This window comes from Triturus cristatus, chromosome 4_1 (assembly GCF_964204655.1).
Source record: "Triturus cristatus chromosome 4_1, aTriCri1.1, whole genome shotgun sequence".
NCBI lineage: Eukaryota > Metazoa > Chordata > Amphibia > Caudata > Salamandridae > Triturus > Triturus cristatus.
In genome coordinates, this window is record NC_140585.1 from 24,920,413 (window position 1) to 24,991,542 (window position 71,130).

The window sequence follows — 71,130 nt, forward strand, 5'->3', positions numbered from 1 at the left end:
CGGGAGAATACACTACACTAGGTAAGCACCGGGTAACATACTAAAATCCCTGCGCTGGTCAAATGTAGCATCGCGCTACAAGTAATCACACACACTACTGGTGGTTGTAACTGGAGCTTTATTCTATACATCTAGCCTCGGCCCTGTCCCTGTCCCTACTCTAACTGCTCTCATCCTGTGTCGACTCCTCCTCTTCCCTTCACCCCACTCGCTCCGCCCCCCCCAACTACTAGGCTGCTAACTTCATTACATCTCCCCTCTTCTTAATAAAACAAACAACAGTGCTTCAGTCCATCTCTTCAATGAGTCTCTTTGGTGGCTGGATATCACGACGTGGCCGCAATGACATGTTCCCAGTGGACACATTCGGCCTGGGCTCACTCTGCTGACCCCTTCCTTCTGTGGCACCAGGGTCAGGCTCTTCAAGTGCGGGGGTGCCAGTAGGGCTCATCCCAGGTCCCTGTATGTCTCACGGACACCTCTTGAAGTGGGAGAAGTTCCTGGTGATTCTGCGTTGTTCAGATTCCGCTGTCAACATGGTGCCCTTCTGTTGGGTCACTAACAGTGGCTCGTCCCGGAATCGGGAATCAGTCTTTCTCTGCTGCTCCTGTTTCATGAAGACGTGATCCCCTTCATGCAAGGATGGAGACCTCGCTCTCCTTTTGGCATCAGCATACAATTTCATTCTGTCTTTGTTATGCCTGTCAGTCACAGCCATTTCCTGGTGAATGTCGTTTGGCGATACCGCTTGCAAGGCACCTTCCCATGTTGGGATGCGATTTCTCATTGGCCACCCTAGCATGAGCGTTGCAGGGCATTGTCCGGTGGTTGAGTGGGGAGTTGTCCTGTAGGCTCTGAGAACTTCATTCAGAGCTGCCTGTAGTTCTTTCTTCTCAGCAGTGGCGTGCTGAAATGTCTTTTTGATCGTAGCCATAAATCTTTCGATGGTGCCATTTGCTTGTGGCCAGAGTGGTGTAACTTTTCTGTGCTTGAAGTCCATGTGTTTCGCAAAGGCACTGAATTTGTGTCCATTGAATGGAGGCCCATTGTCCGTTTTGACTTCTTTGGGGACACCCCATGTTGCAAATACCTCATCCAGCACCTTGATAGTGCAGGAGGCACTTGTAGATGATATTATTTGTGCGATGGGAAATCGTGAATATTCGTCAATTATGGCAACCACATATTTCCCAGACTGCAGCGGTCCATAGAAGTCCATGGCAATTTCTTGCCACACTCCACTGGGTAGGGTGGTCATTTGTAGCGGTGCCGGTGGGTTGCTTTTGCTGGTCAACTGACAGAGGTGGCAGTCCTTCAGTGTAGACTCCACCATTTGGTCCAGAAAGGGGAACCAGACGCGTTCCCGTAGAGCTCGCTTCGTAGATACTACTTCTCTGTGGCCTTCATGGGCCAGATTGATAACTCCCTGCCGTAGTTGACTGGGGATGACAAGTCGTTGACCTCTTAGGATGACTCCATCAGTGATGACCGACAGTTCATCGCAGACGTGCCGGAATGCTTGTATCTCTTTCCGGATTGTAGGGTCTGTGTCTTCTTCTTGCGGGTTATATCTCCATCTATTAGTGTGGATCCGGTGGAGTACCATTTGCAAGAGAGTGTCTTGAGCGGTGACCTCCCGAATGACGTCCATGGGAATGGCAGGTGGCAATGCTTAGTCAGCCACGAAGTGGATATACTCCTCAGCGATCGATGGTTTGGAGTCTGAAGACGGCTGAGGGTGGCGGGACATGTAGTCAGCCGGGTTCTCCGCCTTCCCCGGTTTGTGAACAATAGTAAACGTGTACTCCTGAAGTCTGAGACACCATCTCTCGATTCTCGGAGGCCTCTGGGAAGTCGGGTTGCCGTAGATAGTGACCAATGCCTGGTGATCAGTGATCAGGGTAAAGTGCTTGCCATATACGAAGACATGGAAGTGTTCGCATGCCCAGACCACAGCAAGACTTTCCTTCTCAGGCTGCGAGTACTTCTTCCCAGGGTCAGACAGGCTGCGGCTGGCATAGGCAACGATCCGCCTCTGATCAGAGTCATTCTCATATTGAGCCAAGATGGCCCCCAACCCAACGGGGCTAGCGTCGACGGTGATCTCAGTCTTCTGTCGAGGGTTGAAGTATGAGAGACTGTCGGCCGACTCTACGGCGCGCTTGATGTCATTGAACGCCCGTTCACACTCAGGGGTCCAGTCAAACGGTTGACCAAGCTTGGTGAGAATCCGAAGGGGGTGACTGATGGTCGCATAGTCACGGATGTAGCGGGCACAGTAGCTGGCCATCCCTAAGAAGGACCTCAAGTCATTTACATCCTGCGGGCTCTTTTTATTATTTTATTTAAAATATTTATAAAGCGCGACTGTCACCTGGCAGGTATCCTGGCGCTGGTAGCTACTCCTGTGGTTTATTGACGGGGGTGAACTGGGCTGGCCGAATTTTTATAGGGGTGAAGGAAAGAGCCATGTTTTGATTCGTTTCCTGAATGGGAGGAGATGAGAGATTTGGCGAATGTCGACAGGTAGACTGTTCCATAGCTTGGCTGCAGCTACTCTGAACGATCTTCCTCCCATCCTGGCCTTCTTACATCTGGGCACTCTCGCAAGGACGGCAGTTGTGGACCTGAGTGTTCTGGTGGGGGTGTACCAGGAGAACAGACGTTGAAGAGGTCTTGGTCCTACTCCATGTAGTGCCTTGAAGACCAGGCAGAGGGCCTTGAAGGCAATGCGTTGCCTCAAAGGCAGCCAATGCAGCTCGGCCAGTTGTGTTATTCAGGGTCGCGATCTTGTCCGGGTCCGGTTTCATGCCCTCGTCCGAGAAAATGTGGCCAAAGAATTTCAAAGTGGCCTGGTGAAACTCACATTTCTCCTTGTTCAGCGTCAAGTTCGCATCCAACAGGGCATGGCAAACGCGATCAAGAGCGATCTCGTGCTCACGAACATCCGACCCATAGACCAGGATGTCGTCGCTATAGTTCAGGGTGTTGGGGATGTGCTGAATGATTTGACGGATTGCCTCCTGAAAGATTTCCGCGGCCGACGAGACACCAAAGCTCAGCCGCTTGTACCTAAAAAGTCCTAGGTGAGTTGCAAACGTGGTGATGTAGCTAGATCTGGCGTCTAATTCTAGCTGGTGATAACCTTTGTTCAGGTCTAGCTTCGAGAAGACCCTTGCACCATTCAGTGCAGCAATCATATCGCTCAGATGCGGTCCAGGGTGTCGCTCCCTTTCAATTGCGGTGTTGGGTAGGCGCATGTCAACGCACAGTCTCACCTTGTTGGGGGTCCCTTTTTTAGGAACGATGACCACCGGCGACACCCAAGGGGTCGGGCCATCCGTGCGCTCAATGATGTCTGCGGATAGGAGTTCCTGAAGTTCGTCCTCGACGGCACTCTGAAGATGGAATGGAACACGTCGTGGGTGCTGCGCAACGGGTTTGATCCGTTCGTTAATGTGCAGCTGAATTTGACAACCTTCCAGCTTGCCTAAGCCTTGAAATAATTTGGGAAACTTGCTGACACAGTTCTGATTATCGTTGACTTTGAATAATATTTCCACCAGACGAAGACGCTCAGCCGTGGGGAGGCTAAGTAGGCAGTCGGCTTCAGGCCCTTTGATGACATGTATGACCGCCTGTATGGTGATGTTGTCATGGGTGAGTGTTGTGTTGAATTTACCCAGGCAGGGGAGAGGTTTTTTGGACATCCACGTGAAGACGCGGACCGGTGCAAAAGTTAGTGGGGGTTTCGGGACCATTTTCTCGTGTTCCGTGACTGGAATATAATTCAGCGAGGCTCCGCTGTCCATTACAAATTTGGTGTCGTGATTCCCTACTCTAATGTCTAGGCGTGGATACTTTTTCAGTTGATCAGGGTCCGCAATCATGTTCAAGTATTCCACAGTGTAGGTCGAGTCTTTGGAGGACGATGATCCCGAGTCCCGAGATGGGGATCTGCGTTCCCATCGTGACCTGTGTGATTCCCGGCTGGAATGTGATGAGCCTGGAGACCGCCTGGGCTCTCCTTGAACAGCTCGTATGTGATGTTTCCTTGTGTCAGAGCGGGACGATCTTGTTGTCTCACCTCGCCTTTTTTTGTGATAGTCCCCGCACATGGCTTCGAAGTGGTGGATCGCCCACATTTCCTGCATCGCTGACCCATGGCCAGACAGGTGTCTATATGAGGATAGTCATAACCACACCGATAACATTGGTTAGTCCTTTCTGGCTTTCGGTCCCTTCGCCCCGTTTCTCTTCTCCTGTACTCCGGGCGTCGTTGGTGAGACGACGGTCTCTGTCTCCATTTATTCTCCCGCGAATACTTCCTTCTGCTACGAGGTCGTTTTTGAACACGGTGTGCTTGCTCCTGACGGCCATTGTGTCCTGTTTCGATGGTGGCGGCGTGTTCTTCCGCTTGGTCGTATATACGAGTCATTTCTTCAATCTCTTCCAATTCGTGGGGTTTCCTCAGTAGCCGCCTCCTGAGTGTTTCTGAGTGACAGCCGTCTATGATTTGCGATTTGATAGCAGCGTCAGGCGAGAAGGTTTCAAACTCACAGTGTCTCGACAGCCGTCGTAACCGGGTGATGAATGCGCTCATTGCTTCCTCTTTTCCTTGACGCGCTTGGTGGAAAGTGTAGCGCTTATAGTCCACGTTTCTTTTATGGAGAAACTTTTTGTTCAGTGCCTCACGCACCTTGTCATATGTTCCAGTATCTGCAGGCGAAAAATCCTTGATAATTTTGCTTATTTCCCGTCCTGCTAGGTTGCGGAGGGCAATCAACTTTTCTTTGTCTTCCATCACTTTAGATCCCTCGATATAGTCTTCGAAGTCTTCCAACCATTCTTGCCACTTGGGGCCCGTACTCCCTCCCGTGGTCACGGTCAGAGGTTCAGGAGCTCGCAGGTGTGATCCTCCCGCGACGAGGGGCTTCCGCTGTGGCGAGACGTTGGGGGTCACCATGGTGTTGTTGTTCTCTGTTCACCCTTTGTTGGTGCCTGTTTCTTTATGTCTTCTCACTGCTACTTGCTTGTTCACACTCGACAATGCTTGTTTACTTCTTCTCGCCAGTGTTTTATTCTTTGCTTTTTTTAATGCTTGTTTATTTCCATTTACCAATGTTTGTTTACTTGCTCTTGTCAGTGCTTGTTTTTTTTTCGCCAATGCTTGTTTATTTGCTCTTGTCAATGCTTGCTTATTTCTTCTCGCCAATGCTTGTTTACTTGCTCTTGTCAATGCTTGTTTATTTTTTTCCCTTTCCGCCATTGCTTGTTTATTTGCTCTTGCCAATGCTTGTTTCCTTGCTCTTGTCAGTGCTTGTTTCTGTTACTGTATGCCTGACTTCAAAATGGCCGCTCTACAACAATCAAGGGGTCTGTCTTGAAAAGTGCCTTACTCCAAGATGGCTGCTATCACTACATGCACACGAGGCTTGCTCTCAGGGCTCACTCGGTCCTCTTTTCACTCCGGACTCACCGGCAGGCAGCTTCAGAGGCAGCACACATCAGGACCTGCATCTCCCCACCGGCGGCTACTATCAGGTGAGGTTGGGGTGGGCTCCCGCCTTATTCTGCAGATTCCCGCGTTCCTTCAGGCAACAACGTGCCAAGACTCACTCATCTGGTGTGAGATCTTCCGACGTCGATGGGCACTCAAGCCCGGACTTCGCGGTGCTCGGCGGCGCTCGCCAGCGGGCCTTCAGGGACAGCGTCCCCTACACTGGGCACTTCTCTGTCGCTCTCGGGGTGCAAGGCAGGGTCGGGGTGGGCTCCCGACTTCTGCGCTTATCAGCCTCCCTCAAAGCACACGCTTCTGGCGCGATCGCAGCGTTCTCCTCGACGTTGCCTGGGACACGGTGTCCTCATGGGGTTCTTATGAGCGGTGGGGCTCGGTCATCCCGCCCTCGTCACCAGTTGTAGCATCGCGCTACAAGTAATCACACACACTACTGGTGGTTGTAACTGGAGCTTTATTCTATACATCTAGCCTCGGCCCTGTCCCTACTTTAACTGCTCTCATCCAGTGTCGACTCCTCCTCTCCCCTTCACCCCACTTGCTCCGCCCCCCCAACTACTAGGCTGCTAACTTCATTACAGTCAAACATGATTAAAAGCAATTTTAAAAACACATTAACACCCAGTAAAAGCAAGTTAAAAAATGCCAAGTATACACACAATGCAGAACAGAGCGTAGCGACCGTGCAGAGGAATACAGTGCGAACTTGGACATTAAGGGCAGATGGTCTTAGTGCAATGTCCATGCAGGGTCACAACGTACAGTCTCCGTGCATGGGCTTGGTGCACAGAACACAGTCTACATACGCCGGGACTGGCACAGTCTCCGTGCATGGGCTCAGTGCACAGTGTCCGTGCATGGGCGTGGTGCACAGAACACAGTCTACATACGCCGGCACTAGCACAGCCTCCGTGCATGGGCTCAGTGCACAGTGTCCGTGCATGGATTCAGTACACAGTTTCCGTGCATGGGCTCAGTGCACAGTCTCTGTGCATGGGCTCAGTGCACAGTCTCTGTGCATGGGCTCAGTGCACAGTCGCCGTGCATGGGCTCAGTGCACAGTCTCCGTGCATGGGCTCAGTGCACAGTCACCGTGCATGGGCTCAGTGCACTGTCTCCGTGCATGGGCTCAGTGCACAGTCTCCGTGCATGGGCTCAGTGCACAGTCGCCGTGCATGGGCTCAGTGCACAGTCTCTGTGCATGGGCTCAGTGCACAGTCTCTGTGCATGGGCTTGGTGCACAGAACACAGTCTACATGCACCGGCACTAGCACAGTGTCCGTGCATGGGCTCAGTGCACAGTTGCCATGCATGGGCTCAGTGCAGTTTCTGTGTATGGGCTCAGTGCACAGTCTCCGTGCATGGGCTCAGTGCACAGTCTCCATGCATGGGCTCAGTGCACAGTCGCCGTGCATGGGCTCAGTGCACAGTCGCCGTGCATGGGCTCAGTGCACAGTCTCTGTGCATGGGTTCAGTGCAGTCGCCGTGCATGGGCTTAGTGCACAGTCGCCGTTGATGGGCTCAGTGCACAGTCTCCGTGCATGGGCTCAGTGCACAGTCTCCATGCATGGGCTCAGTGCCCAGTCGCTGTGCATGGGCTCAGTGCACAGTCGCCGTGCATGGGCTCAGTGCACAGTCTCCGTGGATGGGCTCAGTGCACAGTCTCTGTGCATGGGCTCAGTGCACAGTCACTGTGCATTGGCTCAGTGCACAGGCTCCGTGCATGGGCTCAGTGCACAGTCACCGTGCATGGGCTCAGTGCACAGTCTCCGTGCATGGGCTCAGTGCACAGTCTCTGTGCATGGGCTCAGTGCACAGTCTCTGTCCATGGGCTCAGTGCACAGTCACCGTGCATTGGCTCAGTGCACAGGCTCCGTGCATGGGCTCAGTGCACAGTCACCGTGCATGGGCTCAGTGCACAGTCTCCGTGCATGGGCTCAGTCTCCGTGCATGGGCTCAGTGCACAGTCGCCGTGCATGGGGTCAGTGCACAGTCTCTGTGCATGGGCTCAGTGCACAGTCGCCGTGCATGGGCTCAGTGCACAGTCTCCGTGCATGGGCCCAGTGCACAGTTGCCGTGCATGGGCTCAGTGCACAGTCGCCGTGCATGGGCTTGGTGCACAGAACACAGTCTACATGCACCGGCACTAGCACAGTGTCCGTGCATGGACTTGTTGCACAGCAGGTCCGGATTCTAGAGGGTGAGCCAGGTGGGCCAGGCCCACCCAAGAAACACCCTGGCCCACCCTAGGCCATTCTGAATTGAAAAGCGAGGAGCGTTTTTGATCCTAATGTTTCTCGGTGGCGTAAAGCCCCATTGTGGCCTGCCTCATTGTTTATTTAGTTAGTAACACCATTGACATGCACTAGTTCCAGGTCTGGGCACAGGTGTGAAATCAGCAGGGATGCATGCTGCTATGATGTGCAAATGAACCGCACAGACATCCTGAACACTGTTACTCACTCACACTAAAGAGGCTGCAGGGTACCTAGGAGTTGCAAAAATGTGATATGACACAAACGCTTTGCAAATGATGTCTTTTTCCCAAAAGAGTTAGTGAAAATGAGTTTATAATTAAAATATAGATCTACTCAGGGTTTGTTTTATTTTCTTCCTGCTGTGAGGCCACTGCTAACTTGCAGCATTACATTAAAAAAATGAATGGAAAAAGTTTAAAAAGAGAACTGTTTTTTCTTTTCATTGGCTAAATGAAAAAACATTCGACGCATCATGACATTAAATCACGCCACATTCATTTGTACAAGTGATAGAGTGATTACTTGTGCAGGGACCTATGGCAAGGGCCACTGGAATTATGCAATTGTGCCGACGTTGCATTTTTCGCAAAGCTATGGTTCGCCGTATTTGCCACATAATCTATTACCTTCTGCATAATCTGCAGATTTTTAAAAAGGTTGTTTTTATCTCAAATTGTTCAAAAGTTATAGTAGCCCATTGACATGTTGTGGTGCGGAATGGAAGGTTCTTTCCTAAGGTTGACTGGTCACCTTCTGATTGCGTTTTGCTTTATTTACGTGTTTAACTGGTGCCAATGAGGTGCAATCTATGTCTAGTGTTAGCAAGCGTAAAAATATCAAATTAATAAACCAATACAATCACAACATGTGCCGCATTATGCTGCATAGTTTGCCTTTTCCTGCTGCATAATTTAGTCAACACTGCCGCATAATTTAACCCTTCCCTGCCGCATAGTTCCAGTGGCCCTGCCAATGGATAACCAGCCGGACACGTTTTTGATTCTCAGCAGGGTCATCTCAGGATTTCATTCTAATGAGACTTATAAAATGGGTGTCTCGGGGTCGACTGATAGGAACACGTGTGGCAAAGTATGAGGTAACAGATTCCACATAAAATACAAATGGTTATTTATTTAAGGTTTTTTAAAAAGCGTTCACCTGTTCTTCAAGTTCAAGGTGCTACAGGCTGCAGCGCATAAGGAGAGAAAGAACTTACGGAACAATTTCTAACCGATACTGAAACAAAGCTGAGGTGCTTTTTAAAAAGAAAAAGGATTATAACACTATAATAATACACGTTATTTTTGTACTGTTTAATATTTATGAATATTTAGAATTAAGCATTTTTATAGCACGGTTATGTTTTTTTAGCACTTTCTCAGATGTATATCTGTACGTTAGCGATATGTTTTATGGTTCATCGTGTGGCCCCATTGTACCCTTAACTCATGTTGAAATCTTTGTATTTAAATGAGGGGCTAAGCAGAGCTGTGCAGCGCACAGTATAGTGATGTCTAGGCTGAGTAGATCTGCTTCCTAGGTGTGTTTAGTATAGGGATTCGTTTATGGCCAGTTCACTGGGTGCTCACTAAGCACAATTTACACAATTGTAAGCCAAATACAATTTACAAAACACCCAAACAACTCAATATTAGGGGGCGATAGGATTGCTAGAAGGGCCACCTCTAGGCGCATGGGCGCTAGAACCAAGGCTCCCAGAGGCTGGAATGGCCAAAGCTCACCCAGCTGTAAAGGGCCCTGCGTGGCAGCAGAGAGGGTTCTGCGGATGCACAGAAGGAGCACGCTTCAGCCTGAACCTTCCGCATCTGACAAGCAAAGTCCGTCCCTTTCCCAAAGCCAGAGGGCATCGGAGGAAGCGAAGTCTGGAGCTCTCCGGGTGGTAGATATGGTCTACAAAATGTCTAAAGAGGGCAGATGCCAACACCTAAACTATCGAATCTCTGAAATACTTACCGGAACCCATTCATCTTCATGGCCAACCCAAGCTTCTTTGTAGCCCACCCAGAGAAAAAATCCTAGAGCCGGGCCTGTGCACACTCTGGGCACGGCCACAGAGCACAGTGTGAATGCACCGTCAGAGCACAGTCTCGTGCATGAGTTCAGTGCACAGACCAGGTGAACAGTCAGTCCTAGAGCAGAGTCTGAGTGCACTGTCAGTGCACAGATTCCGTGCATGAGTACAGTGCACAGACCAGGTGAACAGTCAGTCCTAGAGCAGAGTCTGAGTGCACTGTCAGTGCACAGATTCCGTGCCTGAGTACAGTGCACAGACCAGGTGAGCAGTCAGGCCTAGAGCAGAGTCTGAGTGCACTGTCAGTGCACAGTCTCCGTACCTGAGTTCAGTGCACAGACCAGGTGAACAGTCAGTCCTAGAGCAGAGTCTGAGTGCACTGTCAGTGCACAGTCTCCGTACCTGAGTTCAGTGCACAGACCAGGTGAACAGTCAGGCCAAGAGCAGAGTCTGAGTGCACTGTCAGTGCACAGTCTCCGTACCTGAGTTCAGTGCACGGACCGGGTGGACATTCAGTCATAAAGCAGTCTGAGTGCACTGTCAGTGCACAGATTCCGTGCCTGAGTACAGTGCACAGACCAGGTGAACAGTCAGTCCTAGAGCAGAGTCTGAGTGCACTGTCAGTGCACAGTCTCCGTACCTGAGTTCAGTGCACAGACCAGGTGAACAGTCAGTCCTAGAGCAGAGTCTGAGTGCACTGTCAGTGCACAGTCTCCGTACCTGAGTTCAGTGCACAGACCAGGTGAACAGTCAGGCCAAGAGCAGAGTCTGAGTGCACTGTCAGTGCACAGTCTCCGTACCTGAGTTCAGTGCACGGACCGGGTGGACATTCAGTCATAAAGCAGTCTGAGTGCACTGTCAGTGCACAGCCTGTAACTCAGTGCCGAGTCTAGTCCGTCGTCTGATGCACAGAACTGGGGCACAGCCATAGGCGTACAGGGGGGTCACACGTCATGTATAATTTTGGGGTCGGTGTACAGCCCGGGTGCCAAGCTTGGCACTCTGCGTGCACAGTATCAGTGCACAGCCTGGTTGCACAAGATGAGAGCGGCCCCTCTCCCTTTAAGGATTGTGTGGGAGGGGGAGGGTCGTTGCTGGGGAATGACTCAGCACTGGTCATGTGACTCCCTGAGGCTTATAAAAGGAAACCCCGTAGCATATTTCAGGCTCCTCTGGTCTCCTCCTTGTCCAGTTCACAGGTGCAGCAGCAGAAGTATCGCCCGCCCCAGCCCTACGCGCCGCAGCCCAGACAGCCTTTGCACCGTCCTCAGCCCCGGCTTTGAGACGCCCACGAGCAACAGTGAGTCTGCGGTAGCGCCGTGACCGGGTCATGTCGCTTCTGACCGTCTAGCTGCCCGCCCTCCATCCATTCCCATTCTCCCTCTATGCTCGGTCTCTTCCCTCAGTCCCCAGCCCCTCTGTCCCGTGGACACCCCCCCCCCCCCTCCCACCTCAGTATTTTTGGGTCTCACCTGACCCAGCGCATGCGCTGGTCTGGCGAGACTTATTGAGAGGGCTCCAAAAAGTGCTGCCAGCCTAGAGGTACAGTGCATGTGCGCGCTTTCACCGTGATTACTTTCACTTTCGCGGCCGCTTTGATGTTTGATCGCGATCACTTTCGCGGCTGCTTGGCATGGCCAATGGGTCTCGCTTTTGGGACCTTATAAGTATTTAGTTATGCAACTGTTGCATGGCTAAACACTTATAAGGTCCCAAACGCGAGACCAATTGGCTATGCCAATGCTTGTTTCCTCTGCTGGCCTCACACTCTCGGGGTGGGGGCGGGTCCACCAGGGCCACCGAGCTCTTCCAGGTCAGCCCCCTTCAGCTACTCGAGGTCAGTAGTTCCTTCGAAGTTCAGGAGCATGCGACCCCGCCCCCTCGAAGTTCAGGGGCGCTCCCCCTCCCTCGAAGTTCAGGGGCACGCCCCCTCCCCACCGGGTCCCTCCAAGTTCAGGGGCAAGCCTTAGATTTTGAATGCACTGTAGGTTGTGAGCCCCCGATGTAACTCCAGCCCCGCTGCCTCGGTGTCCAGGATAGACACCTGTCCAGCGCATCACCTTTATTACAGCGCCAACCGGTGGCCAGGCCTGACACCTGTCCCTCTCTCACCTTTATTACAGCGCCAACCGGTGGCCAGGCCTGACACCTGTCCCTCTCTCCCCTTTATTACAGCGCCAACCGGTGGCCAGAAATGACACCTGTCCCGCGCCTTCACCTTTATTACAGCGCCAACCTGTCCAGCGGTGGCTATGCCTAACACCTGTCCAGCGCCAACCAGTGCAGTGTCTGCCCAGTGGACGGCCCCAGTTAACCCGCCAAATCTCAAGGGTTAGAGCCTAAATCAACTTCCCGTCTCCGTTTGCCTCTAGTGCCCAGAAAGGCGCCCGAACTACAGCTCCGATCCCGGCCCAGTGCGCGCCTTACCACACGACCTTGTCCAGACCGCTCTCCCAGCCCCTGGCACCGCCCTCCCTCCCAAACCTCGTAAAGCGCTCTAAGGCACCGGTAATGTATGCGCTATATGGAACGACAACCATCCAATCTAGCCCCCAATGCGTGGGTGCAGCCAATCCTGGCCCCGTGCCACCTCACCCTGCAGTGCTGCGAGGTCTGTGCGGTGTTGTCTCCCTGGTATTCGGACTACGAGCCAGGCCTGTTGTCTTTACCAATGCTCCTTTCTGCATCTTTCCCTTTTCCTGAGACTGAGCTGGGCTCACACTGACTGCTTCTTCTCTTTCAGTGCACGACTACACCTTCATCTACTTCAACGTGCGAGGTGAGTGCAGCGCTTCGAAGCCCATGCGGGCTCGTCTAGGCGCCCGTGGGCAGAGGGGGCCCTGCGGCGGACGGCCGGACTCCAGCGAGGCCTGTGCCCGCCCGGCAGGACGGGTTGGCAGCCAGGCCTCGGTAGAGAGGGTTGTGGAGGTCAGCCGTGCTCCGGGGAGGGGGTTGGGGGATGTGACGGGCAGCCAGGCCCCTTCTGAGGGGTTAGGATGGGTTGTGGGGGTCAGCCGTGCTGGGGGGGGGGGGGGGGGAGCCGTGCCCCTTGTGAGGGGGTGGAATGTGCGGTGGGGGCAGCCGTGCCCCTTGTGAGGGGGTAGGATGGGCGGTGGGGGCAGCCGTGCCCCTTCTGAGGGGGTAGGATGGGTTGTGGGGTCAGCCGTGCTGGGGGGGGGGGGGGGATGATGACGGGTCGAACGGGCAGCCAGGCCCCTCTTGAGAGGGTATGACTGGTGGTGGGGTTGGACGGGGTGGTGGGGGCAGCCGGGCCTCTTCTGAGCGGGCAGGACGGGTGGTGATGGATGGATGGTGGGGGCAGTCGGGCCCCTCTTGAGAGGGTATGATGGGGTGGTGGGGGTAGGATGGGCGGGTGGTGGGGGCAGCAGGCAGCACAGCGTGTTTTTTCTCCCCAGTACCTCCCTCCCCTGAGACCTTTTCTGTGAAAACACCTGATCAGACCCTGGGGGATGACGTCACACCGCGCATAGCAACTTGCCTGGACTCTAGCTCCCCCTGCCTCTAGGCGCCTCCTGCCTCACGGGGCCTGTGCAGCATGTGCTCTGCCTCGCAGCTGGCACTGGGCGTCTAGCGCTGCTTCACAACCAGCTCCCACTCTAGGCGCTCCTGCGCCTCATACACCTGCAAACTACAACTATCTCCGTGTGAGGGGCGGGGCCTCGAAGGGGCGGGGGTATCTTGCCGAAGTACCTAGGGTTGTATGACTTTACAACGCTTTCCGTTGTAACGCATGCTTTTACCACGTATACGTTACAACGCAAATGCCAGCACCCCGCATATCCTTTACCACGAAAATGCCTTTTAAACGCATACTTTTACGATTTTCGTTGTTAAATTATTGTTTAATGGCATTTTCATTTTAAATGATATCACACTAAAAATGTATCCTTTAAATGTACCCCTGTGCGACACCACCCCCTCATTCCCCCTCTCCTCTCCTCGATCTTCCTTGGTGACTTTGCACGTCTGTTAAGAGGAAGCGGAAGTGTCCTTCTGTTTCCCCTAACACACAGATTGCCTCCACATCGCCTTCCTTTAAATGACGGAAACGGGTGCGTTTGTTAAATATTTTATTTTGGGGGGTGCCCCAAGCCCCCTTTTTTAATCCCATGCTCTTTTTTGGGGGGGTGGGAAACCCCAACCCACTCTTTAGGTCTCGCCTGACCCAGCGCATGCGCTGGTCTGGTGAGACTTGTTGAGAGGGCTCCAAAAAGTGCTACCAGGCCAGCCTGGAGCTACAGTGCATGGGCGCGCGCGCGCGCCGCGCTTTACCGCGATTACTTAAACTTTAGCGGCCGCTTTGATGTTTGATCGCGATCATTTTACAGCTTTGCATAGCCAATAGGTCTCGCTTTTGGGACATTAGAAGTATTTAGTTATGCAACTGTTGCATCAATCATAACATTTGTATAGCGCACTATTCACCCGGAAGGGTATTAAGGCGCTAGGGGGGGGGGGGGGGGAAGGGTCCGCTACTGCTCTAGACAGCCAGGTCTTGAGTTGTTTCCTGAAGGCGAGATGGTCCTGGGTCAGCCGAAGGTGGATGGGCAAGGAGTTCCATGTCTTGGCCGCCAGGTAGAAGGATCTGCCTCCGGCGGTGGCTCTTCGGATGCGTGGTGCGGCAAGGGCGAGGCTAGTAGACCGTAGCTGGCGGGTGGGCGTGTAGAAGGTCAGGCGGTCGTTGAGGTACTTGGGGCCCAGGTCGTGGAGAGCTTTGTGTGCGTGGGTGAGGAGCCGGAACGTGATCCTCTTCTTGATGGGGAGCCAGTGAGGTCTCTCAGGTGGCCGGAGATGTGGCTGCGTCGGGGGATGTCCAGGATGAGTCGGGCAGAGGCATTCTGGATGCGTGGAGTCTTTTCTGTAGCTTGGCTGTGGTTCCGGCGTAGAGGGTGTTTCCGTAGTCCAGCCGGCTGGTGACGAGTGCCTGGGTGACCGTCTTCCTGGTTTCGGTCGGGATCCATCGGAAGATCTTGCGAAGCATGCGTAGGGTGTGAAAGCATGATGAGGAGACGGCGTGGACTTGTCTGGTCATCGACAGTGAGGAGTCCAGGATGAAGCCCAGGTTGCATGTGTGGTCTGTCGGCTTGGGCGTGGTGCCCAGGGCGGGGGGCCACCAGGAGTCGTCCCAGGCGGAGGGCGATGGTCCCAGGATGAGGACTTCCGTGTTGTCTGAGTTCAGTTTCAGGCGGCTGTTCTTCATCCACTCGGCGATGTCTTTCATCCCTTCGTGTAGGCTGGTTCTGGCGGTGTCGGGGTCTCTGAGGGAGAGTATCAGTTGGTTGTCATCGGCGTAGGAGATGATGTTGAGGTTGTGTTGGCGTGCTATGGCTGCAAGAGGTCTCATGTAGACGTTGAAGAGGGTGGGGCTGAGTGAAGATCCTTGCGGAACGCCGCAGATGACTTCGGTGGCCTCGGATCGAAACGGGGGGAGGCGGACTCACTGTGTTCTTCTGGCGAGGAACGAGATGATCCACTCCAGTGCCTTCTCTTGGATGCCGATGTTGCTGAGGCGTTGGACTAGTGTGTGGTGGCAGACATTGTCGAACGCTGCAGAGGTCCAGGAGGATGAGTGCCGCTGTTTCCCCGTTGTCGAGCAGGGCTCGGATGTCGTCGGTGGCTGCGATGAGGGCGGTCTCGGTGCTGTGGTTGGCTCTGACACTCGACTGCGAGGGATCCGTTCGTCTCGAGGAAGGCGGAAAGCTGTCCGTTGACGATCTTCTCGATGACTTTAGCAGGAAAAGGGAGGAGCGAGATGGGGCGGAAGTTTTTGAGGTTGGTGGGGTCCGCTGTCGGTTTCTTCAGTAGAGCGCTGAGCTCGGCATGCTTCCAGCTCTCGGGCAAGGTGGCGGTGTTGATGATGATCCGGAGTTGGGGTGCGATGGTGGAGTCAGCCTTGTTGAAGACGTGGTGGGGGCAGGGGTCGGTTGGAGATCCGGAGTGGATGGTGTTCATCGTGCGGGTTGTGTCTTTGGTGGTCACCGTGGTCCAGGTGCGGAGGTTGGTTTGACGGATGGGTGCGTGGATGGTGCGCCGAAGCTGTTGTGGATGTCAGCGATCTTGCGGTGGAAGAATGAGGCGAGGGAGTCGCAGAGATCTTGTGACGGAGTGATGTCGTTGTTGCCGGTGCTGGGATTGGAGAACTCCTTGACGATGGTGAAGAGTTCATTGCTGTCGTGGGCGTTGTTGTCCAGTCGTTCCTTCAGTGAATTCTTCTTGGTGGTGCGGATAAGCTGGTGGCGCTTGCGGGTGGCGTGCTTGAGGGCGGTCATGTTGTCAGTGGTCCGGTCGAGGAGCCAGGTTTTCTCGAGGGTGCGGCAGGTCTTTTTGGAGTCCTTGAGTTCGTCGGTGAACCAGGATGCCTTCTTGCTTCTGGGTCTGCTGGGAGGGTTCTTCAGTGGTGCGAGGTCATCGGCGCAGGTGGTCAGCCACTGCGTGAAGTTGCGGGTTGCTTCGTTGGGGTCCTTTGTGCAGGCGGGTGGGCTCTGGCTGAGGGAGGTGGTGAGCTGGTCGGCGGTGATCTTGCTCCAGCTTCTGTGGGGAACCTGTTGCGGGTGGTGGGTCGAGCTTCTTCTGAAGCTGAAGTGGACGCAGCTGTGGTCAGTCCGGTGGAGTGGCTGAATGTGATGTGCTTGCTGGATGAGAAGACGGGATCCAAGCGTGTGGCCGGCGTAGTGGGTGGGGGTGTTGACCAGTTGCTTGAGTCCGAGGTTGGCGAGGTTGTCCAGCAGGTGTTGCGGTCCTTGTTGTACACCAGGTGGAAGTTGATGTCCCCTAAGAGGATGTAGTCTGCGGAGGGGAGGGCGTGCGGGCTGATTAAGTCCGTGATGTCTTCGCTGAATTGTGTGCATGGTCCCGGGGGTCTGTAGACGAGGGTGCCTCAGAGTAGTCTTTGGGGTCGGTGTGAATCTGGAAGTGGAGGTGCTCGCGTCGTTGGAGTTGGTCGTTGGAGTTGGTCGTGATGCGGATGGTGTTCCTGTGGACGATGGCGATGCCTCCTCTGGTCTGGTTGACGCGGTCCCTCCTGATGATCTTGTACCTGTCCGGGATGGCTATGTCGGGGGCCCGAGGAGACGTTCATCCAGTTTTCTGTGAGGAAGGCGACGTCTGGTGATGTTGTGTCGGAGGTTCCACAGTTCCACGGCGTGTCTGTGGACGGAGCGGGTGTTGAGTAGGATGCACTTGAGGTGGTTGTTGCTGGTGTTCGGCTTTGCGGGTGCGGTGCCGGTTCAGAGGCAGGTGAACTTGCAGGTGAAGGGTCCGTGGATGTGTCTCGGGGTGGCCCGGCAGCAGGCGGGGTTCCGGCCGGCGCTGAGTGCGTTAAGGGCGGCGGCGTCGTAGGTCTGTCGGGTCGTCTTGCATCGGCAGGGGTCCTGGCACTGGGCGTAGACGGGCTTGCCTTGGCGCGCCTTCGGCGCGCTCGTCCGCTGCGCTCCCGCGTGGCGACCTCCATAAATGGCGAAGTGGGAGGGAGGAGCAGCTGGGAGCGGGGTGGCCAATGGGCGGGCTACAGAAAGCAAAAGGGGGCAGGGCCGCAGGGGAGCAGCGGCGTGGACGGGGAAAGCGGCAGGAAAGGACAATGTGACGGCGACCACTTCAGGGGCACAGAAGGCACGAAAATACAATCACAGGCACAGTGGGCACAACGAAATACCAAGTCGGGGGCACAGGCAAGCAGTTTGCAGAACGGCAATCCGATCGCACGGCTGTGTGAGGCAGCAGCGGGGGGTTAAGGGTCCCGGCACTCACGGAGGGAGCTGCGCGGTGTGTGGAGCGACCGGCCCTGCAGGCAAGAGCAAAGGTCACAGCTCACCACCGCGCGGCGACCTCCATAAATGGCCAAGTGGGAGGGAGGACCAGCTGGGAGGCGGGAGCGGGGTGGCCAATGGGCGGGCTACAGAAAGCAAAAGGGGGCCGGGCCGCAGGGGAGCAGCGGCGATCGGGGAAAGCGGTGGGAAAGGACAATAGGACAGCAACAACTTCAGGGGCACAGAAGGCACGAATACAATCACAGGCACAGTGGGCACAACGAAATACCAAGTCAGGGGCACAGACAGGCAAGCAGTTTGCAGAACGGCAATCCGATCGCACGGCTGTGCGAGGCAGCAGCGGGGGGGTCAAGGGTCCCGGCACTCACGGAGGGAGCTGCGCGGTGTGTGGAGCGACCTTATAAGGTCCCAAAGGCGAGACTTATTGGCTATGCCGATGCTTATTCCTTTTAACTTTAGCACACATGCCTTACTAAAGGCATGCCTGGTAAAGGCTTTTCTTGTAACCACGCATGCGTTGTAATGCATGTGTGGTTATGGTCATGAGTGGAAATGGCCGCGTTGTAGTGGCCGTTTACCAGCCTGTACCTCGCACAGTGGCGAGTGTAAGGGAGGGGCGAGTGTAAGCGCACGGCCTCTACCCCACAAGGGGGGGGGGGGCACGAGTAAGGGAGGGGCGAGTGAGCGCACAGGGCAAGTGAGCGCACAGCCTTTCCTCGCACGGGGGCGAGTGAACGCACGGGGGCTAGTGAGCGCACAGCCTCTACCCCGCACGGGGGCGAGTAAGGGAGGGGCCAGTGTGAGCGCACGGCCTCTACCTCACAGGACAAGTGACCTGTAGGTTGAGCTTCAGGGCGCAGCCTGGTGTACCTCAAGGTGACAAGTGACGCGTGGCTTCAGTCAGTCTTTTTCTGGGCATTGCAGGTTCTACCCAGGGGGGGGCTTTTTTTTTTTTTTTTTTTTCTTTCTCTCTAGACTTCCAACTTGCATCACGTCACTCATCTCTGTACCTTCCATTGAAAACTTAAAGATCAAAGTCTCCCCGGAAGCACCTTCGTAACCAGGAGGACTCTTGATCGATTAAGGACCTGTGGATCAAAGTAACAGGATCGCTCGTGTTCTGACCTCTGGACTCTCCACTCAATCACCCCCCCCCCCCCCCCCAATCACAGCAGGGTCAGGAATGAGCCCTTTCACAGAAGCCCTCGTGGTACACTCGCTCCAGAAGAAGGTAGGAGCGGCCCACTGACACTACACCCCACGCCCCTACTGCCATCCTAAGGTATCGAGGTGCCGGTGGCAGTAACCTCTGCGCCCCCTGAGAGGAAACGAGACGTGGTGGGGGGGGGGGGGGGTCATTGCCGGGCTCACTCCAGAAGCAGGTATTCTTTAGGTGACCTTTGACCTGGGTACCAGTCCTCCTGGACCTGTCCGTGACCTTTGACCCTGTGGACGAGCGTCTCCTAGCGGATAGTCGAGGCTTCAGGGCGCAGCATCTGACCGGGTCATCACCTGTCTAGAAACGCGGATCCCCAGCCCTATACTCATCCGAGGGCCCCGTGGACCACAGAGTCCCTCGGGGCTCTCCTACGCGTCAACCTCTACATCCGCCCAGACTTCCTCAAAGAGGGACTGATCTGCCTGGAAGTGACCTGACCCTAAGAGGGCAGCCGCCTTAGTGCCACATGAGGGCACACGAGACAGGCTAGTGTGTAGGACCCTCCTCGGGTCAGTCACTTCAGTAGGGGGTGGGCAGGGGATTGGGTATAAGGGCCTCTCCCCAGCCACCTGGCAGCTTATTTACCCTGCCATTCCACGGCAGTCCCTCCCTTAGTGCCCGTTAATCCTAGGGGCGGTTGTGGGCCTGAGCAACCGGGTTTGCCTGGAACGCTCCGGAGGGGGGGGTTGAGTAAGGGGGTGGACTAGTAAGGGGGTGGACTAGTGATCCACTGGCGGGAGGGGGTATCCCCCAAATTCATAAGCACAGATTGGGACGGCCACGGTGTAATGTGGCTCATCGGGCGGGGGAGGGGCTGCCTGCCCTTGGATCACCTGTAAAATAACCCACCATGTTGGCATATTTGGTATGCAAATAAACCTGCAGCAATTTTCCCCACAATGTGCCCTGTGGTTTATTTACTAATATTGCTGTATGTGGGATGGGGGGCGTTGCTGATATTGGCACTGTGGCAACACCGAATTGTTAAAAGCAAGGTCATCCTTCTGGCCCCCGAGATGCAAACCCCCCCCAAAACGGGAAAGCCTCGGGTGATCATCCATCGATGCCGAACTATCTGACGTCACCAATGAGTGCAGTGATCTCTCGATCCTTGAAGCCCCTATGAACCTGGTGCCACCTGCTGTCCGGCACCAGACGCCTGCACTAGAGTAGCGGCCTCCTGACTGGTCACTGGGGTGTCGACACGTTTCGCTGCTTACTGCTGTAGCTTCATCAGGACAGTCGACGTTGGTGACTCTTAAAGCTCTGTGCCGCCTCTTCTGGGTACCCCACACTGCTGTGCCCACCTGTTATGGTATACGTACTTGTAGAGCGCATTGCAACCCAGAGGTGCCCAGCACTGATGGCACCGCACCTGGTACCTTGAAAGTGACCCCACAGAGGTACCTCGCATTAACCTCCTACAGTGCTTAATTTGTAACAAAATAAGTAGCGGTGCTCAAACTTTTTCTTAGCAGGCAGCCGCAACCTCTAGTGAATTCACCCAGCTACATTCCTGGCACCACCCAATTATCATGCCCACCACCTATGTGGACAACGCGAAAGCCGCCAAAATCAAAAATAAATTACTGCTTGAGAATCATGACATGGATTATAACAGTCCACTTATTTCACAACAACTGCATTCATTCAAACAATGTATCTGAATGAGGGAAATGTTCATATCTACCAAAAATTACAATGCCCGAGCAGAAACCCAGTGCCTGAAATATGATTTGAATTCTTGTGTTCTGTCGACTTCACTATGCATCGAATCCATATTGTAATCTCTATGAAGCGCCTACATGCACTGAAGTTCTACAGTGAGCGCTATGGAGCGGGATCCATTTATGTATAAACATTGCGATTGGGGTGGTAAGAGGATGAAGATAAAACAATACCTCTGAGTTCAACTAACTTTTTCTGGGTAGAATCGACTGAGTGTGAAAGGGTGCAATGTTTTACGGAGGTGCTGGCAGGATGGGCACCGTTATTTTGCTCCCACGATGCACATTTTGTCTGCTGTCTTGCGCTCAATACAAGTACATTGCAGTGATGATGAATTTAGTTAATTTCCTTAACTTTGTGTTTGGTAAAGCGCCACTTGCCAGCAAGGCTGCTTCCGAGCACTGAAGTGCCCTGGCAGATTACTGTCACAATAGTTACACCATATACACAAGGTGGACCTGGTGCAATACTGTTGTATTATCACTACTTTCCTAGTCATCCATCAGCGCCTGGCAACAGGGTTCTTCTGTGGAATCTGGAGTGTGATAACGACAGAAGGACTTTGGCTGAGGAGCTGAGAGGATGGCTAGGGGGTCCCTGTGCATATCTTAAATAAAGACTCAACTTCACTGTGAAAAGGCTGTTCTTACTTCTTAAAAATGGCGACGAGGATGGGATACGCCCCTTAAAGAAGAATCAAATAGAAGAAATACTGAAAGGCTTGTTTGGTAACGAGTTTTTCCTAAGAACACTTGGAAGCGTGAAGTTTACCGAAGGTGTGGACCCCCAGCCGAGCAATTGACGTATGTGAACGTCAGTCTCTTTGTCTGGATGCGCTTGAGGAAACTATTGCTTAAATTTGGAGTAATTTGGAGTCATTATTTAAATTCTCCTGGCCGTCGTCGCTGAATTTCAAAACCAAATAACAACTGAGCGTGACTTGTTACCAAGCAACTGAGAGAAAGTTCTACGAGATCGCGCGTCTTACCGGAGCTGCAGAGACAGAATAGATTGCCGAGCTGTGCCGCAGAGGAAGTGAGGAGTCCATTGCCCTGATCTGCGGAGTCGGCGGGGTCACGATGGGCGGAGAGGTCGTCTAGCGGGATCGTCTAAGCATTTCCTGGCCATTTCGGAGGAGGAACTGCAGAAACGGGAAGCGCATGCGCAGGAAACAGAGGCACGCACGGAAGGAGACACGTCTTCCGAACCGTTGCTCAGCAACGTGTTATTGAGGTTGCAGGACGCCGTACTTGAAAGAACTGTGATCGGTGCACACGCGAGCAGTGGAGTGACGACCAGCATAGTTTTAACGGCGTGTGTAATAAATAAAACACACAAGGGGAACGTTTACATAAGGGAACACCAAACTGCAAGAAGTTGATCAACAACGGATGGTGAACTAATATATGTGTATATGTAGCATCCAGCATCCAGTGTATACTAAGTAGAAGAAAAAGCGACATTTTTTAGTTTTAGTTAACATTGTGTACATTTGGTAATAGAAAGGTTATTATCAAAAACATGGCTACACAATCTTCCATTCCTGTTCCACCTACATTCCTACAAGAACCGGTTCCGCCATGTATGGACTGGAATGATTGGAAGGAAGCTTTTACTACCTATCTTGAAGCTATTGGGGGGGATGTGTTCATCTCTAAAAGGAAATTAGCTATTTTGAAAGTTTGTCTAGGAATAGAAGGAAGAAATGTTCTGAACACGTTACCTAGTTTTCAGGAAAACATTAGGAATGCTGATGTGTTAGATGAGGATGATGATGAACCAGATGTATATGAAATGGCTTTAGCAGCGTTAGAAGACCATTTTGGTAAAAAATTAAGCACAGTGGTTGAAAGACATAAGTTTTTTTCGCGTGCACAAAAACAAGGTGAAAAGGTAGAACAATATGTTGCCGCATTAAGGAAACTATCAATTACCTGTAAATTCAAAGATTTGAGAGATGAAATAATTAGAGACCAACTCATAAACAGAACCAACAACAAGAGAATACAGGAAAAACTTTTAGATTTAAAAGATCCGTCTTTAGATAAATCTATAGAAATAGCTAGGCGGTTAGAAAATACTTCACTATACGTGAAAGAGTTGGCTGAAGGTGATTCTAGAAGTGAAAACGATACTAATAAAGTATGTGCGGTGAATTACAAGTCTAAAAAACTGGTCAAAAATAATGATGAGGACAAGGTTAGTCTGGGTAAAAAACAAGAGCCGAATAGCAGAAGAGGTTGCTATAGATGCGGAAATTACAGACACAGTGCTGATTATGCACATTGTCCGGCCATGAAAAGTAGGTGTTATAAATGTAAAAGAATAGGACATTTTTCACGGGTATGTAAGACTAGTGACGCGCCCAGTATAAAGAAAACAATCAACACAATTGACAATGTCTATGTAAATGAAGGTGAAAGTGTTGAAGAGGAAAGTGATATTGAGGTTATGGTAATTGAACAAGTTAGTTCAGTGCAGGGCAAGCTATCAACATCTTATTCTCCACCGAAGTGCACCATTACCGTCAATAACACAGAGATACAAATGTGGGCTGATTCATGTTCACCATTTACTCTAATAGATAAAACCAAATGGGAGAAATTGGGTTCCATCACATTGATCCCCACTGATGTAGAACCTTTAGGTTATTGTGGCAAAAAATTGCCGGTTATTGGATACTTCAATGCCAAAATAAATTTCCAGGATAGGCAAAGCGTGGCAAAAATATACGTAGTAGAGTCCGGCAGATGCCTTTTGGGGTGGATGTAACAAAAAGATTTAGGTATAATCCTTAATCCTAATCACCCGTCACAAGTACTTTTAACTGATGTTGGAAAAAAAGAAAAATGAGTAGAGAATTTTCCAAAATTATTTAGTACCAAGTTAGGTTGTCTTAAGGGATTTGAACATCGAATAGTTGTAAAAAAGGACGCAATTCCAAAAGTACATAAGGTGCGCACTGTACCTTTGGCTTTGAGGGAAAAATTGAAAGACGAGTTACAAAGGTTATGTGAGGAGAAGATTATTGAACCCATAGAGGCATCCGAATGGTTAAGTCCTATTGTGATCGCGCACAAACCTAATGGAAAAATCCGCATGTGTGTGGACTTGAGAGACTTGAACGACTGTATTTGGGTAGACAGGTATCCTCTACCCCGCATAAATGAAATGCTGTCTTGTATTGAGGGTGGGGTGTATTTTACAACATTGGATTTGTCGAGTGCTTACCATCAGGTACGTTTGCAAACGGAATCCAAGCATCTGACATCATTTATTACCCCTGAAGGTGCGTTCCAATTTGTAAGGATGCCGTTTGGGCTAGCTTCGGCATCAGCGGTGTTTCAGAGGATTATGCAAAAGATTTTAAACAATATTAAGAATGCAATGGTTTTCCAGGATGATGTATTGGTGTGGGGAAATTCTGAAGAGCATCACGACAGAGTTTTGAAGGATGTGTTGCAAAAACTTGAAAACGCTGGGCTAACCATTAGTTTGGAAAAGTGCAAATTTTGCAAATCTGAGGTTGATTATTTAGGACATACGTTGTCTCATAAGGGCATAAAACCTAAATTGAATCTTGTTGAAGCTTTAGAAAATGCTCCTTCACCAGCAGACAAGGACCAGTTAAGATCATTTTTAGGTTTAGCTGAATACTACGCCAAATTTGTACATCATTTTTCTGACATTGTACAACCTTTGAGGGATATTATGAAGAAGGGAGCGAATTTTGAATGGTCCAAAGAATGCCAAATTGCTTTTAACACAGTTAAGAAAACAGTGGCTAATGCCACTACCTTAAGATCATTTAATCCACAAAACAAGTCAATCCTAGTGACGGATGCAAGTGGATATGGCCTGGGAGCGGTAATAATGCAAGTGTGAGGGCAAAGAGAATGTGATCGCATTTGCTTCACGTACACTCAAGGGAGCAGAGTTATCGTATTCCACCATAGAGAAGGAAGCTTTAGCGTGTTGGTGGGGTGTGCAACATTTCCGTGTATACATTTGGGGCACAAAATTTGAACTTCGTACTGACCATAGGCCTCTGTTGGACGTTTTCACAACCAAGGGTGCAAGTAGAGCGACTCCACGCATTGCCAAGTGGATTTATAGATTACAGGAGTATTTGTTTGAATTGAAATATGTACCAGGGGTGAGAAACGTTAATGCGGATTGTTTATCAAGGTTACCGGCGGATAATAACTTGGATGGGAGCAATGATGATGATGATGTTTTGATTGCCAACATTGATGATCTTCTTCATTCTATTAATGAACAAGAGTGGAAAGATGCTATAGCTGCTGATGACTCTTTAGTTAAGGTGATCAAAAAATTACCGTCTCCAAAGAATGGAAGAAGACATTGCCATGTATAAAGATGTCTGGGATGAGTTATCTGTTGTAAATGGAATAGTAAGACGGGGAGACAAATTAGTGGTGCCAATGATGTTAAGATCCAAGTTGATGCATTTATTACATGAGGGGCACAGTGGAATGTCAGCAGTTAAAAGGAAGGCAAGAATGGATTTTTGGTGGCCTAACATGGATAGAGATTTAGAAAGATTTGTGAGAGAGTGTATATCATGTATGTGCAGTGATAAATCTCACGTAATGAGAGATTCACCAATAACACCTGTGAGTCTTCCAGGAAAAGCTTGGGAAAGGCTGGCTATTGACATATGTGGGCCGTTTGAAGGTTTAGGTTCAGTGGAAAAGTATGCTTTAGTCATGATGGATTATTATTCAAAATGGCCGGAGGTGGCATTTGTAACTGAGACTAAGACTAGTAATGTGATCACCTAGTAGGCATACGCTTTGTGGTGCCCGAGGTTTAAATTCTTCAGATGCATTGGATTGTGGGGGTAGTCCAGTGTGCCTAGCAGTACTTTCAGCGCGCTGCACCAGGAACATGAATCGGCTCTGGAGAAGTGCTTGCCTACTAGCCCCAAACTAGTAACATGTACTGGGCCAGTGCAATGCCCACAGCCGGCGGGTGCTGGTATGATGCGGCAGTAGGCATTCTTAACACAGTGGTGCAGTGATCCACGAGTTCAGGGTCAGGCACGTGAGTCGCCCAGCGCCCCCCACAGGCTGTAATGCCAATGTGCACAGGCCGGGTAAGAAGCGAGGCTGTGAAGTTTTCAGCTCCGTTCTAATCCCAGCTTCCTACCGTGCCTTTATCATTTGATCATAACCACTCTTTGCATCTCCCGGCATCAGTTTGCCTCTCGTGCTAAAGGAGCGCTTAGAAACCCCTTAATGACAAATGAAGCACTGCATAAAAAACCCTAACCACCTCCAAACCGGAGCTCTAAACTTTTGTACGAGATGAGGGCAAAAGACAGACCTAAACGGAGCTCTGTCTGAGGCAGCGCAAACCCCAATCTTTGACAAGGAGGGAGGCAGTGCGCCTTTAGCAGACTTTCCCTTGATTTAGTCGCCTAGGACATTTTCCGGAGTTCGACCTCAGTGTCACACAGACTGACAGATCAATCCCCTTCTGCGCTCTTTGAGACTGCAGGACTCGCGCTGACGCCTGTGCCCAGTACAGGCAGCACTCGAAGGGTCTCTATCTGAGTCAACAAAGGCACACAGTCCTGGAAAGTAAAACTGATGCACAATGCACATGCATCATGCCAGAATCACACATGGCAAGGCTGTGAAAACATATCGGGCAGCCATCCAGGCAGGCATATTTATTTTGAAAAGTTATTGAATTTTGATCGCGGGAGAAAAGATTTATAGTCCCGGCCCTCTGAAATAGGTGCCGGTGCTAAGCACCGGAAAGCAGGGGCACAAATTAAGCACTGCTCCTACATAGTGCCTGCACAGGGCTCCTTATCAAAGAGGGGGCGCATCCGAGAATCTGGAATCTCATAAACGGTCTTCATTCTAAGTATCGGTCTCTTCAGGGCCTCTGCTGCTCAGTATCTATTTTAGACCCCCCCTCCCCCCCCCCACACACACACTTCAGTGAGCCCATTAGGACTGAAGCCCCCAGTGGGGGCATCGCATGCCGTGTCAAACCCCGAGCGTCCTACCTGTATGGGCAGGTAGGACCCCGAGCCCCAGGCGTGGCACCAGTCTCTCGCGTGAATCTGTCTCTAGCCTTCACACACGACCCCCCCTCAGTGATGCCCCCACTGGTGGGTTCAGTCCCCTCGGTACCTCATGCCCTCTCGAACCCGGGGTGCCTGTCCTGTGTGGGCAGGTGGGACCCCTCGCCCCAGGTGAGGCACCGGTCTCTTCCGAGGCATCTGTCCCTGGCCTTCACTCGGACCCCTTCAGTGACCCCCCCCCACTGGTGGGTTCAGCCCTCGGTACCTCATGCACTCTCGGACCCGAGGTGTCTGTCCTGCATGGACCAGTAGGGGGACCACCAGGGAGGCTGCAGTGCTGTCTTCTGGTTCAGCTCTGGGTCCAGCTCACCCTGCAGATACCCCCGCTTCTGATTCGGGGTTCTGCAGTAGCCTGCCCCCCACAGAGCATCACCCTACAAGCAGCCTGTCCCAGCAGTGAGCAGGCAGCCAGACGCTGAAGAGGTGGGCGTGGCCTCACACTCTCCCCCTTCTGTCCTGGTGATGTCTGACTCTGAGCGCCAGACACCTATAAGAGGCTCCCGGTGTCTTGTGTATGTTCCAGTGTCTGGTACTTGTGCGGCAGAATGCATGCTCACGAGACTGGCAGACACCACCTCCCTCCTCTCCTGGTGATGTCCAACTGAGCTCCAGACTCCTTTCAACGTTTCATAGTTGTTTGTGCAGCAGAAGGCGTGCTCAGAAGACTGACCGACACCTCACCGAGTCTCTACTATTGAGGCCACGTCTCTTCACCTTCCACCCCCCCCCCCTCCTGATGTCTGAGGTCCAGACTCCTTTGAGAGGCGCCTGGTGTCTTCCGGAGTCTGGTACTTGGGCAGCAGAAGGCATGCTCTCGCGCCTTGGACTGAGACACCTCATCCAAGCTCTACCAATGAGGCCATGTTAACCCTCCTCCCGCCCTGGCCTGGTGCAGGAAGGGCACCTCACGCACACATGATGCGTTGGGGGATGAGGGGGGAGGGCGGCAGGACCCCTTCAGTACAGAGAAGGCTCCTCTTGGGAGCCTGGCACCCCTTCCGGGGCAGGGAGGCACCACTGTGGCAGCCCTCAGTCACCACGGCCCGATGAATCTCCATGTGCGTTAACGGACTGCACAGATCAGTCGCGTGTCTGCTTTACGCACTGCGCCCCCCGCACCCCCCCCCCCCCCCCCTCAATGCCAGCAGGTGAAATCGGATGGCATTGATGGGAAGAATAGCCAATAGGGTGACCTGCAGCGATCTGGGGTGTCTATCCCTGGACACTGATATCGGCTGTCCCTTGACATACAGTCGTGGTTACGGCTGGGGTGTGGTCCCTGGACAGACAGACCTCCTTTGGGGTGTGGTCCCTGGACAGATGGACACCGCTACTGACCCCCAGTCCCCAGAATCCTGTTCTGGCGAGGGTGGTTGTGGGGCCACAGCAGGCTAAGGTTGATTGACGGATTCTTTGATGACCCTCAGTACAGGCCTCCACCCTGACCCCCCCCCCCCCCCCCCCCCCCCCCCCCCCTTCGTTGCTGGAGTTGAGGGTCTCGCTAGTCCCTCCATGACCCCTTTTGGGGGAGAAGGGGTTTCTCTTCCTATGAGCTCTTGTGGCCAGTATGGAGGGAGGGGGGACAATCTGGGTCAAAGGGGTCCGCGGGACTGGTGGGGGGGAGGCTGGAACAATCTGGGTTAAGGGGCAGGGACGGGCAGCCGGACTGCTGGGAAGGGGGGGGGGGTGTTCTGCCCGACTGGGGGACCAGTACAGCTTCAGAGGGCCCATAGAACGAGTTAACAAGTGAACAGAAACGTATACAATTCAAAATTAGCCGCCCCCTGGGTTCTTGCCCCTCTCATGCCACCTCTTGCCCTTTGCCCCCTGGGTTCTTGTCCCACTCACCCTCACACGCCACCTCTTGCCCTTTGCCCCCTGGGTTCTTGCCCCACTCACCCTCACACGCCACCTCTTGCCCTTTGCCCCCCTGGGTTCTTGCCCCTCACGCCACCACTTGCCAGCTGCCTCCTGGGTTCTTGCCCCTCATGCCACTACTTGCCTCCTGGGTTCTTGCCCCTCATGCCACATCTTGCCCTTTGCCCCCTGGGTTCTTGCCCCCCACGCCACCTCTTGCCCTTTGCCCCCTGGGTTCTTGCCCCCCACGCCACCTCTTGCCCTTTGCCCCCTGGGTTCTTGCCCCTCACGCCACCTCTTGCCCTTTGTCCCCTGGGTTCTTGCCCCTCACGCCACCTCTTGCCCTTTGCCCCTGGGTTCTTGCCCCTCATGCCACATCTTGCCCTTTGCCCCCTGGGTTCTTGCTCCTCTCACGCCACCTCTTGCCCTCGTTTGCTGCCCCTTGGCTCTCATTTCACCTCTTGCCCTCTTCCAGGTCGCGCGGAGGCGGCGCGCATGCTGCTGGCAGACCAGGGGCAGGACTGGAAGGAGGATGTCGTGACCTTTGACCTCTGGACCCAAGGAGACCTCAAGAAGAAATGCGTAAGTCTGACTGAACCCGGGGTGCGGGGGGGAAGGGGGGGTTGTAAGCTGGGCTGGCAGTTGGTGTTTCGGAGGCGAGCGTAACGAAGACGCCTAGACGTGGGCCATAAGGCGCTGGGACGCGTTTCGTGGCACTCAGCCCCACTCCGTGGTTTGTGGGGTTACTGAGGTCAGCCACACTGGATCGGGCTGGGAGAACGGGGGATTCCTGAGGCCCAGCGCCTGGATGTGGGTAAGAAGGCGCTAGTGTGCCCCAGCCTAGTTTGTGGGGTTCACGTCGACCAAACTGCTGCTTAGGGACTAAGTTAGGTTGTGAGGGGGGGGGGGGGGGAGTGCTGGGGGGCTTGGAGGGTAAGTAGAGGGGTGGTGACTCTGGCTGGGGTAACTGCTCGCTCCATAGGGGTCTGCACTACTTTAAAACCTTCTCTGGTTGCTTTTCATCTCCCCTCCCCATAGCTGATGGTATGTTCCGCGGGGTGGTGTTATCCGCCGCCCCTCCCACACCCCACCTCGGGTGGGAGTGTTGCACGGTACCTGATGCCCTGACTGTACAGCAGCGGCTGTCCGGGTAACACGATGCCCTGAGCCGGAAGCGGGGGGCATTGTGCACTGGAGCAACCCGAGCCCCCTGGGGGCCAGTCTGAATTCACCGCCCGAGAGCATAGGCGTGGCCCCTCACACGGGCCTTGTGCTAGGTGGACACCGCAGCTGACACCACCGCACCTGGTTCTAGCCCCCCTCTTCTCTTCCCCCCCCCCCCCCCGCAGCGTCTCTCGGGCCTCCCGCCCCTGGCTGTGGGTCTGGTCTCAGTCCCGGCTCTGTTGCTTGCGCTTGTGATCTTCGGCACGCTGCTCTTCTCTGGTTTTGTCCCAGCACAGGCTCTAATGCTAGAGCCGCCATTAGATAATGCTCCACCGTGATCACCCCTATAGCGCCTCTTAAGGAGCTGTCCACGAAGGTCTCACGGGCCCCTCCTGGTCACAGGCCAGGGGTCACTCGCCTCTGGTTCAGATTGATGTTGGCAGCTAGTCCAGGAGGTGAGTGCAGCGGGTGCCGGGGTCCCCAAGGCAAATACTGCCGCCCCCGTGGGGTAGGAAGAGAACCGCCGCTTGGGTGCTGTGGATGCCAAGGACCCCAGGTCAACTAGTGACCCCCGCCTCCCCGGTGGGGTAGTGAGAACCACCGCTTGGGTGCCGAGGGCCCCAAGGCAAGTAGTGACCCCCGCCTCCCTGGTGGGGTAGTGAGTACCACCGCTTGGGTGCAGCGGGTGCCGAGGGCCCCAAGGCAAGTAGTGACCCCGCTCTAGTATGGTAGGAAGAGAACCGCAGCTTGGGTGGGGGCCCCTGGGCCTCAGCTCGGCTGCATCTTCCTTCGGGGCGTGGCTTCCAAAGCTCCCAAGGTGCTGTGGGGCACTGCGAAGCGCTAGAAGTTTAAAGGACTCGGTGGTCCAAGATGTGCACATCTGGCGCAGATTGGATCCCAAAAAGCCCTGGCACATCTACCCCCAACCCCAGGAGACGGGGGCAGAAGATGTCCAGGGAGGTCCGGCTTGGCAGTCAAGGCTGGACTGTCCCATGAGGAATGGGGTCAAAGACTGATTTCCATATGTCTGGGTCCAAGCTGGGGTGGTGAGCAAGAAATGATGGATTAAACCCAAATCTGTGACTGGGGATTCATGATTTTTCTCAGCATTCCGTGAGAAAATGGGGTGTATTCTATGGTGTGGGCTCACATGTGCTCCTCACAAAGCCCTTTAGGACTCTTGGGTTTCATTGGTCAAACCCTCAGCTCCTTCCTGGTGTGTCGTGGGTCTGAGTCGAGGCTTAGAGGAACAAGTGGAGGAAATCAACAAGACATCAAAAAAATCCAACACCGATGTATGCCTGTTCAGGCGGCTTAGTGGACTAATGTCCCCTGTAGGGGCCTGTGTTCGACCACATGGTCACAGGTTCAAATCCTGGCGGAGCCACTCAGCCTTTCATCCTTGGGAGGTCGATACAATTAATACCATTGAGCTGGATAACCATCTATCCCAAGATACCCTTGAGTGACCGTGGGCTTTGCAAATGCACCTTATGTTATAAAACAGACTCTATTCTTGGACACCAGAACTAAAAATATCCTACAATGTATAATAATGTGTCTCAACCATGAAGCATTGGCAAGTTCAACACATTTTGTACTTCGAAGCTTCCCCCCCCCCAAAATGTGGTTAGTTGAACGTGGTCCCTTTGGGTGGCCAGCTCCAGTAGGAGCCAGTCATGGTGACTAGCAGGGTCCTCCTAGGTAGGCGCTAGGGGAGTTAGTGGCCGGGAGCCCCACACTTCAGGAGCCTGGGCAGAATCTGGTGTGAAGGTGGTGGCTCTGGAACTCTCGGCGCTGGAGACCGTATAGGAGAGCACCAGGGGAGGGGGTCTGTCCTCCCTAGTGGAGGGAGGGTGGTGAGCTGTCCTAGTGGGTGTGTGGGGGTGTCGGGGGAGCAGCTATGGAGGGACAGTGTTTCCAGTGGAGGGGGAGCAGTCCTAGTTGTGGGGGGGGGGGGGGGTAGAATGAGCAGGCCAGGTAATGTTGTTTTGGGATGGAAATGGAGGGCACATATTCTGTCCTGGACTTTTAGGTGCTTGTGATATTTTACCCCCTTTTCTTGGCCCCCCACAGGTGTTTGGGCAGCTTCCGGGCTTTAAGGATGGAGACTTTGAGGTGTACCAGTCCAACGCCATCCTGCGCTACCTGGCCCGGAACCATGGTGAGTCGGGGCTGGGAGGGGGGGGGGGGGGACACCTAACCCAGGGGGTGTGGGGGCAGCACAGTAAGTATTAGAAAGGCTGCTCCATGCCAAGGATCACTGCTGAATGTTCTGGATCCAGTGATTTTGTGCCAATCCCTCTTCTCCCTGGGCATCCGTATAAACAGCTTGTGCAATGGAACTGGTGCTCCTGAGGGCGCCGCGCGATGGGCAAGTTCACAGTGACAATCTAAAACTTCAGAACTATAGCTGTTCCCTAGAAGGGTCCCTGCTGCACAGGTCCTTGCTCCGCGGGCGTGGGGAGGGCGCAGAGCGGACAGGGTTGCACCAACATCAATGGCCCATTAATCACACACTACACTTTTGATATTTTTAATATTGGCCGGTGGAACTTAAACATTTTAGTGTTTAAACTGAATGCACGTGTGAACAGGAACGTGCGACACAGCTGTTTTCCGCTACTGTGGCTTTTCGAATCTAAAGGCGCAGATTGCGAGTCGCAGAGCATCGAATGTTTGGTAAATGTTACAGAGCACATTGCAGTCTGAGACGAACTGACCGCAGGGGTGCAGTGGGACTGGACAGTAACCAGTCCAGCCCTCTGCTGCTTGAAGGCTGGCTCTGACAGCGGCGACCTGGCCTCCACCCGCTCGTCCTCAGGTGGCTACTGTCCTGGCTTAGGACTCCTCCTGGTGAGACGCCAGATCTGCCCTCTGGACACGAGCCCCCTCAAAGGACTCTTTGACCTGATGGCCAGTGTCTGTCAGGGTGGTCACCTCACTACTTCAGCCATAAGAGGTGCCAGTCTGAGGCTGGGAGGGTGCTGCAGCACCAGAGCCCTCCCGCACAGTGCAGGGTCCTGCCAATCTATATAATGCCTACAAGGGACATGGGGACCTCAGCTAAACCTGGATGAGTCGAGCCGTTCCTGGGGCCTGTGCTGAGGCTGTGCCCGGGTGCCTTCCATTCACCCTCCGAGCTGCTGTGATCAGAGGGCAGGCTCACGAGGAGTGTAGGGCTGGCCTACAAGAACACTTTAGTAAAGTTGGAGTACCCAACCTGTAGGGATAGCAGCCTGTTCCAATTGCACCTACTTCACCCCCATCTTACAGCTTAAGAGATAGTGAGCCCGGTCTCCCTTCTGTACCATGAGGTAATACACAGTCTACGTTTTTAACCGTAAACTAACCAACCACTTTTATATTCGAAATACTCCACCTTGGGAAACCTAATTTCAAAAGGTGATTGGGGACTGCCCTAAAGTACAGTGCAGCTTAACAAGGATATCGGCATTAAACATGTCGCAATGTCTAATTGTCAACTAGATCTTAACTGGGGTGGTAGTGACTAAGGAAAAGGCTAACCTTTGACCTTGCATTGTAATGTCACTGTTGTAGGCCTGCGCTGTTCAGTCCACTGAGTGCCCATTTTTAGGTCTCACCTAGGCAGCGCATGCACTGTCTCTTCGAGACATGCTGTATCTGTTCTGTGGGCTTCAAGCACACCCACCTCTTCATTCGTTTCTTTTAGTGCTGTTCGAAAATCCATGCTTTTCAGTTTAATCTGTTTTCTTGTCTTGTGGTGGTTTGTCCCTCCCATGGAGCCTGGCTCTATTTTATGTTGGCCCCTTATCTGCATTTATTTGCAGCACCCTTATTTGTTTCTATTCCCTCAGTTCGTGTTTTGAGAATCTTATTTGGTTTTCCGTTAAAAATAAAAAAGATGACTGTACTTTCAGTTTCGAGCAACGCATGGCATTCTCACACATGTTCGCATTAGTTGAGAAACACATGGCATCGGATTGCCTTGGCTCCTGTCTTCAGAATGTTTTCTTTCTTTCCATAAAACTGCAATCAGATGACGTAATGTGTTTCTGAACACTGCATTCAGGGCACAAGTCGACGGTACATGGCATCCACCCACTATTTTCACAGGGGTGACTCTGTCCATCCTGCCAAGGAGTTGGGCCCCTAGAAATATGTTGAAATTGTCCCAGTTTAATTTTCAGACACCAGGGCACGTTCAGCAGCTGTGCACACTGTCTGCTTTCCATTCCTAGCAGCAACGTGCAGGCAGCGAGGGCGTGCCTTTTTCACCTCCAGCTGGGCCGAGGTTAAGGGGCCGTCTAGCCTCCTTTTGATCGTGTATAGTTGGTGTTGGCATTCACTCGTCCCAAGATCGTTCCCCTTTTGTTAATAGGACTACACGGTGGCGTAGTCGGGAGTATTCATCTGAATGTGTATTTTAACATTATCTACAGACATCAGTAGATTTAGTGGTGTCTGTAATGGATGCTCATAGTCTAGGTGAAGTAGTTGTATGGTTTGCTCATATATCGACCAGTAACTATTATCAGTATTGACTGGTCATACTGAGGGCCTGGTGGCCGATAGTCACATACTCCGCACATACATTTCAAGGACATTTTGTAGAGTTAAAGTGCCAGACAATGACCTCATGAGCCCTCCACAGCACCGGAGTCATCACACAATGACCGCTTCCGTTAGCATTTTAGATCGCATCATCAGGGCGGTGATTTGTCGGAGTTGTACTGTAACAGCCTCATTCCATTAGTGCCTCTTACTTGTTTCTGCAGATTTCAGGGCTTCGTGCAGTCTGAGGCTGCTCTACGGGAAAAAAGCAGAACGCTCTTTACTCTGTGCTTTTGTTTAAAAATAGTGCAGGGGTCCAGTTCAAAGAAGCCGCTGCTGAATGCCCGGCTTGCGAAATGCAGCGACAGTCTAGTTTTGATTCCACCCTGTGCCTTTTTAGGTCTCGCATGCACTGTGCTTGCAGAGAGGTATGGACAATAAAGGGCTGGTTTCATAGGCTGTTCAATACTCCAGCGATGCAGTCGCACACTGTCCGTGGTGGGCGCTGTAGCTCATCAGTGTTTGTGTTGACTTTCACTAGGCGGAATCTGTGGAAAGATCTCTGCGCAATGCATATATGAAGTGGTTTCATGCAGAATTGCATATTCACGTGTAAAATGGTCCCGTCCCTCCACAGGAAATGGAAGGATGCGTCAACTTGCCACTAGCGGCAAGTGAGGGGGTGATGACTCCTGGGTGGAGCTGAAGCCCACCCTTCCAATAACTTTAGGAATTGGTAATAAGAGAGCAGCACTGTTGGGCCAGACCTGAAGATTGTTTTCTGTGAATCATGCGTGTGAGGAAGGATGGTATTCAGTGTAATCCGTGATACTTTCTGTGAGAAGTTGGCCTGGTATATGCTGCCCACGAATAGTGGGCACCCTGTACCAGTGCCAACGACTCGTATGATGATTAGGTTAAAGACCACCTTTATTGAAAGCCTCCTAGTGGTAGCTGTGGAGAGCAGCCTTCAGGCTAAGTCTCGAAGGAATGTAAAGCAGCTTGTTTTACCAGAGCAGAACCTCCTGAATGACCAATTGAAAGGAGAACCACACAAGTGTTATATCGAATAGATGTATTTATTTCTAAACACTCTACTAACCTCTGAGATTAGAGCACAAGGCACACAATACTTTATCAATAGAACTACAGTAAATAGCGCAATACACAGCGGGCTCCAGGGGAGACCGAAAGATATACTAAAAATGGTTTAACGACTTCACTAGACAGTGCCTAGAGCACGTAGAATCGCTGGGACCCCAGGAACCACCCAAAGGAGTGACACAGGGGACCCACGGATGACTGGTGCAGTGTGAGCACACATGAGCTCCGTACAACTATGGGAAAGTCGAGGTTGGAAAATGAGTTTAAGGACACTTTGGAGAGGACATCAAGCAAACCCTTTGGAAGAAGGAAGGTTCTAAGGGAGTTAGCTCAACACTGTTGGCCAAAAACTGGGTGAGCTGGAGGGCGCTCCCACTATATTTACGGCAGTCGCTCATATGCGGGGTGTGGGACTGAGCCTGTCACGTGCCTGTAAGGTCCATGTCTGGTTGTGGGCAAGAGCCCATGAACAAGCATGTAAGGTCATTCTCTGGATAGGAGTGTGGAAAGAGCCTGTGAACATGCATGTAAGGTCCATGTCTGGGTGTGGGGTGTAAGTGTATGGGAACATCCATGTTCAGGAGCTCGTGCATTCTTATCTGTTTAAGCTGGACCTTCCTGCGGAGTGACTGCTCCGTGGGACAAGGCCCCCCTTATCTGCAGAGAATGGGGGGGGGGGGGGAGCAGGCAGAGTACATGTGTTTAAAGGGAAGCGCAGCAGTGCCTGCATCTAACCCTCTCATGCCCTCTTCCTCCCAGATCTCTATGGCAAGGACAACCATGAAGCCGCCTACATGGACATGGTCGCCGATGGCGTGGAAGACCTGCGCATGAAGTACGCCAAGATGATCTACCAGAACTATGTGAGTGTCGCTACCACGCCTCCTGCCTGCTGGGTGGCTCTTTGGGGGAGCACATCCGTGTACTTGGCACTCGGCTCTTTTAAAAATAGCGCCTCGGAGTTGAGGTCCCTCCAGCCAACCCTTGGGCCTTGATAGTCTGTCTGCTTCAGCTCCAAGAATGCACTTTGTGCCTTTTTGAACTGGTTATTCAGGTGCCCCCCCCATGGTGTATGAAGACCCTTCGACTCACTCAGACTGCAGTATTGTCCGCTCTGCATCTGTCCTGCTGCAGGAAAACCTGCTCTCTAAAGACTGGGTTTTCACAGCTGGCTCTGGGTGCCCTCCATGGATTTCCTCTACCACTTGAGCCTTGCCCCACAACGAGAAGCGGTGCGGGCAATGGCAAGAGGCGCTCTTCCCTCCGGCCACTTGTCTACATGCATTTATCTGTTCATAACCGGTTTACAAGTGATGTTTACACATTACCGTGTTGCTTTATGTGAATATACCTGCTCTACAAGCATGGCTCCAGTAAAGCCAGGCGTGTTGTCTTTGCCAATGCTTGACTTATGTGGTGGTCCAGAGGAGCCGAGTCCCTGAGAAAGAAACCCAAGGTAATCTCTAAAGTGAACAGAGTTCAGAGCCCCATGTTCATGATGAGTATACACTTAACGCACAGCTTCTCAGCGATCAAACCACCATTACCCTCCTGCATGGGGGCAGCCTTTGAAACCCCCCCCCTTCCCTGCTATGGTTCGGTCGTGAGCTTTCAGAAGAACAAATGTGGCCTAAGGACTAGAGGGTGGACCTCGGAGCTGGGGAACCGGGTTCGAGTCTCTGCAAGGACGCCCAGCATACTGTGATTGGGGAACCGGGTTCGAGTCTCTGCAAGGACGCCCAGCATACTGTGATTGGGGAACCGGGTTCGAGTCTCTGCAAGGACGCCCAGCATACTGTGATTGGGGAACCGGGTTCGAGTCTCTGCAAGGACGCCCAGCATACTGTGATTGGGGAACCGGGTTCGAGTCTCGGCAAGGACGCCCAGCATACTGTGATTCTGGGCACATCACTTCATCTCCCCATGCCACCTGTAAGGCAGCTGGTGCTCTTGTAAAGCTTGGATACCTTCGGGTCGAGTTCACGCTATAAAACTGCACCGAACCTCTAATAGTTGAGGGCAGACTCCGAGCCTCTCAGACTTACACTCCACTTTATAGTATTAATGAGTAATGTGTAAGCAAACCCCAAAAATAGGTCCAGTTCATCCTCTGCAGATGGTCTGGGAAGTCACTAACCATAATGCAACAGCCAATCGGGCGTGGAGAAACGCCTCCATCAGGGCATGGCATCTTTCGAGCAAAGACTCCTGTTTCTAGGAGAGCCCGCTCAAGGAAAGGCCACGGGTTATGTGGTAAGCGGACGCAGTCCCAACCCTAGATAAAACCCTGTGTGGCAGAAAGAGTGGCGTCTTTGACAGTACTGATCACAGTAACCTTGCTGTACCACTGGCTCCTGGCCATCTGTGGCCGTTAAACGTGCCAATGCTTGTTGTAGATAAATTTAGTGTAACATTACCATGGAAGATCTGACTGATTGTCCAGTCTCAATTCATCTTGCAAAAGAAACAATTGATTGATGGAATGTTAGACAATGCAAACATTCTCCCCCTCTCCCTCCAGTCACAAGCATCTGGGTTAAATCCTTCCATTTGCTCACCATACCACCCCAGTTTGGACCCAGCCATATGCAAATCAGTCTTCACCCTGTTACTTGTGGGAACAGTCCAGCCCAAACTGCCAAGCCAGGCCCTCCCTGGACCGGGAACAAACATACTGGGACCAGTTTCAGGGCATCACCCCTCATCAGCCAGGCTAGCTTGAGTCCAGTGGTGTAGTAAGGACAGGACCTGCGTCTGGGCATACCCTTCCCACTTGGGGAGACCTATGCAAAAGAAACAATTGATGGAAGGAATAACATACCCTGAAACTAGGTTGCTTGTTTCTGGTCCAGGGAGGACCTGGCCTGGCAGTTCGGGCTGGACTGTTCCCATGAGGCACAGGGTCGAGACTGATTTGCATATGGCTGGGCCCAAACTGGGGTGGCATAGTTTGAATAAGAATGATGGATTTAACCCAAATCTCTTGACTGGGGGTGAATGTTTGAATCATTCTGCATTCCATCCTTCTCTTGTTGTAGTTGCACTCCATCTTGCCACTTTCTTTCCTTATCTGAAACCTGCCACGCGTTGATGCCCCGCGTTGATGCAGATCTATTGCTTAAATGTGGCGCCCTCCACTGCTCTGTATCCAAGCTGGGCTTTTTAGCCCATGTTTGGGATACCCCTTAAGTGATCTGTCTGGTTATTCGGGGTCTGAGCCCCTTTGCAAGAACTTTGGCACTGGTTCAAACTGAGATTACAAGATGAAGGTGCCAGCCCTTCTTGCTGTATACATGCCAGTCCCCTTAAGATTGCCCGGTCCACGGGGTAACTTGTCAACACCGCCCTTATTTCCTCCTGGATTGCAAAGTCCAGTAATAGCAGAGGATGAACTGAAGTTACAATGGGAAGGGCCATCTGTGCCCAAAGGGTTAATACTGAGGTTGTAGTGAAGGATAGAATGGGTACACACATCCATCCTGCCTGGATGCGTTGGCACTCTACCATGGCCATATTGGCTGCAATAGCCAAAATACAAGATGTTTCGGCTCACTTTGGATTGGGATAGCTTTGGGTCTGCTTCAGGGCGGTGACTGTTCCAAATTACAGATGTTTGTAGCAGGCGAGATGGGCTGAAATTCCACAATGGGTGTCTTGCCGGGTTCTGGGTAAATTAGAATGCGGTCACCATATGGTTAGACTTTTGATTTAGTTTCTTTAATTGTTGCTAGTTTCCTAAACTCAGGATTCTTGGTGTTGGTGAGTTTATCAGCAGTGATCACTTCCATTGTGATCTCCATCCTTTGAATGTGTATCTGGAAGAGGACCTGGTCTCTGGACGGGCACCGCAGTGTAAACTGCGCTTGGGTCCCTCAAGACTGTCACTGCCCCATTGCAGTAGGACCAAGATCTGAGGAACAAATGATTGCGAAGCGGGCACTGGAGACCACCTTCTGCCCCCACAGCCACTATGCTTGGACCCCACTGCCACTTTTGTGCTGCTGCAGCTTTCAAACAGCCCCTGGTGCTCCCTTGCTCTTCTGTGCACAGGTGAAGATGATTCAATCTGAGCACTGAGCCCCCCCCCCCCCCCCCTTCCGGTGAGTGTCAAAGGACTGATGCGGACAACCCCAGATGTCCAGCATCCTGCATTCCTGGACTCGAAGGCACATGGTGAATGCAAACTGGCCCTGAAGCCTCCAGAGCGGTCATCTGCCTCTGGTTTGTAGCTCTTCTGCCCCTTATTCCCCCAGTAGGAGAGCGGGAGCAGCAGGCTCAGTGCAGTAATAGTCCCTTGGCCAGGAGCTTCCGTTCAGTCACTCCGTTCTTTGGTAAAAGACCAGCATCCCTTGTATAGAACCAGGAGGTCTTCTGGTCAGACCTGGTAGAAAATGCCAAGTGTAGCCCATTGTTCACCTACATACTGCATCCTGGGGCTCATCGAGCTGTTGAAGCCTAGATGGGTTTATGGTATTTGAAATAAACCTTTTCCAACTTTGGCTGCAGGAAACGTTGACTAAGATTTACATTCAGCCCCTTGGGGCTTGACTCGGACTCAGTCCATCGTAAGGTTTGCTTTACTTATAGTAAGAAACTTCCCTCCACCTGCTTAATGTTTATAATTACTCATGAACCCTAAAGTTCTGAACTCCATTCGTTACCAGGAACGCTATTTAGCCTAATCGAAGTTCTAAAAAATACAGAAGTGGCCCTACAATAAGGGCGCGTGTTAGATACACATGCTGTGCATTCTCCCGCCATCTGGGTTTGGGCTCGGACATGTGCAACGTTGTCTTTGAGTGAAGTCTCTCCGAGTCACAGGACCTGGTGTCTCTGCCTATGCATGGAGTTGCACATGCGCATCAGCACCATTTAGATTGTTTTTATCTGGCCCAGAAGTGTCGCCGTGAGCTCCGCTTTGATGCAGTACGGTGCCTCGCTGGGCACTGGGATCCCTTCCCTCGTCTGTTCCATAAAATGCTACTCTTGCCAGTTTTCAACCATGTTTCATACGACTGTTGGCTGCATACCTCTCGAATCCCACTGTGCGGGTTGAAAATGTCTTCATGATGGAAAGGACTCCACTTCGATTCTGTCTTGCTTACCACGGCAAGGACCCGAGGTCTGACCATGAAGTTTGCAATCTCCGTTCAGGGTGTCTTGCATTCCATAACAAGGCTACGGAATCCAAGTGCTCGTCACCTCCCCTAGCAGGGCACACAAAGCGAAGGACACCAGACCTCTTTGGAAAGCGTGAAGAGTTGACCTAGAAGAAACTGGTGCTTGTGGTATCGAAACGGAACCAGCCTTCTTGACAAAGTGCAGACTCCGAGGCAGATGTGGAGGCTAAGAACCAAAACCTATCCAGCAGCACTAATATCGGTGAGTACTAATAGTCCCCCCCCCCCCCCCCCCGAAGCACCTCATTCACCCTCATGAGGTGACTGCTTTGAGCTCCCATGCCTGATCTAGTGCACCATTGCCTTTCGGTGATGTTCGACACCTGTATACCAAGACTGACCCCACACCGTTCCACATTCAATGCCGAAGTCCTCGAAGCATAGAGCCATGTCCAATGCCTGTATCCAATCGGAAGGAGCGACATTGGCCACCGTCCGAGACTAAGACTTCTGAGCACACATCTTGCACCACGACATTCAGAGCTGAAGTCTAGTTCACTGGAGCATTTGCGCAGAGATCAGCGAGCGACCTCTATCCCATTGCGGCCCTTTCACCGATGCCTCCTCTGCAGCTTCTGAGGACTTTGGGCAGCTGATCCTAGAGCAGCTTCAAAAAACACGTGGACTCTGAGGGTCCGCATTCAGCTGGGCTCTAGAAGGATCTGGGCAGAGCCCCCGGGTGCCGAAGGACCCCACTCATTCGAGGAAGTTGACTTTTGAGGAGGCCCTCAACCCACTGACCTCTGTCCCTCCCAAGACGCCTGAAAAGCATGACTTCCTTATGACCCATGATGTTAGGCTGAGCCTTGGGATCATTACGATATTGAACCCACTGCAGACAGATTTGTACCCTGCCAAGCCTACCCCCATCAGCAGACAGATATGTACCCTGCCAAGCCTACCCCCATCAGATGTCACCTCCTGTCATGAGGGCGTCCATGTTTCACAATGTGTAACTCAGGTGCTGAGAGGGTGACTTCCTTCTGGAAACCCTCTCCTCTCCTCCACTCCACACTCTCTCAATATCTGCTGCTAAAAGAGCTTCTCAAACTTCCCCCGCGATCAAGGCAAGAATGGTCATGCCTAGGGTAGACGTGAAATATAAATCCTCCCCTAGTGGCCCTCATATTTGTGCCCAGGTACCTCCTGACTCCCTGCTGGTGCATACCACCAGAAAAAGCAAACACCCCTAGTACTGGTGATCTACCCCTGCCAATTGAAAGAGCAAGAAAATGGATGCTGGGGATAAAGGGTAGTGGCATAGTCCGCTACTCATTGGCGACTACATCTGCTTACTATCGCGACATGCCCGCGCTCACTGGGACCAAATGGCAGATTTGGTAGAACCTCTCCCAGAACGGTACCACAAACTAGGTCCGCGTTGATGGCAGAGGGAAAGGTTGTCTCCAACACCAATATCTGCTTTAGACTCCGGGTACAGCTGCACGTGGCATTCATGCCAGCATTCGTTTGTGGTGCCATTCCTGGCTGAGGGGCTCTGGGTTTAAACCAGAGGTGCAACAAGTAAATCTTTGTTTTGATGGTGAGCATCTTTTTGACCCTCAGGTCGATGAGATCGAAAAAATAAAACAAACCGCAAAAGCAATGGGCGTCCTTCACTCAAGGCTCCTTTTGACACTTCGTTTCGTGGCATATCCAGGACACCCCCTTCAGAATCCAGATCACATTCACCAGGGCACCACACCAGTCTCCCTTACGAGGTTACTACAGGGGTGGATCCTGGGGCAACAATAAGAGGGGAAAAGGGCGGCTCCAAAGGGACCTACCCCCTCAAGTCACACCCTTTGACTTACCACTGATTGCAAAACACCTGTCCCGGAAGACTGCATGGGGTTTCTGCCCTCTTACTCAGAAATGACATCAGACCGATGGATTCTAAGCATCATATGGGGGCATTGTCTGAAACTCCTACAAACCCACCAGACGTCCCCCCCCCCCCTCACCAACAGATTGTCAGAACATCTGTGCCTCCTTCACAAGGAGGTACAGGCCCTCCTGGACAAGGGGGGGCATAGAACCTGGTCTGCCTAAACAGTGACTATACGCCCTTTCCTCTATTTTCTTATCCCAAACAAAGATGGTTCCCTCAGGTCAATCCTCAATCTCTGGCCCCTCAACAAATGCATTCAGTCCGCACTTCAGATGGTGACTCAACAGGACGTTATGCCACCATTGCAGAAAGGTGACTTCACGATGGCCCTGGATCTGAAGGACACAAACTTCCACACACCCATCCACCCAGCGTATTAAAGATATCTTTGTAAGTGAATAACCTTATGAATGGAAAGTGTTCACTTCAGGGTCACCACTGCACCAAGAGTCTTCACCAAATGTCTGCCCATGGTGGCCGCTCATCTCAGGAGTGACATCCGCGTGTCCCCCAAGCTTGGATGACTGACTGATCAAGAGCAGCGCACGCAACACGATCGCCCACACCCAAATCACAATCCGCCCCTTGCACAGTCTGCGTTTCACCATCAATCTGACCAAATCCCATCGTCCACCCTCTGATACAGCCCTTCCTTGGAGCGGTCTTGGATGCATCTGTGGGAAAGGCCCCCCACCAGGGTCCAAGCCCGCCAAAACATGCCTGCTATATCGCTCAGATCGGCAGATAAGTCAAATGTGATCCGTCTTCTAGGCATGATGGCTTTTTGCATAGTGAGTCCCTCGTGCCGGGCTCCACATGTGCCTAGCAGCACAGTGGTCTCAAGCAGAGGGTCTTCTACAGGATCTAGTGCTGGTGTGGAGCTGCACACATCGCTTTCAGCAGCAGTGGTCTCAAGCAGAGGGTCTTCTACAGGATCTAGTGCTGGTGTGGGGCTGCACACATCGCTCTCAGCAGCAGTGGTCTCAAGCGGAGGGTCTTCTATGGGATCTAGTGCTGGTATGGGACCGCATATATCGCTCTCAGCAGCAGTGGTCTCAAGCGGAGGGTCTTCTACAGGATCTAGTGCTGGTGTGGGGCCGCACACATCGCTCCCTGCAGCAGTGGTCTCAAGCGGAGGGTCTTTTACAGGATCTAGTGCTGGTGTGGGGCCACACACATCGCTCTCAGCAGCAGAGGTCTCAAGCAGAGGGTCTTCTATGGGATCTAGTGCTGGTGTGGGGCCACACACATCGCTCTCAGCAGCAGAGGTCTCAAGCAGAGGGTCTTCTATGGGATCTAGTGCTGGTGTGGGGCCGCACACATCGCTCTCAGCAGCAGTGGTCTCAAGCGGAGGGTCTTCTACAGGATCTAGTGCTGGTGTGGGGCTGCACACATCGCTCCCTGCAGCAGTGGTCTCAAGCGGAGGGTCTTTTACAGGATCTAGTGCTGGTGTGGGGCCACACACATCGCTCTCAGCAGCAGAGGTCTCAAGCAGAGGGTCTTCTACAGGATCTAGTGCTGGTGTGAGGCTGCACACATCGCTCTCAGCAGCAGAGGTCTCAAGTGGAGGGTCTTCTACAGGATCTAGTGCTGGTGTGGGGCTGCACACTGCTCAGCAGCAGTGGTCTCAAGCGGAGGGTCTTCTACAGGATCTAGTGCTGGTGTGGGGCCGCAGATTGCTCCCTGCAGCAGTGGTCTCAAGCGGAGGGTCTTCTATGGGATCTAGTGCTGGTGTGGGGCTGCACACATCGCTCTCAGCAGCAGTGGTCTCAAGCGGAGGGTCTTCTACAGGATCTAGTGCTGGTGTGGGGCCACACACATCGCTCTCAGCAGCAGAGGTCTCAAGCGGAGGGTCTTCTACAGGATCTAGTGCTGGTGTGGGGCCGCACACATCGCTCCCTGCAGCAGTGGTCTCAAGCGGAGGGTCTTTTACAGGATCTAGTGCTGGTGTGGGGCCACACACATCGCTCTCAGCAGCAGAGGTCTCAAGCAGAGGGTCTTCTACAGGATCTAGTGCTGGTGTGGGGCCACACACATCGCTCTCAGCAGCAGAGGTCTCAAGCGGAGGGTCTTCTACAGGATCTAGTGCTGGTGTGGGGCCGCACACATCACTCTCAGCAGCAGTGGTCTCAATTGGAGGGTCTTCTACATGATCTAGTGCTGGTGTTGGGCCACGCTCAGCAGTGGTGATGCATACAAGCAGCTTGCAGGGGTGTACCTTTCTGGACTCAGTTCAGTAAGAGATCATTACTAGACACAACGCTCCCAGGTTAGGGTGCACACCTCAACGGTCTCTGTTCGGGGTCGGTGGGTCCTGCCTAGCAAATGCTTCGTAGCCATCACGTGGAGCTGCTAGCCATCCCGCCTGTACTCTGGGCTTTTCACTCATTCAGAACAAGCCACCCTGATACGGATAACATGACTGCCGTGTTTTATTTACAGAAGCAAAATGTCCAGCGTAGCCCAAAGCATCTGGATGTGGACAATTCTACTTTTAGCGCATTCCTGGAGTGGACAGAGATCTAGCGGACCTGTTCAACAACCATGGTACTCCACACTACTAGAATAATCTCCAGTCCCACACATCTCCCCAACAGGCCTGATCTTTTCACAGAACCACGGCTCTCATAAAGTCCAACCCTCAGCACCTCAATCTTGCGATCTGGCTCCTGTGATCTTAGAATTTGGTTACCTTTATCTACCGCAAGTGTTAGTTATGTTCAAGGAGGCACGCACACGCTCCACCATGGCTTGTTATACAGCCAAATGTAAATGATTTAGGCACTATTGTCTTCCAAAACACCTCCATCCGCTCAGTCTGTGAAACATTGCTTCACCTATAGGAGTCTGGCCTTTCTTGTTCACCTATTTGTTTACATCTGACTGCTGTAGCAGCCTATTTACAGAATGGCAACCTATTTCACTATTCAGAATTCCAGTCATTAAAGCATTAATAGAAGGCCTCAAAGGACGATTCCACCGCGGACATCTCTGCTTCTGTCTGGCACCTTAACTTAGACCTCCCAAGATTGATGTGCTTCCCATGTGATCCACTTGGCTCTTGTCGTTCAATTTTTATCGTGGAAGGTGGTCTCCTTGTAGCCATCGCATCTGTCTGTGAAATACATGCTCTTAGCTTAGAGCTGTTTTTCCAAGTACATAAAGATGGTGGTTCTTGGAACCGATCCAAAATGTGTGCCTGTGGTGGGCTCCAGTTTTTACCTTAAACAATCAACCTGCCGATCTTTCCGCGCTCCAACAGTAGCAGAATGCACTTTACTCACTTAGGGGTCCATTAGCATAGCTGGCGGATCGCCATTGCCACCGCCCACGCGGTGGTGATCCGCCTGCTGAAACACCCCGCCAGATGGCCTTTTACCCCCCGCCACATTAGCATGGCGGGGGTACTGCGGCAGACGGAAAGACAGTCTACTGCATTTCCGCCAGTAGGCAGTTGTCACGATGCCTACCGGGTGGAAAAGGCCCATAATATGGTGGCGGTGCCTTGCAGGCACCGCCATCCATATTAGCATGTGGCATTTTCAATGCCTTGCCATGGCGGGAGACTCCGCTATGGAAAGGCATGCAGCTTTTGTTTCGGGTGCCTGTTGCGGGCCCCCATTGGGTTGGGGGTCTGCACTTTGAGGTACCCCCTAACATTGGCATGGACCAGGTGGCAGGCACCATGCAGTGCCTGTCGCGTTGTGCACAGTTGTATATGTGGGATGCAACTGCCACAGTCTCATCCTAATTGGCGGTGTGAGACTGCCGCAACACTGGCAGCCGGTCCCAGCACTGCTAGGGTGGTGGGTGGACTAGAGTCCGCCCCCCATCCTAATGGACCCCTTAATGTCAAATGCCTGTGTTGATCGAACAAAAAGCCTGTCCACGAGACTCTGCTGTTTGTTTCTTACTGCAAACACCATAAAGGACGTGCCATTTCTAAAACCAATTTCGCGATGGCTGGTCATGTGTACACAGACCTGTTACACCAAAGCAAATGGAACCCTGCCCGTCCCTCCCAGACCACATCCCACTCCTAAGAAAGGCACTTGTATGGCCTTGGGTAATATACACTTAGCTAACATTCGCAATGCAGCTACTTGGTCTATCCCTCATACCTTTACCGCCACTGCTGTGTGGACGTCCTGGCTAGAGCACGCGCTAGAGTTGGCCAGACCGTCTTGGGCACACTTTCAGTCTTCTGCAACATCCTCCGGCTAAGCCACCACTTTTGGGAGGACTGCTTCAGCCTATGCAAAGCATGTGCATCTATAGCCACACATGCCACGAATGGAAAATGTTACTTACCCTGAAAGTATCTGTTTGTGACATGTAGCGCTGTAGATTCACATACGCTCACCTTCCTCCCAGTTGCCTAAGGTTGCTGCAGAAATGTTTTCCTTAAGTTACTTTTATTTTTTAATTTTGCATGGTAGTTTTCTTTTTTCTATGCTCCATTTCTAATCTTGCCCTACTGCGGCAAAAGCAATCTAATAATGGAGCTGATGCCCATGTACCATGCCACAGTTAGGAGTCCCTAGGACCTGTAACTCGGACTTCATTCAAAGAAAAACAAGTTGTATGTCTGAGCCGAACACCAGGTAGTGCCAAAGGCCCATCCTGCAGGGCTACACACCACAAAGGGATGTTGACAAGGTGAGTAACGTTTTCTTTATTCATGGAGCGCTGGTTTAAATTAAAGTTGCAAATCTAGACTATTAAACTATTTTTTCTAAGTCAATGTGATGCTCTGCAAATTCTGCGTACCTTGTAATTGTCCTAATGGAGCTACCACCTGTGGCGATCTATAAACAGACGCTGATTGGTGGGTCCCTCTCTGGGCCCCTTGCCCACCTGCTCTTGTAAGTCTGATCAGATTGGGTGGTTGTGTTGTGGGATCCCGTTTCTTTGACATCACTCGGCCTCAATTGGAAGGAATGTTGGTTTGAAGATGTCGAATGCCATTCAAACCCAGTCTTGAAATGAACGGGGATCTTGATCACTAAATTGGTGTTTTTTTTTATTGTTCCCCTTCCCTCCCTCTAGGAGGATGGAAAGGCTCCATACATTGAAAACCTGCCTAAAGATCTTCAACCCTTTGAGTGTCTCCTGTCCAAGAATCATGGCGGGAAAGGGTTCATTGTTGGAAACAAGGTAAGTGGCTCATCTTCTGTGGCGTTTGACCTCCATCTCTTCCATAGTCTCGCCTCTAACTCTGCATTCTCTTGCCCTTAGATCTCGTACGCGGACTATGTTCTCCTGGACATCCTGCTCGCTCACCTGGTGCTTGCTCCAGACTGCCTGAAGGACTTCCCTCTCCTCCGCGCATACGTTGAGCGCCTCTCTGCACGACAAAACCTCAAGGCCTTCCTGGAGTCTGATGCCCACAAGGCGCGGCCCATCAACGGGAATGGCAAACAGTGAACCCCAGTCAAAGTTGAGGACTGGTGTGGGGCAAGCACTTCTCAAAAGATGCACTTCTATTGCCCACCTGCCCCTTCTACCCAACTAGAAGTAGCCTTTTTGCCCAAGTGCTGGGTGGCAAAGCACCCTGTACCCACCTGCATCTAGGCTGAGGACTCCTCCACCAGCACTTGTCTAACCCCGCTCAGGTTTCAGTTTTCAAAGGACTTGCATGGAGCTCTCCAAGAGTAAGTGGGTGAGCGTTTGTGTAGGTCTTTGGAATGCAAAGTAGTTCAGTTCTTAGTAACTTTTGCAAACTCAGACAACTAATGGCTAGTCTAAACACATTACCTCTTAAATGTCCACCTCTGAAGGACCAAATGTGAATCTTTTTGAAAATATCACTTTTTTGTTCCACTGAGGTAAATAAATGCTCTGAAATGTGATTGTTTCTCGTTTCCTCTTGGAGGGGTGGGAGGCGGAAGAACCGTGAAAGGGCTCTACCACTCGCCCTTTCTGTAGGATTTTACATACTTCTCTTCCCCCAGCATGAAGCGTCCTGACCTTTCTCCAACCACCAATTCCCCTCTTGGAGGGGTGGGAGGCGGAAGAACCGTGAAAGGGCTCTACCACTCGCCCTTTCTGTAGGATTTTACATACTTCTCTTCCCCCAGCATGAAGCGTCCTGACCTTTCTCCAACCACCAATTCCCCTTCCCACCCTACACGGTATTGCTTAGGAGCTGTATGTTTGTGGCATGTATGGCTTTATATACACATGTGGCGCATACACCTGCAAGTCTAGTGTTGTACTCGGACGTGTGCAAATCTGAGAAGTAGTCACAAGGTGAAGTGATTCCACCGATTGCTGGTAATGTACATAAGCATCGGCTCCATTGTTCATTCTTATTTCCCCCCCTCCACGGCCTGGTTCAGATGTGTCCACCAAGGTCTAGGTTGATGCCACGTGGTGTCGGCAGGCCATTCAGATCCTTTACATTCGTTGGTACTACCTTTCGTCTGGTCTACTCCAGTTCCAAGCATTGCACATCCTCTCACTTTGCTCCACGACTAAAACCTTTGACGTCCCACCTGGGGCTTCTCCTCAGCGCTTCAGTTATTCCTCAACACCAAGAACGTTTTAGTGATGGAAAGGGCTCATTCCATTACTGCCTGAGTTCAGCAAAGTACTAGGACAGACCTCCATAACCTCGGTCCCTGGAACATCAGGAGGCCTCCTGTTTGGCGTGCCTCGCCTGCCATAATAGACTCCCACTACCATGTGGAATGTAGCTTTGATGGGTCAAGTGGATGATTCTCTGCCCCTGGTCAGACCAGGACACCATAGTCCACCTGAGACATCTGGTGCGGAGGCTCGGGTATTCTTGGAAGAGTAAAGCTCCGTCTGACACCCAAGTGGGGGAGCCACCATCTACCCAGCAGCCTGTGTCCAAGTTGGCTGCTGTAGGTACACATGTGCCGCCTCCCAACTACTCAACACTACTCACAAGCGGAGCACTGCCTTCCAGAGGGTCTAACATCCAGCTCACAGGCCAGTCATGGGCGTCCAGTCTGCCACAAGGCCATGGTCGGCACCAAGCTCCATTCCTCCCCCCCCCCCCCCCCCCATCTGTGCCAAAGTCCTTGACCAAGCCATGCCCTTCGACCACATCTTCAGCTTAGACCACAAAACCAGCCTTAAATCCAGCAAAGGATTCAAGACTTTCAGAGCCTAAAATTGGGTATCGAAGGGATTTCTGGCAGCACGGAGCCAAAGGACTTGCGTCGAGGGCAGCAGCTTCCAAAGCAGCCAATCATCTGCATCCAAGAGGAGCTCTGCACCGGACCGCAGCAAATCCTCATACACCCTGAGACTGGGCAAAGGCCCCTGTTCCTTCTTGTTAGAACTGGGGGTCTCTAGTTGGCAGAGGTGGGTACCTTTGACCAAAAAGGGACCCTCGCTTCGAAGTCAGGGAAAGGGGATTATACTACTGGGTAATGCCTGCTCACCCCCTTGGTAGCTTGGCACGAGCAGACCGGCTTATCTCAAAGGCAGAGTATTAAGCATTTGTGAACACCTACAGTAATATAGTGTAAACCCTACGGATGGACACCACACGTTTTATAAAAATGTATTCTTTATATAGATTTAACACTACGACAAATCCACAATACTGTACTCAAAATGGACTTGAAGATGGTAGAAGTCACTTAGTTCAAGTTGATAAATGCGACAGTTCTCACAAGTACCTGGATGCATAACGCAAAACCAACAAAAGGTTTGCAGGGATAGAGATGCGTTGGTTCCTTGCTTCGAGGGAGACACTGCGTCACACCTCAATGCTTGCGCAGAGTAGGGGATTCATCTCTCACCTTACCGGAGAGGTGATGCATTGAATCACGTACTGCATTCTGGTGCGACAAGAGGGCACCACGGTGCGACAATGCAATAAGATGGCGCCCTTGATGTGAAGACTGTGTGCAAGCCTGACGTCCATGCGGGGAACTCCAACTTTGGAGCCGCAACAGGCCCTGGGACACTTCTCCGGTGATGTGGCGGTGACCTCTGCAACGGCAACACACTTCTCCGGTGATGCGGCAGTAAACTGCTTTGATGAAGGCATGCTTCTCTGGTGATGCAGCGGCGAACTCTGCGGCGGTGACACGCTTCTCCGGCCATGCGAAAACTGGTGTGACTGCAACACGCTTCCCCTCATTGAGTCGTGCTCCCAGCGACACACAGGCTTCTGCAGGGAGCTGGTGGTGAAGTTTTTTTGTCCCCGAGACTTCAGCAGGAGGCAAGCACAAGTCCAAGCCCTTGGAGTACTATTCTGCAAGATGAATCCTTTGAAAGTTCCTTCTCCTCGGCACTGAAGACGCCACTGTAGGCCAACACAGCACGCGGGGGGGGGGGTGTGCAGTTCAACTCCTACTGCTTCCTTTGTTCTCCTTGGCAGAGGTGAGGGGCCTGTAGCTAGCCCAAACCAGTTCTGTGCAGTCCTGGAGCACTTTGTTGACAGGACACCTTTCCTTTGGCGGTGTTTGCCAGGGACATCCGACTCATCACAGGAGGTGGAGCCATCATTGTGAAAGGCAGGCACAGCCCTATTCAGGCCCAGGTGCAATCTCCTCCCACCCATCTACATGCAGAAAAGCCTATTCAGCCCTGTGCTGACTCGCCCTGTCTCCTGGAAACCCCTGTCACTCACAAAACCAGACACAATACACAAACTAGCAGAAGCAGGCTGAATGGTTGGGTAAGAAAATACCTACTTTCTGAAAGTGGTATTTTCAAACACCATTGTTAGAGTCAGGGATCTCTGGTTGGCGCAAGGTTGCCCTTGTGTCAAGCAGGAACCCTCTCCTCCACGTCAGGGCGCAGGATAACCCCTTGCGAATGACCCTTGCTCACCCTCTAGGTGCGTGGCGTGAGCAGCCAAGGCGATTCCTCAGGCGTTGTTGGTTAAGCACTTACAATCACACATACAGTAAATACATTAATCCCCCCAGAAACGGACACCAGACTTGGATATATATAAAAATACGCTTCTTTATGTAAAAATAGGGATATATATCTCAGTAGACTTATCACAAGACCAATAACGTTTTCGCTAGGCCACCAGGTTATACAGCAGGCAAATGTTCTTGGTTCGTAGTTTCAAATAGATATCTTGCAGTCTCTTGCAAATGTCACTTGGGGTTCCAGTACTCACAGATCGGCTCCGGTGAACGGGGAAATAAGGCGTTGCGGGCCCCGAGCCCGATACTGGAACTTCTTTCGTGATGTGGAGAGTCGGCACAGGTCGGTGCGACTCAGCTTGGGAAGTGTTCTTGGGTCCTCGATCAGCGGGTGTGGGCAAGTCGGCAGGCGCGGCCCGCGACCCTTTGGCACGGCGGTGCAGGAGGGTCTCCACAGCGGGGGCGGCGCGGCCTGAGATGTCCGGGGATAGCGAAGCGGGGTCACAGGGCACAGTCAGTGCAGCTGGATGACCCGGCGTAGATCACAGTCGTCGGACGGCTTCCGGCGGGAGGGGTGATAGCACGTTCAGCGCGCTCCAATGGCAGGTGGTGACAGGGGGGCAGGCGGCCTAGCCCGGGGACAGAGAGCGGCTCCGGACGGAGCGGGGCTCTCACGGGATTGCGGCAGGCGAGCTCCTGAGTGTCACGGCCCTAGGAGGGGCGATGAGGGGCGCAGTCTCTTTTCCAGCGGGATGCACACACGGCTCGAATTGGAGGACGAGCAAGAAGCACAGAGAACCCACTGGTCCTGGGGTTCAGTTCAGGGGGCAAGCTCAGATCAAGCCCTTGGAGAATGTTCAAGCACAAAGTAGCAAAGTCTTTTCAATAGTCTCTTCCTCTCCTTTCTCAGCAAGGCAGGCAGCAGGCCAGCTCCTCCAGCGTCTCCTTCTCCTTCTAGTCGGGCAGAGGTTCTTTGTGGTAAACAGGATTCTGATTTCTTAGGAGCCAGGCTCCTACTTTTATACCATGATTCTTTTGTTCTTTAGCGCCAGGGGGCCTAGGCCTGGCTCAGTCCAGTTCTGGAGCACTTTGTTATGGTGACTCTGCTCTTTCCTTTCAGCAGCAGGGCAAAGACATCAGCCGCCCCACAGGGGGCGGCGCCGGCTTTGTGGTGGCAGAGCACAGGTCTATTCAAGAGTCAAGGTGTACTCCTCCCACCCATCCTGGTGTCATCTCCCGGCCCACCACCTGGCAGCCAACCTGTCTCTGGGGATCCCCCCACCCTGCTCCTTACTGTTGCTAGGCAGAACACACACCCAGCAGAGGCGGACTGAGATGGTTAGGTCAGTAAATACTAACTTTCTAAAAGTAGTATTTACAAACCCAGGATATTAAAATAAACTTGACTACAAGAAGTATTTTATTATTCTGAGTTCAGGCATACTAAACTTGACACTCTACCATGCTCTCTGAGTCCACCGGGGTCACAGCGTTGGCGTGATCTCAGCAGCCCATTCTGGCCTATGGAGAGCAGGTAGCCTTCAATAGTGAAGAACGAAAAGGGCTGTAATTCACTACTAAGACATGCCACACACATCAGGGCATGTCCTACCTTATGCCTACAATGCACCCTGCCCTTGGGCCTACCAGAGGGGTGGCTAATATGTAGGTAAGGGAAGGTTTAGGGACTGGCAAGTGGGGGCACTTGCGCAGTCAGCGCGACGGTCCCGGACCGCGCACAGGGTCTGCGGTGGCAGACCCTAGACACACTTTACAAGGCCGCTTTCTGTGGGTGGCGCAACCAGCGCTGCAAGCCCACCAGCAGCATTGGCATTCACAAGCCCTGGCACCCCTGGTGCACTTTACTGGGGACTGACAGTGAATCCAATAAACCAATCGTGAACATCAATTACAGGTACACTTTACCTAGGGAGCACTTCCACTGCGGCACGGATTAGCCGTGGCGCAGTGCCCTGAGCGGACAACACCAGCAAAACAATCGAGGCACACCATCAAAAAGTGGAAGGGAAACTCACGCCAAGGTGCCAGGTCTAACAACCATGTTGAAACAAACTTCACTAAAAGGTATTCTATCATTGAGTTCGGGCATACTAAACGCATTTCTACCATGTTCCCTGGGTCAGTTAGGATTATAGGAAGTTATAATTAAACTGCCCATGCTGGCCTATGGGGACTGGTAGCCTTTCAATAGAGAAATGAAAATGGCTGTAATAAACTTTTGGGACATGCCACACACCAGGGCATGTTATACCTTATCCTTACAATGCACCCTGCTCTTGGGCCTACCTTAGGGGTGTCTGATATGAAGAAAAGGGAAGGTTTAGGGACTGGTAAGTGGGTGCACTTACCCAGTCAGCATGGTAGTACTTGACTGCACACAGGCTCTGCAATGGCAGGCCTGAGGCACACTTTACAAGCTGCTTCTGTGGGTGGCACAGCCAGTACTGCAAGCCCACCAGCAACACTTGATTTACAAGTCCTGGACACACATGGTGCACTATACTAGGGTCTGACAAGTAAATCAAACAAGCCAATCATGGAGTCACTAATCAATACATCAATTTAACATGGGGAGCGCTTGCAGTGTGGCACTGAATAGCAGTGGCACAGTGCCCAAACGTATCTAAAACCAGCAAACTATCAAAATGGGAGGCAATTTGTAAAAAATGGAAGGGAGACTCTCACCAATGGTACCAGGTCTAACACTCGTAGAGTATTTTGAGGAAGCCATCAACCCACTGTCTGTCCTAGAAGCCTTGGCACCAAAACATGGGTACCCTTCCACCCCTGCCCCCTTGTCTCTCCTTCTGCCCCCTCTCTTCCTGCTCAGCTCCTTCCTCCCCCTTACACCCCCCCCCTCGGCTCCTCTTTCCACCCCTGGGTTCTTCCTTCAGGTTTTTGGGGGTGATAGTGCTAAGTCTCCAACACCCCCCCCCCCCCCCCGTGCTAAGTCTCCAACTCCCCCCCCCCCCCCCCCCCCCAAACGCCTTGGGCTCACTATTCAATGAGGATCGGTGAGATGACTAGGTCAATCCCCATGAGATAACAGCACTGACCTCTATCTGGCCAAGATCCCTGCCGGACAACACTGCTCATAGCATGAGGTCTCGCCAAGGATGACCCTTTCATAAGATGGAAATCAAACCGCGGGATGAGGGCTTCCTCATGGAAACCCTCTACACTTACCCATGTAATAGTGACCCATGCTAAAGGGGGCGCTTAAGCTCGCTCCCGACATCTTTAAAGAACTGAAAGGCCAGAGTGATCACACCTAGGGTCAATAAGATATAAACCATTTCTTTATGTTCCTCCTTGCATCTGGGATCCACTTCCACCCTCCTCCCTGGTGGTGCACCCCGCCCATTGATGTGCCAACTCTCAGGGCATGGAGATGCACACCCCACCCAACTAGGAGAGAAAAGAAGTAGACATGGCAGGTAAACGTCACTGCTCAGTCGGCTACACAATGGCATAGCGCCAATTCCATAGGTTTACGCATGGTATGATGGGGCTCACTGGGATGAAATGGAGTGGCTTCAACACCTCTTGGACCCGTACAGTAAAAGGGGCAGGAAGTGGTATTAGAGTGTAGCAGCCTATCGAATAAACCATTGGTGTGCCCTATGTGCCACAGATATGCTGCCCAATGTGTTGACGGCAGTGCCCTTACTGCTGCCACATCTGGATGTGTTTCCAGCTTTGTCAGAGGTGCAGCTGCATGTGGTCATCTCACCCTTTGATGGGAGCACCTGTTGAGCAGATGCTTAAGAAAGGGCAGAGTGCAAAGGTCACAGGTGCCCTACAGACCCCATCCGCTTGAGGTTCCATTTGTTGCTCACAGCACCGGGGGGGGGGGGTGTTACCACTCCCTCCTGGAAGCATCCATTTCCTTTCACACACCCCCCTCTCTGGGGGGAGGGTACAAGCATAACCCTGGTAGAGACCGGGGCACAGGCAGAGCCCCAAAGGAGCGGCACTTGCAAAAGCGACCCCCTAACAGCCCCCCCCCCCCCGGCCATTTAGCACTTGTTGAGGGGAGACTGCAAGGGTTTGTCTCACTGGATGGTGATTACCTCGGACCTTTTGGTTCTGATCACAGCAGAGGGGTACTGCCTAGAATTCTTGCAACCAAATCTTCCTCCCACTGACACGTTCCCTGGAACATCCGCGTCTGCTTCAAGAGATGATGCACTCTCTACTCAGCAAGTAGGGTGGGAGGGGAGCATAGACCCTGTGCTGCTGCTACACCACTGCGAAGGGGTATACTCCCTCATTCCCAAGGGCTGGTCACTAAAACACTCTCTCTACCTCCTCAAAACATATCCAGTCAGAACACTTCTATTACTTGATTATGAAAACTTGAAAACAAGAGCCTTTTGTCAATAAAGGAACAGTTTAAGTAAACCTAGCGACTGGGAGAACCGTTAGAGGGTCTCCGGACTGTCCATTTACAATCCATCTGACTCTTGTAAACAGTTCATCGTAGGTAATGTTTCTGGCGATCCTTGTACGTTAAGGAATGCAAGTGGCTGCCTTTGGAGTCGTAAGTTGTCGAATGCATAATACAGGTGGGCTTCGACTTTGTGTGGACACAATGTGGCCAGTGGGTAATGTGTCCACATGTTGGGCATGGGGAGAGCGTGATCACTGTGCTGTCCTGATTGGCTATATGTTGCTAGCTCATGTGGCATCTAACACTATGGTGTTCAAGGAGTGCACGTACACCCTCTGGCCATGTGTACAATAGTCAAGGGAGATGGGCTCAAACGCTGCTTTATTGGGGTTAATCCGTGGGATTGAGCTAAGGTTCCCTCTCAGTGCATTGGTCTGTCACCTACGCCCCCCCCTTACCTGTCAGTATCCTTGGGCCTAGGTCTGGGTTTGCTTAGCTATGTATAGGCGAGTTGGGGTTTGATATGGAGTTCACAACGGGTGAGTTAGATGACGCTCTGTTCACATAAATGAATATATGGTTCTTTATGTCAGCCTAGACTTTCCATATAAACACTTGCGTATGGTAACACTCCAGGGTGTTATTCCTTTACTACAGCTAAGTGGCTTCATCCGGAAGGATACCTACTTCCACATCCTGCACATTGCCAGTTACTCTGGTTTGTGGTCAATGTTCAGTTCAAAGGGCTGCCCTTCGGGGTGACCCAGGGTATTTAGAAAGTGTCTTGTAGCTGCTCACCTCTGAAGACACCTCATCCACGTCTTCTTTCACTTAGACGATTGACTGATCAAGAGTGCAACGGAACAGCAGTACCTAGAGCACTCGAGCCACCACACTTCTCTTACACAACCTCGTCTTTATCCTCAATACCACAATCTCCTCTCCAGCCTCTGGTGCTGCCCTTCCTTGGGCCATACTCCACTGGGTTAAGAGGAAAGCTTACTCCAGCCCTGCTCCCTCTTTTTCAGCCAGATCAGGTAGCGGTCAAAGGTCATGCGCCTCCCTAGTGTGGTGGCCTCCTGCATTGGAATAGTACCACATGTGCCCATTGGTAGTGTCCCTAGCAGCACAGTAGACAGTCATTGGAAGGTCAAGCGCTGGTCTGGAACTGTACTCCTCGCGCTCTGCAGTGTTGGAATGCAACAACTGGTTACTAGGTGGACCCTTATTAGATTGAGTGCTACAGATGACCATCACAATGGACGCCGCACTTGCTGGAGTTGACTTTACAAAGGGTGTGGCCGCCACATTAACAGGGTCTCTATCTCCCCCCTGGAGTTGCTAGTCATCCCACTAGCCCTAGAAGCGTACCTCTCCTTCCTCCAAAAAAGAGTATTACTCATTTGCACAGAACACAACTGTCCTTTTCTACTTACAAAAACAGGGTGGCGCTCACTCCCTGCAGTTGTCCGCGCCGAAGCCTCGGGCTAGTCTGCAGGGTGTGGGAGGGGGAGGCCGTTCCTGGTTTGGTGGCCAGGTAGGAGTGACGGCCGCTCCTGTTTTGGTATAAGCGTAGGGGGTAGTGGATGTGGGAGAGATAGAAGTGCAGGTGTCCCAAGGGGTTGAAGTTCAACCTGTGGTTGATGTAGGCGGATCCTTGATTGTGCGGGCCCTGTAGGTGTTAGCGTTTTGGACTGGCACCTTTTATGGACGGGGAGCCAGTGTAGTGTTCTGAGGTGAGGGCTGATGTGGGATCGCCTCAGGAGGCCGAAGAGAGCCTGGTTGCCGAGTTCTGAATGGTCTGAAGTCTGTTTAGCCGCTGTGAGGTCATGCCCACGTAGAGGATGTTGCCATAGTCCTGGTGACCGTGTGTCTGGTGCTTATAGGGCGCCATTTGAAGATCTTCCGGAGCATGAGGAGAGTGTCTGCATCAGTTCATGACATCACTTCACGTTTTTGTAATGTGCCACATGGTACTGTTTCAAAGTGCACCCCTGGGGTGGGGGAGATAGGTTAAAGCCCACCCTGAGGGCAATTGTATGTGGTCAGCAGTGACCCCTCGTCAAGGTGGACCAGTTTCTGCTCCTGGTGGAAGAGGCTGCAGGAGGGCCCAGACTCCGCTCGGCAGGTTACTGGGTGCTGCGGCTTCAGTGCGGATGTAAAGAAGTCCCCTCTCCACCTGCAGCACTTAAGACTCTTCCGAGGCTCCGCCCTGAGCTCTGGGCACAGAGTTGCCAAACATTAGCCAGAGTTTGCACGGTGCATGTGGGTCCTTTTCACCAGACACTTGCCCTTGAACAGATGACCTTGGTGACAGTCGGGGATTCCCAAGGCTGCTCCTGGGTTCATCAGAGGTTCCTGCAAAATACCTGATGATGGATTCCAGGAAAACCAAAATGTCCATAAGGGAACGGTGATTAAAAGATTACAACTTCACCTTGACACAGTGTACCCAGGTACAATAAAACTAACATTATGCCATCAATTACACATCTGATCTGCTGCTTAACTCAAACAACTACTTTGCTAAACTAGCTGTCTTAAATCTGAAAGTTACCCATGACTGGCTTTAGAATCAATTAGTAATAGTTCTGGCTTGGTCTCCATGCTCGTACCATCCGGACCTTTGGACAGTATCCTTGTAATCTAGCAAAGGCTTGAGTGGGTCATTCAAACCAGCTGCAGCATGAGTGAGTGTAGGGTCATTCAAACCAGCTGCAGCATGAGTGAGTGTGGGTCATTCAAACCAGCTGCAGCATGAGTGAGTGTGGGTCATTCAAACAAGCCGCTGCATGAGTGAGTGTGGGTCATTCAAACCAGCTGCAGCATGAGTGAGTGTAGGGTCATTCAAACAAGCCGCTGCATGCGTGAGTGTGGGTCATTCAAACCAGCTGCAGCATGAGTGAGTGTGGCTCATTCAAACTAGCTGCAGCATGAGAGTGTGGGTCATTCAAACCAGCTGCAGCATGAGTGAGTGTAGGGTCATTCAAACCAGCTGCAGCATGAGTCAGTGTGCGTCATTCAAACAAGCTGCAGCATGAGTGAGTGTGGGTCATTCAAACTAGCTGCAGCATGAGTGAGTGTGGGTCATTCAAACCAGCTGCAGCATGAGTGAGTGTAGGGTCATTCAAACCAGCTTCAGCATGAGTGAGTGAGTGAGTGAGTGTAGGGTCATTCAAACCAGCTGCTGCATGAGGGAGTGTAGGGTCATTCAAACCAGCTGCCGCATGAGTGAGTGTAGGGTCAGTCACAGGGGCAGCATGAGTGAGTGTGGGTCAGTCACAGGGGCAGCTGTTGGCTTCTCTGGAATAGGTATAGTAGAGGTGGGAGGCCATGGCACATACAGGCCCCCCCTTCACCTCAGATTCTGTGACCTCAGACCTGGCCCGGTCAGTCCCCTCCAATCTGAAATAGAATCAGAAATGCTTAACCCCAGATATCTCTCAGTGGCTAGGCAGGTCTCGCACTTATTAATATTGCGAATCTCTGATTTATTTGAAAACTGGAGGCTCGTTCAGACTTCGTAAGAACGGACATCCGTGAAATGCTGCAGCGTTGGCACGTGGGGCTAGAAGTATTTTTGTTTACGCAAGCGAACCGGTTTGCGGATTCGGGCGGATTGTGGCCGCAAAAACTGCTTTTTGGGTTGAACGAAGCCCAAATTGTGAAACACCAACATATTACCGAATCACAATTCAGGTTTTGCTTTTTTGGTGTTTTGAAGGGGCGTGTTAAGGGCGTCCCTTCCTACTGCCAAATATAAATGGGATCTATGAATGTTTTGTATCTGAAATGCAGACGCTAAACATTTGCAATTTTGTGCCATGAGAAAGATGGCGCTAGCCCATTCGCAAATGAGAAGGGTTCCCCACAGAACCACTTCCCCTTAAATGGCTGGCAAAATATTTGTTTAAAGGGAGACCACTGCCTAATAAAAAAAAAAGACACTTCAAAGTTTCATTTTATGCTCATCCCGTTTTCCTTTTAGGAAACAGCCTGCATTGAAGAAGAAAATATATATATACACATTTTAAAGCAATCCGAGACTTGGTCTGCTGACCTCCGCATGCCACCGTCCCGGTGATTATTGCGATTCCCAATGGGTCGCAAGTTGCGACCTCCCTCATTATCTGTGAGGTAGGTACATTTGCGACCCGCTATGAATCGCTAAAGAAGCTCGGTAGAAATATCGATTTCCTATTTGTGGATCACTAGAAAGTGCGATTAGGAGATGCTATTCTGATCTTTGTAGATCAAGCCCTTAATTCTTAACACCAGCACTTGTTTATGATGCTCTACCACACGGTGGCGCTGTCTACTTTTGTTTTTAAACCTAGGCCATAAGCAGACTGGTTAACAATTCAGTTATTAAACATGATTTTAGGTGACCTGGAACTGTCTAAATGGTCACGTTTGTAGGAGTGTGATGCCATGTGGCAACGCTGGCAGGGGCATAGGGTGGTACAAGCTGCACTGGACTCCTGTAGAATTCCCTGGCATTTGTTTTTCTGCAAATGAAGCAGCTCTCCCCTCTGCTTCTGTAAGAGCCAGTAAAGCGTGGGCGGCCATTTTGAACCATTGCATTCATTCGCATTGCAGCAGATGACATGGAACGTTTAATATTTATTACAAACCGTTCAGTAGGTGGACGTGTAGCTGATGAGGGCTGAAACCCCGAAACCGGTCCTAGGATGCTTGTTTCCGGTCCAGGGAGGACCTGGCTTGGCAGTTCGGGCTGGACTGTTTCCCATTGGCGCAGGGTCAAGACTGATTTGCATATGGCCAGGTCTGAACTGGGGTGGCGTAGTGGGCAAAAGAACAATGGATTAAACTCAGATTTCTTGACTGGGGGTGAATGTTTTGATTTGTTCTGCATTCCGTCCATTATTTGTGGCAGTGACTCCATCTTGCCACATTCTTTCCTTACCTGAAACCTGCCACACATGTTGATGCCCTCTGTTCATGCAGATCTATCTATTGCTTAAACGTGGTGCCCTCCACTGCTCTGTATCCAAGCTGGGATTTTTAGCCCATGTTTGGGATATCCTGGGAACCCCTTAAGTGATCTGTTCGGTTATTCATCGAGTTCTGAGCCCCTGATGGAGCGCGGGTCTCCAGCTCGGGTTAAACACACACATCTCTAAATACTCACCTGGGCCCAAACCATTCACACAAATGAGCTAGCAAACCCCGCTGATATCAATTTTTTAGTTTTACCTGCAATTTTAATTTTACCTTTACCAAGTCTTACCAATTTGATCTCCTTAATTCCTTTTTCGATGAATCCGGTTTCTGAGATCGTTTAAGGTAGAAAATGACATTTATCTTGTACTCGAAATAACCACAACCTCAAAGTTTTGAAATCCTTTATCTATATTAATAATTTTGTGAGTCTGAATCAATTACAACTTAAAACACATTCTTTCAAGAGGCAATTTAAATTCAAATAAAATAAAGTCATAATAATGATCAATGAAAACGGTACCTGAAAAGGAAAAAGAGAGCAGGTCCAATGACCGTTGAATTAAATTTACATAGTAATGATAGATGAACCCAACTCTTTGACGATAGGCCAGATAGGATCTGCCAGGACAGGATGCTGACAGAGGATTGGACAGATTCGGATCTGGGAAGGTGACCTCTTCTAAGTGCAACGCCAGCGTCGCACGCCTCTCTGATACTACTCTCCTCGAGTGTCCCTCTTCCGAACTCACCTTCTAGATGATTAGATTAGCGATCAGTATCTCAGTTTCTCGAGCAGAGTTTCTTGAAGCAGCAGGGTCTGAGACAGCGCCTCAGAGTAGCAGCATACGTGTTGGGTCGGTGATGAGTCGGAATGACAGATCTGACAAGTTTGACAAAGTCTCTAGCTAAATTACCTCGATTTATACTATTCTATATTCATGTACCTCCCCCGAATGACAATTTTTGTGTTTTCCCATATTCTGATTGGTCAGGGCGAGGAGGTGAGTTCATCACACCATATTAAAAGTAATATTTTACTGTGGACTATTGTTCTATGTTTCCGTCCCTTAATTTACTTTCCTGTAGCTTTACTCCCAGCCCCATTTCACATTATGATCAATACGAGTTTATACATTTTATTCCAAATTGTTGCTGGTGTGGGTCAATAGTTTTCTTTCCCAGGCGTCTCAGTTCAATGTGGCCTTGGCTGGGTTTCAAGTGGTGCTGTCACAGGGGTTTCAGCAGGTTCTTGTGCGCCTGCGTGAACATCAAGTGGGTAGGTATTTTCAGTCACCCTCTGAGGCCCCAAACGTGAACTAATAATAAAGTCAGAAAAAGACACAGAGTGCGACAATAAATGATTTCACTGTATACCACTTATCTCTACTCTGTCCCCATTTACTTATTTACATCTTTTGCATTAGTGTTTAGTAGAACTGATGAGTTTTAGTTCAAGCAGTAGCATATGCGTTAATCATGTGAGTTTCAAGCGGCCATATTTAGTGCGATTGAGCAGCTATAAAGTTTACACACCAAGCAACAGAATACGTCATACTACGTAGATGGAGTAGACGCATGAGCAATGAAGTTCAAGCGTTTTTTGGTGGCAATTTTAAGACACTCAGGTTACTTGTTAGTAATACACATAGGAAAGCTTCCCCAGGATACTGTATGTCATGTTTAATGCAATGTTAGTGCTAGAGCGGAAGACCGGGAGAAACGGGGAATGAAAATGTATACCTCCCTGCATCGCAGACTCGTCATCACACACACTCATTCATACATGCATCCATTGGTGGGGCCCATAACACCAACACTCACACAAACTATTCAAGAGTCCGCACGCAGAAGGGATGAGGGAAACACCTTATAACCTATAGGGAAGGAAAAATCATTTACAAAATATACATTAACGCCCTCTCGCCTATAGATCCTTAATCCTAAAACATCATGGCACTCCTCCCACTTCGGTCAATGGACCAAATTAGTTGGATTGGTTGATGGCGATTTAGAACCAGCTAAAACACATTTAAGACTTCAGAATCTATCTCTTAAATAAAACTCATGAATTCTCGTTAATCAATAATTGTTTATCTAATATTTCATAATGAATTTAAATTTGCATTTAGTCTCGTCAACGTTTAGAAAGTTCATATCAATATTTGAGTACATTGCAGATAATCATATTTACCTAATCTGGCTATTTGGAGTCCTCTAATTCATTGGCTCTGCATCATTTTGTCGTAAATCGTCCGAAAGCAAGCCAAAGCTCAATAGTTGTTAGCTCGGCAGGTTACAATCCAAAACGTCAGCGTCAGTATCAGCCAAAGCGTCAGAATCTCGAAAAGATGGAGGTAAAGAGAGAGTATAAAAATCCCTGTCTTTTCTACTAGTTCTTTTATAATAAAGTGTAGTACAGAAGATACAATATAATAATTTTGGACAGTCCTGATTGGCTGGTTGAGATCGTCCGATGTCAACTTTCAGTTTCCAGTACAGTTCGAAGGGTAATGTCATGAAATTGTTCCAAGTCATTTTTTTCCGGTTTTATTGTAAGGTCGATTGTTTTCTAGGCTTGGCTGGTAGCCCACTCTGTCCTTGCTCGGGTACATCTCGGACCAAAGGTCGTGATGAGGTTTAGGAGAATCCTTGCGCGTGTGCATTTCACTCCGCGCCTCGTGGAACAGTGGCCACTTTGTCGTGTGGTGTCAGTGGCCATCTTGGTTTTAGGCCCAAGTGCTAATTTAAGCGAAACAAACACAAAAGTGTAATTAATACATAGAAATAATGAATCTAATGTTAACCCCTTACTAATCCCTCTGTGTTTGTATTTATCTAGCGTATAGCAACATTTAAAGCCATTATATTCACCTTTTCGGTCCTCTTCTTGGGCAACATTACGTAATCAACATATATCATGCAATATTCTAATTACCACTTATACTATTGTTAATATCCGTACAGGTTTTAGCCATACGTTATTTTAGTCATGCAAATGCAAATCCCACGTGTAATTCGAATGTTAATTATGTTGGTTAATAAAACATGCAAACTTGAATAATATTATAGTTAAGATTATTTAATTAGTATTTTCATACAGGATAGGGGAGGTATACAAAATTTTATACGACCCGCTCCATCATTAGTATTTACAAAATGTGTTGGTTACATGTTATTTGTGAGGATTACATACAAGCAAGTTTCTTTAACCCCTTCAGCGCCGCACGGATTTCCGCGCTGTGCTGAAGGTTGTGTGCGCGGGCGGGGCCATGACGGAGCGGTTCCGTCATGCGCACAGCACAACCGACGCGCATGACGGAACCGCTCCGTCATGCGCATCGAAAGGGTTAAGTAAGAAACCTTGCTCCATCACCCCTCCACGAGGATTTAGCCACTAGTGACGGTTCAAACGGAGGTTACATGATGAAGGTGCCAGCCCTTCCTTGGTGTATACATGCCAGGCGCCTTAAGATTGCCCTGTTCACAGGGCAACTTGGCCTTGACCTTATTTCCTCCTGGATTACAAAGTACAGTAATAACAGAGGATGAACTGAAGTTACAATGGGATGGGTCACAGTTCTAACTGGGATTAGAAGGGCCATCAGGGCCCAAAGGGTTAATTCTGAGGTAGTGAAGGATGGAAAGGGTACGCACATCCATCCTGCCTGGATGCGTCCACACTCTACCATGGCCCTATTGGCCGCAATAGCCATGTATTTTCCAATATACAACCATTTGCCAAAGTAAAGATGTTTCTGCTCACTTTGGATTGGGATAGCTTTGGGTCTGCTTCAGGGCGCTGACTGTTCCAAATTAGAGATGTGTTAGACCTGGCACCTTGGCGTGAGTCTCCCTCCCTCTTTTTGTCGCTGTGCCTCATGTGATTTCATGGTGTTGGCCGCTCAGCGCGCTGTGCCACTGCCAACCAGTGTCGCGGTGCGAGTGCTCCCTTTGTAAATTGTATATGTTAGTTGGATTCCATGATTGGATTGTTTGATTTACTATCAGAACCCAGTAAAGTGCGCCAGGAGCGCCAGGGCATGTAAAGGCAAACACCGCTGGTGGGCTTGCAGCACGGGTTGTGCCACCCACAGAAGCGGCCGGTAAAATACGTCTAAGGTCTGCCATCGCAGAACCTGCGTGCAGTCTGGTACTGACACGCTGACTGACAAGTGCCCACACTTGCCGGTCCCTGAAACCTTCCCTTAGCTGCATGTTAGTCACCCCTCTGGTAGGCCCACGGGCAGGGTGCGTTGTGAGCCTGAGGTAGGACAAGCCTAGATGTGTGGCATGTCCTGGTAGTGAATGACTGCCATTTTGTTGTTCACTACTGTAAGGCTACCCTGTTCTCATAGGCCAGTATGGGCGGCCTGGATTATTACACCCTATGATCCTAACCGACCCAGGGAACATGGTAGGAGTTCGAGTTTAGTATGCCTGAACTCGGAATAATAAGGTACATCTTTTCGCAAGGTTTATTTTAATATTCCGGGTTTGCAAATGCCGCTTTTAGAAAGTTGGCCTTTGCTTGCCTAAACATTTCAGCCGCCTCTGCGTGATGTGTTTCTGTTGTCTGGTTGGTATGAGTGACAGGGCTGGGGGAACCCAGATGGGCGGGGCTAGGTAGCCTGGTGGTGAATAGGACGATCGACAGGTAGATGGGTGGGAGGAGTGCTCCTAGGCTCTGAATAGGACAGTGCTCTGCTACCTCAATGCCGGCTCCGCCCCCTGTGGAGCGTCTGATGACTCTGCCCTGCACTCTGAAAGAAGAAGCCTGCATCGCGTAAACAAAGTGCTCAGAAACCGGACTGAACTAGGCAAGGGCCCCCCTGGCCTGGGAGAACAAAAGATTTGTTGTATAAATGGAGGAGCCCTGCTCCTAAGAAACTAGATCCGCTTTTGACCAAGAAGAATCTCTGCCTGAGGAGGAAGCACCGGGAAAGCTGTAGGAGGAAGACTGTCCCTATCCTGGGGGATTGGCCTGCAGTGGTGACCTTGCTGCCAAAAGGGAGAAGAGAACCTGTTGCTGAAGACTTTACTTTACTTTTACTTTCAAGACTTGTGCTTTTCCAAAAACGATCTCCAAGGGCTTGGAACTGAGCTTGCCCCCTGAACTGAGCCCCAGGACCATTGGGCTCTACCTGATCTTCACTCGCCTGCTGCTGGACTGTGGTGTCCTTTCCCTCGCCGGAGCTGTGACCCTCGTGCCCAGCCCCTCCCTGAGCCGTGACCAGGACTGCTTAGCCGCCCCTGCCTTGGGAAGAGCCTCGCTCGATCGGAGCCGCTCCCCCTACGCTGTGCTGGGCTGCCCCTGTCACCTCGCTTGCTGGAGGCTCGCTGTGCACCTTCACCCTCCCGCCGGAATCGGCGTTGTGAGCATCTCCAAGCCTCGGACAGCCCGGACACATCTGCGTGCCCGGCTGCCCCGCTTTGTTCACCCGCCACCTGCAACACCCCGCTCTTGTCGTGAGCCTGAAGATCAGACACCCATCGTGAAGTGTGGGAGCCCCGGACGCCGCCTCGCTCTTCTGTCGAAGGGCCGCTGAAATCCCGCACCCTCCTTCGCGTCAAGAAACAAGGTACTGTACTTACGAACTCGACCGCGAGCTCGCATCGGATCCAGGGTCCGCAACGTTCTGATTTCCCTGTCATCTGCCGTGTGCTTCCCGGTTGCCGCTTCAGCACGGAGTACGCTGAGGCCTACAGTCACCTTGTGCCCGCCTAAAGAACTTTCCGTAACCAAGAGAACTTTACCGTATTCCTACGAATTGTGGCCCCATCAGTTCAACGTTACTGGGCCTTGTATTTGACTCTGCTGAAACTACATAAAAGCTTTTTATATACTACCTGATTGGTGTCCATTTGTGGTGCATGCAAGGGGTTTACTGTATGTGTAATTGCATTTGCTTAACCGTGTACGCCTGAGACTTAGCCTAGACTGCTCGCGCCACGCACCTAGAGGGTGAGCAGGGGTTATTCTGGGGAGTCATCCTTCGCCCTGACAAGAAGTAAAGGGTCCCTGCTTGTTGTGGGTTCACACCTGCGTCAACCAGAGCCCCCTCATTTCTAACATTGGTGGCAGCGGTGAGGATTTACGGATTTGCATTTGTGGTTTGCGTATAGTGAATCACTGATCACCACGTAGTGAGAGCAGACCAGTAACACAGCCACAAGGCTAGCATTTGTTTTTGTTGTGCCAAGAATGTCCGTTGTTAAAGCCATGCCTGGTTCACTTTCCGCCGGAAGGGCAGCTTCTATAATCTCTGGATTTGAGGACGTAGATTGGGAAGAAGACGCACTTCTGAATCGTACCAATGAAGAATTGAAAGGTCTTTGCTCCAAGTTCAGGATTGCCCAAACTGGATTGAGCTTCAGCCTGGGCAGAAAGTATGGGTCTTGGCCCCCGTGGAGCCATGTGCACTCCAGGATAAGTGGACCGGTCCCTTTGAGGTGGTGGAGCGCAAGAGTCCTGTTACCTACGTGGTGGACCTGAAGTCTCCTAGGAACCCCTTACGGGTCCTACATGTCAACCGCCAAGCCCCACTTGGAGAGGTCCCAAGTGGGCATGCTCTTGGCAACAGATGCGGGGATGGAAGAGGAGACAGAACCTCTTCCTGACCTCCTGTCAGCCAAGGAGCAAGATGGGTCAGTGGATGGTGTCATCCTCTCTTCCACCCTTACCCCTGAGCAACAGAATGATTGTCGCCAGTTGCTGGGACAATTTTCTGATCTGTTTTCCCTGGTCCCTGGTGTCACTGATTGGTGCGTCCATGATGTGGACACTGGGGATAGCCCACCTGTGCGGCACAAGGCCTACAGGGTGACTGACAGGGTGAGGACATGCATCAAGGAGGAGGTCTCCAAGATGTTGGCACTCGGGGTCATTGAGTCTTCTAGCAGTCCTTGGGCCAGCCCCGTGGTCTTGGTCCCAAAGGCTGCAGCGCCGGGAGCCACACCCGAACTCCGGTTCTGTGTGGACTACAGAGGACTCAATTCAGTCACTAGGACTGACGCACACCCCATCCCCAGAGCTGATGCGCTCATCGATCGGCTAGGGGCTACCAACTACCTCAGCACGTTTGATCTAACGTCTGGGTATTGGCAGATCGCCTTGACCGAGGGGGCCAAAGAGAGGTCAGCATTTTCCACCCCAGATGGGCACTACCAGTTCCGGGTTATGCCATTTGGGATGAAGAATGCCCCTGCCACCTTCCAGAGATTGGTCAACCAGGTGTTGGCTGGGCTGGATTCGTTCAGTGCAGCCTACCTGGATGACATCGCCGTGTTCAGCTCCACGTGGGAGGAACACTTGCGTCACCTCTGGGAAGTGTTGATGGCGCTGCGTAAGGCAGGCCTCACGATCAAGGCGAGTAAGTGCCAGATCGGGCAGGGTTCCGTGGTGTACTTGGGACACCAAGTTGGGAGTGGCCAGGTGGCACCCCTTCAGCCCAAGATAGAAACCATCCTGAATTGGGAGGCGCCCAAAACCCAGACAGAGGTGAGAGCCTTCCTAGGTCTCACCGGGTACTACAGGAGGTTTGTCAAGGGGTATGGCAACATGGTTGCCCCCTTGACAGCGCTGACTTCGAAGAAGCAGCCCAGGAAGGTGATCTGGACTGACACCTGTCAGAAAGCTTTAGAGGCCTTGAAAACTGCTATGTGCACGGCGCCCGTGCTCTTGGCTCCCAACTTCTCCAAAGAGTTTATCGTTCAGACAGACGCTTCAGAGCATGGTGTGGGGGCTGTTCTTTCACAGATTAATGAGGAGGGCCTAGATCAACCCGTAGCCTTTCTTAGCAGGAGGTTACTTCCACGGGAACAGAGGTGGAGTGCTATTGAGCGTGAGGCATTTGCTGTGGTCTGGGCGCTGAAGAAGCTAAGACCCTACTTGTTTGGGTCTCACTTCCGGGTTCAGACGGACCACAGGCCCCTCAGATGGTTGATGCATATGAGGGGTGAGAATCCAAAGCTGTTGAGGTGGTCCATTTCCCTACAGGGGATGGATTTCACGGTGGAACATCGCCCTGGTACGGATCACGCCAATGCTGACGGTCTGTCCAGATTTTTCCGCCTTAGTGATGAGGAACTCCCTGGGGTAGGGTAGTTCTCCCCACTTTTCAGCTGGAGGGGACACGTGTTAGACCTGGCACCTTGGAGTGAGTCTCCCTCCCTCTTTTTGTCGCTGTGCCTCATGTGATTTCATGGTGTTGGCCGCTCAGCGCGCTGTGCCACTGCCAACCAGTGTCGCGGTGCGAGTGCTCCCTTTGTAAATTGTATATGTTAGTTGGATTCCATGATTGGATTGTTTGATTTACTATCAGACCCCAGTAAAGTGCGCCAGGAGCGCCAGGGCATGTAAAGGCAAACACCGCTGGTGGGCTTGCAGCACGGGTTGTGCCACCCACAGAAGCGGCCGGTAAAATACGTCTAAGGTCTGCCATCGCAGAACCTGCGTGCAGTCTGGTACTGACACGCTGACTGACAAGTGCCCACACTTGCCGGTCCCTGAAACCTTCCCTAAGCTGCATGTTAGTCACCCCTCTGGTAGGCCCACGGGCAGGGTGTGTTGTGAGCCTGAGGTAGGACAAGCCTAGATGTGTGGCATGTCCTGGTAGTGAATGACCGCCATTTTGTTGTTCACTACTGTAAGGCTACCCTGTTCTCATAGGCCAGTATGGGCGGCCTGGATTATTACACCCTATGATCCTAACCGACCCAGGGAACATGGTAGGAGTTCGAGTTTAGTATGCCTGAACTCGGAATAATAAGGTACATCTTTTCGCAAGGTTTATTTTAATATTCCGGCTTTGCAAATGCCGCTTTTAGAAAGTTGGCCTTTGCTTGCCTAAACATTTCAGCCGCCTCTGCGTGATGTGTATCTGTTGTCTGGCTGGTATGAGTGACAGGGCTGGGGAACCCAGATGGGCGGGGCTAGGTAGCCTGGTGGTGAATAGGACGATCGACAGGTAGATGGGTGGGAGGAGTGCTCCTAGGCTCTGAATAGGACAGTGCTCTGCTACCTCAATGCCGGCTCCGCCCCCTGTGGAGCGTCTGATGACTCTGCCCTGCACTCTGAAAGAAGAAGCCTGCATCGCGTAAACAAAGTGCTCAGAAACCGGACTGAACTAGGCAAGGGCACCCCTGGCCTGGGAGAACAAAAGATTTGTTGTATAAATGGAGGAGCCCTGCTCCTAAGAAACTAGATCCGCTTTTGACCAAGAAGAATCTCTGCCTGAGGAGGAGGCACCGGGAAAGCTGTAGGAGGAAGACTGTCCCTATCCTGGGGGATTGGCCTGCAGTGGTGACCTTGCTGCCAAAGGGGAGAAGAGAACCTGTTGCTGAAGACTTTACTTTACTTTTACTTTCAAGACTTGTGCTTTTCCAAAAACGATCTCCAAGGGCTTGGAACTGAGCTTGCCCCCTGAACTGAGCCCCAGGACCATTGGGCTCTACCTGATCTTCACTCGCCTGCTGCTGGACTGTGGTGTCCTTTCCCTCGCCGGAGCTGTGACCCTCGTGCCCAGCCCCTCCCTGAGCCGTGACCAGGACTGCTTAGCCGCCCCCGCCTTGGGAAGAGCCTCGCTCGATCGGAGCCGCTCCCCCTACGCTGTGCTGGGCTGCCCCTGTCACCTCGCTTGCTGGAGGCTCGCTGTGCACCTTCACCCTCCCGCCGGAATCGGCGTTGTGAGCATCTCCAAGCCTCGGACGGCCAGGACGCATCTGCGTGCCCGGATGCCCCGCTTTGTTCACCCGCCACCTGCAACACCCCGCTCTTGTCGTGAGCCTGAAGATCAGACACCCATCGTGAAGTGTGGGAGCCCCGGACGCCGCCTCGCTCTTCTGTCGAAGGGCCGCTGAAATCCCGCACCCTCCTTCGCGTCAAGAAACAAGGTACTGTACTTACGAACTCGACCGCGAGCTCGCATCGGATCCAGGGTCCGCAACGTTCTGATTTCCCTGTCATCTGCCGTGTGCTTCCCGGTTGCCGCTTCAGCACGGAGTACGCTGAGGCCTACAGTCACCTTGTGCCCGCCTAAAGAACTTTCCGTAACCAAGAGAACTTTACCGTATTCCTACGAATTGTGGCCCCATCAGTTCAACGTTACTGGGCCTTGTATTTGACTCTGCTGAAACTACATAAAAGCTTATTTTTATATACTACCTGATTGGTGTCCATTTGTGGTGCATGTAAGGGGTTTACTGTATGTGTAATTGCATTTGCTTAACCGTGTACGCCTGAGACTTAGCCTAGACTGCTCGCGCCACGCACCTAGAGGGTGAGCAGGGGTTATTCTGGGGAGTCATCCTTCGCCCTGACAAGAAGTAAAGGGTCCCTGCTTGTTGTGGGTTCACACCTGCGTCAACCAGAGCCCCCTCATTTCTAACAAGATGTTTGTAGCAGGCGAGATGGGCTGAAATTCCACAATGGGTGTTTTGCAGGGTTCTGGGTAAATTAGAATGCGGTCACCATAGGGTTAGACATTTGAGTTAG

At 51.7% G+C, this 71,130-nt stretch overlaps 1 protein-coding gene across 2 annotated transcripts; it reads left to right on the forward strand.

Moving 5' to 3' along the window:
- The first annotated feature begins 10,909 nt into the window (after nucleotides 1–10,909).
- LOC146839354 (glutathione S-transferase P 1-like) lies at nucleotides 10,910–48,247 on the forward strand. 2 transcript variants are annotated; one of them, XM_085651347.1, is made up of 7 exons: nucleotides 10,910–11,108; nucleotides 12,552–12,587; nucleotides 28,996–29,102; nucleotides 31,761–31,848; nucleotides 36,084–36,187; nucleotides 47,445–47,552; nucleotides 47,634–48,247. In XM_085651347.1, exons 1-7 carry the CDS (start codon nucleotides 10,910–10,912, stop codon nucleotides 47,820–47,822), a joined length of 831 nt encoding a protein of 276 aa, XP_085507473.1. In that variant the 3' UTR covers nucleotides 47,823–48,247. The 2 variants fall into 2 exon arrangements, with proteins under 2 accessions (XP_085507473.1, XP_085507474.1); XM_085651348.1 differs by lacking the exon at nucleotides 12,552–12,587 and having other exon boundaries at nucleotides 10,980–11,108.
- Nucleotides 48,248–71,130: the final 22,883 nt, after the last annotated feature.

Excerpts from the sequence above, each read along its gene's own strand:
- LOC146839354 (XM_085651347.1), top strand. The coding sequence starts at position 10,910 with ATGACTCAGCACTGGTCATGTGACTCCCTGAGGCTTATAAAAGGAAAC. Across the intron at positions 11,109-12,551 it reads TGAGACGCCCACGAGCAACA|TGCACGACTACACCTTCATC; the intron begins GTGAGTCTGCGG and ends CTTCTCTTTCAG. Across the intron at positions 36,188-47,444 it reads AGATGATCTACCAGAACTAT|GAGGATGGAAAGGCTCCATA; the intron begins GTGAGTGTCGCT and ends CCCTCCCTCTAG.